Here is a 72,089-nt window from a genome sequence, read left to right as displayed (position 1 = left end):
GAAGCTTGTCATGCCTCTGTCCCAATACTGCACCAATGGCATGATCACTGGCATCACACATTAACTCAAATGGCAATGTCCAGTCTGGTGCAGAAATGACTGGTGCTGTGACCAGCTTAGCTTTCAGCGTTTCAAACGCCTGCAGGCATGCTGTGTCAAACACAAATGGCGTGTCAGCAGCTAGCAGATTGCTTAGAGGTTTTGCGATTTTTGAAAAATCCTTTATAAACCTCCTATAGAATCTTGCATGCCCCAGAAAGCTTCTGATTGCCTTAACATTGGCAGGTGGTGGTAATTTTTCAATTACCTTTATTTTTGCTTGATCCACCTCTATTCCCTTGTTTGAGATTTTATGCCCAAGAACAATTCCTTCAGTCACCATGAAGTGACACCTTTCCCAGTTTAAAACTAGGTTGGTTTCTTGGCATCTTTTCAGAACAAGTTTCAGGTGATCAAGACAGGAGCTGAATGAGTCTCCATATACTGAGAAGTCATCCATGAAGACTTCCAGAAATTTTTCCACCATATCAGAGAAAATAGAGAGCATGCATCTCTGGAAGGTTGCAGGTGCATTGCATAGCCCAAAGGGCATCCTTCTATAAGCAAACACTCCGGATGGACATGTGAATGCTGTTTTCTCTTGATCCTGGGGGTCTACTGCAATCTGGTTATAGCCTGAGTAGCCATCCAAAAAGCAGTAATAATCATGACCTGCTAGTCTCTCTAGCATCTGGTCTATGAATGGTAAAGGAAAATGATCCTTTCTGGTGGCTGTATTGAGCCTTCTGTAGTCAATACACATGCGCCACCCTGTAACTGTTCTTGTAGGAACCAGTTCATTTTTTTCATTATGAATCACTGTCATGCCTCCCTTTTTTGGGACGACTTGAACAGGGCTCACCCAGGGGCTATCAGAAATGGGATAAATAATCCCAGCCTCTAGTAATTTGGTGACCTCTTTCTGCACCACTTCCTTCATGGCTGGATTTAGCCGCCTCTGTGGTTGAACCACTGGTTTGGCATTATCCTCCAATAGGATTTTGTGCATGCATCTAGCTGGGCTTATGCCCTTAAGGTCACCTATGGACCACCCAAGAGCTGTCTTGTGTGTCCTTAGCACTTGAATAAGTGCTTCCTCTTCCTGTGAATTTAAAGCAGAGCTTATGATCACTGGAAAAGTGTCACCTTCTCCTAGAAATGCATATTTCAAGGATGGTGGCAGTGGCTTGAGCTCTGGTTTAGGAGGTTTTTCCTCTTTCAGAAGAAAGTTCAGAGGCTCTTTCATGTCCTCTGAATCCTCCAAATCAGGCTGAACATCTTTAAAGATGTTTTTCAACTCTGATTCGAGACTCTCAGCCATGTTGATCTCTTCTACCAAAGAGTCAATAAGGTCAACTTTCATGCAGTCTGTTGATGTGTCTGGATGCTGCATGGCTTTGACAGCGTTCAACTTGAACTCGTCATCATTGACTCTCAGGGTTATTTCCCCCTGCTGGACGTCAATGAGGGATCGTCCAGTTGCTAGGAAGGGTCTTCCTAGAATGAGAGTAGCACTCTTGTGCTCCTCCATTTCCAGCACAACAAAGTCAGTGGGAAAGGCGAATGGCCCAACTCTGACAATCATGTCCTCAATCACGCCTGATGGGTATTTAGTGGAACCATCAGCAAGTTGGAGACATATCCGGGTTGGTTTAACTTCTTCAGTTAAGCCAAGCTTCCTGATAGTGGATGCAGGTATCAGGTTGATGCTTGCCCCAAGATCGCATAAAGCTGTCTTGGTGCAATCACCTTCTAATATGCATGGTATCAGAAAGCTCCCAGGGTCTTTAAGCTTTTCAGGAAAGCTTTTCAGAATGACTGCACTGCATTCTTCAGTGAGGAGAACTCTTTCTGTTTCTCTCCACTCCTTTTTATGACTCAAGATCTCTTTCATGAACTTGGCATAAGAAGGTATTTGCTCAAGTGCCTCTGCAAATGGAATCTTTATTTCAAGAGTCCTCAGATAATCTGCAAAGCGAGCAAATTGCTTATCCTGCTCCTCTTTCCGGAGTTTTTGAGGATAAGGTATTTTGGCTTTATATTCCTCAACCTTAGTGGTTAAAGAAGCCTTTTTAGAGGGGTTGTTATCAGCACTTATGTGTGTCTGATCCCTCACTGGCAATTGCGTACCAGAGTTAGAAGTTGGAGTGACGTTAGACGCCAACTCACTGTCTGTTCCTGGCGCCTGAACGCCAGAAATGTGCCCCTGTTGGGCGTTCAGCGCTGGATTCTGCCCCATTTGGGCGTTCAACGCCAGATTCTTGCCCATTTCTGGCGTTGAACGCCAATCCTGCCTTGTTTCTGGCACTGAACGCCAGTTTTGGGCATGGTCTGGGCGTTCAGCGCCAGCCTTCCACCTATTTTCTGGCGTTTTAGTGCCAGAATTATTTTTCCCTGGGCTCTTACTGTCCTCAGGGGAATCTTTGGTGGGTTGCTCATTTCTTGAATTTTTGATGCCTTGAGGTGGGGTATTTAATGTTTTCCCACTTCTTAATTGAACTGCTTGGCATTCTTCTGCTATTTGCTTTGATAGCTGCTGCTTTGTTTGCTTAAACTGTTCTTCCATATGCATATTAGCTATCCTTGTCTCCTGTAACCTGTCTTTGAATTCAGCTAGCTGCTTTGTTAGAAAATCTAATTGCTGATTGAATTCAGCAGCTTGTTTTACAGTACTGAATTCAGCAGTTACTGTTTTAACCTCTTCATTCATGGAAGGGTTGCTGCTTAGATACAGATGCTGATTCCTGGCAACTGTATCAATGAGCTCTTGAGCTTCTTCAATTGTCTTTCTCATATGGATAGATCCACCAGCTGAGTAATCTAAAGACATCTGAGCTCCTTCTGCAAGCCCATAGTAGAAGATGTCTAACTGAACCCACTCTGAAAACATTTCAGAGGGGCATTTTCGTAGCATCTCTCTGTATCTCTCCCAAGCATCATAGAGAGATTCATTATCTCCTTGTTTAAAGCCTTGGATGTCCAGCCTTAGCTGTGTCATCCTTTTTGGAGGGAAATATTGATTCAGGAATTTTTCTGTCAGCTGTTTCCATGTTCTTATGCTGGCCTTAGGTTGGTTATTTAACCACCTCTTAGCTTGATCTTTTACAGCAAATGGAAACAGTAATAGTCTGTAGACATCCTGATCTATTTCCTTATCATGTACTGTGTCAGCAATTTGTAAAAATTGTGCCAGAAACTCTGTAGGTTCTTCCTGTGGAAGACCGGAATACTGGCAACTTTGCTGCACCATGATAATGAGCTGAGGATTCAACTTAAAGCTACTAACTCCAATGGAGGGTATGCAGATGCTACTCCCATATGAAGCAGTAGAGGGGTTAGAATATGACCCCAAAGTCCTCCTGGACTGTCCATCTCCACTTATGTCCATGATGGATCTCTATGGATATAACTTGGACTGATTTATCTTTTTATTTATTTTATTTTATAAGAAGTAAATACTTAAATAAAATAAAATAACTAAAAAGAATTTGAATTTTGAAATAAATTTTTTTTTTTCGTAAAAAAAATTTTAAAAATAATTAGTTAAAAAAAAACAGAAATTTTTGAAAAAGAGGGGAGATATTTTCGAAAATTTGAGAGAGAGAGAGAGTTAGTTAGGTAGTTTTGAAAAAGTTAAGAAACAAACAAAAAGTTGGTTAGTTAGTTGAAACAAATTTTGAAAAGATAGGAAGTTAGAAAAGATATTTTGAAAAGATATTTTTGAATTTAGTGAGGAGAGAGAAAAACAATAAGATAGTACAAGATTTAAAAGTTTTAGATCTAATGCTCCTTGTTTTCGAAAAATTTGGAGGGAAAACACCAAGGAACACCAAACTTAAAAATTTTAAGATCAAGACACAAGGAAAACTCAAGAACACTTTGAAGACTCACAAGAACACAAGAACATGAAGGAAGAACACCAAACTTAAAATTTTTTGAAAACTAAACAAAATTTTCGAAAATCAAAGGGAAATCAACAAGAAAACACCAAACTTAAAGTTTGGCACAAGATTTAATAGAAAAAAATGTTTTTGAAAAAGAATGTTTTGAAAAGAGTATAAAAGATTCTAACCCAATCAAATTAATGTTCTAGCCAAATGAGTTATGGGACCTTATTTTAAGAAAGATTATTTTTGAAAACACCAAACTTAAAGTTTGGCACAGGATTTAATAGAAAAATTATTTTTGAAAAAGGTTTTTTTTTTTTTAAAAATATGATAGCCAATTATCATGAACATAAACACCACGTTCTAAATAACTGAGCTATAAATTTAAAGTGTTTTAACAAGGGATAAATAATAAAAGACTCTAAACCAAAAAAGAGAAAATTTTTCCTAATCTAAGCAACAAAATAATCCGTCAGTTGTTCAAACACGAACAATCGCCGGCAACGGCGCCAAAAACTTGGTAGCACAAATTGCGAATCACACTTTTCACAACTCGTACCACTAACCAGCAAGTGCACTGGGTCGTCCAAGTAATACCTTACGTGAGTAAGGGTCGAATCCCACAGAGATTGTTGGTTTGAAGCAATCTATGGTTATCTTGTAAATCTTAGTCAGGAAGTCAATTATGTTTATCAGTTGAATTATGAATAACCAGTAGAGCATAAATTAAAAGTTACTTGTTGTGTAGTAATGGAGAATATGTTGGAGTTTTGGAGATGCTTTGTCTTTTGAATCTCTGCTTTCCTCTGTCTTCTGATTCACGCACGCACGTCCTCCTATGGCAAGCTGTGTGTTGGTGGATCACCGTTGTCAATGGCTACCTTCCATCCTTCCAGTGAAAACTACGCTCACGCGCTCTGTCACAGCACGGCTAATCACCGGTTGGTTCTCGATCCGGTTGGAATAGGATTTACTATCCTTTTGCATCTGTCATTAACGCCCAGCCTTCAGGAGTTTGAAGCTCGTCACAGTCATTCAATCCTTGAATCCTACTCAGAATGCCACAGACAAGGCTTAGACTTTCCGGATTCTCATGAATGCCGCCATCAGTTCTAGCTTATACCACGGAGATTCTGATTAAAGAATCTAAGAGACACTCATTCAATCAGATATAGAACCGAGGTGGTTGTCAGGAACACGTTCGTGGGTTGAGGAAGGTGATGAATGTCACAGATCATCACCTTCATCACAGTTAAGCGCGAATGAACATCTTAGATAGGAACAAGCGTGTTTGAATGGAAAACAGAAATACTTGCATTAATTCATTGAGACACAGCAGAGCTCCTCACCCCCAACAATGGGGTTTAGAGACTCATGCAGTCAGAGAATACAAAGTTTAGATCTGAAAATGTCATGAGATACAAAATAAGTCTCTAAAAGTTGTTTAAATACTAAACTAGTAGCCTAGGGTTACAACATATGAGTGGACTATGATGGATGATGCAGAGACCCACTTCTGGGGCCCACTTGGTGTGTGCTGGGGCTGAGATTTCGTGCAGAGGCCATTTGTGGAGTTGAACGCCAGTTTTTGTGCCAGTTTGGGCGTTCAACTCCAGTTTTTGATCCTTTTCTGGCGCTGGACGCCAGAATTGGGCAGAAGGCTGGCGTTGAACGCCAGTTTACGTCGTCAATTCTTGTGCAAAGTATGGACTATTATATATTGCTGGAAAGCTCTGGATGTCTACTTTCCAACGCAATTGGAAGCACGCCATTTCGAGTTCTGTAGCTCCAGAAAATCCACTTTGAGTGCAGGGAGGTCAGAATCCAACAACATCAGCAGTCCTTTTTCAGCCTGAATCAGATTTTTGCTCAGCTCCTTCAATTTCAGCCAGAAAAATACCTAAAATTACAGAAAAACACACAACTCATAGTAAAGTCCAGAAATATGAATTTTTCCTAAAAACTACTAGAAATAGACTAAAAACTAACTAAAACACACTCTAAACTATATGAAATTATCCCCAAAAAGCGTATAAAATATCCGCTCATCAAAGGTCCTCAATTTCCAACTAACACAAGTGCTGAAGGAGTGGTCACTCTTAAACCAGAAGCAAGCTGGACCGAGGAAGATAGGAAGAAGGTGGAGCTAAATGCCAAGGCTATCAACTTGTTCAACTGTGCTATCAGCTTCGAGGAATGCCGACGGGTATCACGATGCACAACGGCAAAGGAAATCTAGGACAAACTGCAAATCACTCATGAAGGAACCACCATTGTAAAGAAGACTCGGACAGATATGTTGAACAGAGAATATGAAATATTTGCAATGAAGGAAGGAGAGTCCATTGATGAACTGTTTGAACGATTCAACATTATCATTGTTGGCTTAGATGCTCTGGGAATTACGTATTCTGATTCTGTGCTTGTGAGAAGAGTGTTGAGATGTCTCACAAAAGAGTGGGAAACAAAAGCTTTAATTATTTCTAAGAGCAGTAGCTTAGATTCCATGACATGTGATGATTTGAGAGGAAACCTTTTTGCTTTCGAAAATAATTATTTGAAAAAAGATTCAAAAAAGAAAGGAATTGCTTTTTCTTCTGTGACTAACCCTCTAGATGATGAATCCAGTGATAACTCTTCTGAAAATGAGTTTGTGTTGTTTGCCAAAAAATTCAGGAAAATGGTAAAGCTCAAAGGCAAAGGCAGCAGCTCAAGAAAAATGAAGAAAGACCTTAGCAAATTAACTTGTTACAACTGCAAGGAAATGGGGCATTTCAAATCTGATTGTCCCAAGTTAAAGAAGGAGGAGAAGCCAAAAACAGGAAGGAAGAAGGGACTGATGGCTTCATGGAAAGATTTAGAAAATGACTCAGATGATGATGAGGAGGAATTCGAGACCAAGTCACAACCATGTCTCATGGCAGATCACATAGATCAGGTATGCCTAGCATCCAAGAGGAAGAAAAATATGTGGTACATGGACAACGGATGCTCTAGGCACATGACCGGAAAGACAACCTTCTTCATAAAGCTTAATGAATATGATGGAGGACTTGTCACTTTCGGTGATGATGGTAAAGGAAAGATAGTGGCCGTTGGTAAAGTTGGTAAAAGCTTTTCATCTTGTATAAATGACGTTCTTCTTGTAAATGGTTTGAAACATAACTTACTTAGTGTAAGCCAATTGTGTGATTTAGGTTTTGAAGTTGTTTTTAGAAAATTTGTGTGTTTGGTTGTTTGTGAAAAAACTGGGAATATTTTATTTGAAGCTAAAAGATGCAACAATGTGTATGGATTAACTCTTGAGGACTTGAAAGAACAAAATGTAACATGTTTTACCTCTATTGAATCTGAAAAATGGCTATGGCATAGAAAGTTGGGTCATGCTAGCATATACCAAATTTCTAAGCTAGTAAAGAAAAATCTGGTTAGAGGATTTCCTAAAATCAAATTTGATAAGGATCTTACTTGTGATGCTTGTCAATTAGGCAAACAAGTTAAATCCTCGTTTAAACCAAAAGATGGAATTTCAACCAAAAGGCCATTAGAGATGTTACACATTGATCTTTTTGGTCCAACAAGAGCTCAAAGTCTAGGAGGTAAACACTATGGTTTGGTAGTGGTAGATGATTACTCTAGATTTGGTTGGGTACTTTTTTTTGCTCATAAAAATTATGCTTTTCATACTTTCTCAACTCTTTGCAAGAAAATTCAAAATGAAAAAGATTTAAAAGTGGCCCATTTGAGAAGTGATCACGGAAAAGAATTTGAAAACCAAGACTTTGAAAAATTATGTGATGACTTTGGAATTACTCATAATTTTTCATGCCCTAGAACCCCTCAACAAAATGGGGTTGTTGAAAGAAGGAATAGAAGCCTTCAAGAGATTACTAGAGCTATGTTATGTGAGAATGAGGTTCCAAAGTTTCTATGGGTTGAAGCTGTAAATACAGCATGTTATATTTTGAATAGGACCATTATTAGAAAAGGGTTAAAGAAAACTCCTTATGAGCTATGGAAAGGAACCCCTCCAAATATTAAGTATTTTCATGTTTTTGGATGCAAGTGTTTTGTGCTTAATAACAAAGAAAATCTTGGCAAATTTGATCCAAAATCATATGAGGGCATGTTTGTTGGATATTCCACTACTAGCAAAGCCTATAGAATTTACCTCAAAGATCATAGAACTATAGAGGAATCCATACATGTTACTTTTTGTGATTCTAATTTAATTCCCAATACTGTGATAGATAATGATTCAGATTGTGAAGAAGCTGGAACAAGCAAAGAAAATCCCAAGTCTGCCCAAAATGAAGAATCTGCCAGTCCAGTTTTGTCTTGTCAGAATGGAGGAGACATTTCCATTTTGTCTCCTGAGCCAGCAAGAGAAACTGAAACAGTGAGACCCACAGAAGCTCATCAAAGCTCAACACCACAAAGGAAGCCTAGAGAATGGAAGTCCATGAGGGGTTATCCTCATGACTTTATCATTATGGAGATCCCTCTCAAGGTGTAACAACAAGATCCTCAACCAAAAGGCAATCCGAACCAAGAAATTTTGTACTCTTGTCACAAATGGAGCCCAACAATGTCAAACAAGCTCTTGAAGATCCATCATGGGTGAAAGCCATGCAAGAAGAGCTTGCTCAATTCGACAAGAATGAGGTTTGGACACTAGTACCTCATCCGGATGGTAAGAAAGTTACGGGTACTAAGTAGGTGTTTAAAAATAAACTTGGTGAGGATGGACAAGTTGTTCGTAACAAGGCTAGATTAGTGGCCCAAGGTTACGATCAAGAAGAGGGTATAGATTTTGATGAATCTTTTGCTCCGGTAGCAAGAATGGAAGCAATTAGGTTCCTTCTTGCCTATGCTGCCCATAAGGGTTTCAAAATGTTTCAAATGGATGTTAAATGTGCTTTTCTTAATGGCTTTATTGATAGAGAAGTGTATGTGGCACAACCCCCCGTTTTTGAACATAAGTATTTTCCAAATCATGTTTTCAAACTTTCAAAGGCTCTTTATGGCCTTAGGCAAGCTCCAAGGGCTTGGTATGAAAGGCTTAGGTGCCTTCCTATTAGAAAATCAATTTCAAAGGGGTACCACGGACACAACGTTATTCATTAAAGCATCTAATGATGATATTCTTCTAGTTCAAGTTTATGTGGATGACATTGTGTTTGGATCGGCCAATGAGTCCTTGTGTGAAGAGTTTGGAAAACTCATGACTAGTGAGTTTGAGATGAGTTTAATAGGAGAGCTAACTTTCTTTCTTGGTCTCCAAAGTAAACAAACTCCTAGTGGTACTTTTATTCACCAAGGAACATATGCTAAAGAGTTAATCAAAAAATTTGGCCTAGAAAATTCCAAACCTATGGGAACTCCAATGCATCCAAACACTAAACTTGAAAAGGATGATGATGGAAAAGATGTGGATGAAACAAGGTATAGAGGTATGATAGGATCACTCATGTATCTTACATCCTCTAGACCGGACATTGTTCAAAGTGTGGGTGTATGCTCAAGGTTTCAATCTCACCCAAAGGAATCCCATCTTTCAGCCGTTAAACGCATCATTAGATACATTAAGGGAACTAGTGATTATGGCTTGTGGTATCCAAAATCTGATGATTTTTATGCAGTAGGGTTTTGTGATGCAGATTATGCGGGAGATAGAGTGGATAGAAGAAGCACATCAGGCATGTGTTGCTTCCTTGGGAGATCACTCAACATGTGGTCAAGCAAAAAACAAGCAACTGTGGCCCTATCCACAGCTGAAGCTGAATATATCTCTGCCTCCGCTTGTTGTTCACAATTAATATGGTTAAAAACACAATTAGAGGATTACAAATTAAAGATCAATAGTATACCCTTATTTTGTGACAATATGAGTGCCATAAATATTTCAAAAAATTCTGTTTTGCACTCAAGAACAAAGCACATTGAAATTAAATATCATTTCATTAGAGAACATGTGCAAAAGGGAACTATTGATATTCAATTTGTAAAATCCGAAGATCAACTTGCGGATATTTTCACTAAGCCTTTATGTGAAGACAGATTCTGCACCTTAAGAAATAGTTTGGGAATGATAGAATTAAGTTCTGTTGAAAATTTGTGAACTTTTTTATTCTGTTTGGTTTTGTCTCGTAGAAAAGCAGGAGACAAATTTCAGGATGTGTTGAACGGGTCATGATACAGGGGAAGACTGAACTGAAGTTAATTATTTTGGGCCCCACCAAATCTCTTTGATCTCACTCTGACCCGTTCCTCATTTTTTTTGGAAGTTGTCAAATCAAATCTTTATCCTTTCCTCATCCCTTGATTCTAGGAACTATTTTCACTTGTCTTGAATTATTATGGACTGCATTGCTTTTTCCTCATTTTTTGCAGGGTCCCTCCTTGATGACAAAAGGGGGAGGAAAAGAGAAAAAAAGGCTGAATTGAAAATTGAAACTGTTATGTTTCATTGATTTGTTGCACTGTTTTGCAGACCTGTTTTGATCTATTTTATACTCTGATCTGGCTCTGTTTTGAGCACTTTGTGTTATTCGATTAATTTCGAGTTGAACTTTGATTGTCATTTGCTCAAATGCATGTGTGCTGACTGGACCATTGTGTTTTGGTGAAAAACAAATATTTTGCCTTTTGTATGTTGTTTTCATTTATTTTGCAAAACTCTATTGATGACAAAAGGGGGAGAATTGGCTAAAAAATTGAAATTAAGACAAATAGGGAAAACAGGGGATGAAATCCTTTGTGGATTTATGATCACCCTTGTTTTAATTACTTGTTGTGGTGATTTGCTTGATGCGTGTGATGCATTTGTTTTATCTTGGTAAATATGATTGCTGTGTTTTGGATTAAGGAATATTTTTGGCAGTTCCTTTAAATTGTGATATATGAAGTTTGATAGTTGCTATGGTTTGAGATAATCATACTTGATTAGAAATATTTTCCTTGCTATGATTAATTTGTTCTGATTTATTAATTGGAAAATATTTTCAAAATAGCTTGAAAAGAAACTTCAGGAAACATCAATTTTTATTTGCATCAAATTGTTTTGGGTGTGTTTGAGCAGAAAATCAAATTATTGATAATAAATGAGTTTTGATTATCATCCAATTCTGCTCATAAATCAAGCCATTCAACATCTTATATTGAATATGTTGAATAACATTGTTGTCTTAGGCTTGATAAAATTGTTACAGGTATAAAGCTTCCCTTGGTAAAATAGCATATATTAAGGGGGAGCCTTGTGACAATTTGAAAGGGGGAGAAATACAAATCTTCAAAGGGAGTACTCTATACTCTAATTCTTTGATTTCTTTCCATTTTAATTTTAATAATGTTTGTCATCAAGGGGGAGATTGATGAGTTTGGAAAACTCTATTTTTAATTAAGTGATGATCAAACATTATTAACAGCAAAATTATTAATCTAATTTTGATTCATATATGTTAATTAATTAATTTTGCTGTGCAGGTATAAATTGGGCCGAAAAGAAAAGAAAAATATATCAAGCCCAATTGTATCAAAAATATTCAGCCTTGGTATTAAGACATTGTGATGATGTTGGCTGAAATCATATTTGGGCCAGAAATTGTTACTTAAGCCCAATTGGTTAAATCCATCAGCATTGATACAAGAATATATGATGAGAAGCTGAATCGTTATAATGTTAGGCCAGATTTAAATGTGCAAGCCCAAATCTATTATTGGTATATGACCAACTTGCTTGGTCCGAAATCAAAAGGAGATGGGGCACAATATTGCTTTATCCATTTAACAAATAAAACTCATTCCTTTAATTATGCTGCACACTTCCAACGGATTCCACTCATACCATGTGATGGAATTCAAATCTCTTTAAAGAGAAGTTAATAAATGCGTGGGAACTATGAGAGAGAAATTATGATTGATTAGATGGCTAGCCTTAATGAAGGCACGCTTCTCAGCAAAGAGGGAAGCAAAAAGCAACTCACCTTTCATTATTTTATTCAAACTAAATTAATTGCTTCTCTTTCTACTCTAACTACTCTCTCATTTTTCTTCTTCTTCGGTCATATCACAGAAGAAACTATGGAAGCTAAGTCTAGCTATCAAAAGGAAGAAGAAGTAATATCTACAAGACCATCAAAATGATGGCACGAAAAAGAAAACATAAAGTATGCTGTGGCTGAGATTCTTATCACTTGTATTAAGATTTTGTGATGAGATTTTGGCTTCTTCATACCAAAAATGGTTGAAGGAGATTCTGCCAGCAAGGAGAAGATCCTTGGAGGGATGGCTTGTCACTGCTTTTGGGTTCACTCATCACAGAAGGTAGCTAGGGTAGTTACGTGAGGGAGGAAGCAAAAGTGGAGCAGAAGAAGCCATCATCATCATGAAGCATCAAGGGCCAGAAATCCATCTTGGAGAGCAAGCCAAGGATGGAGCGCTCGGATTGATGAAGAGTGATGACCAAGGAAGGACTAGAGGTAATTGCATGTTGGGTTTTGCATGGGTTATCTCTTCTCTCTCTCTGGCCGAACCGGTTTTGTTCATGGAGAAGAAGAAGTTGGCTTGGTTTTTTAGCTTCAAAGGTGGAGGCTTCCCTCTTCTATAAAAAGAGAAAACAGCCATGGTTTGGAGTAAGGAGAAAGTGTGAGAGTGCAAGGCACAGGGTTCTCAGAGCTACCTGAGCTAACAGATTTTCTTCTCCTTCAATGTATTATGTTTTGTATTTTTCTGTTTAATTTTGTCATGTCTTGAGTCTCATGGAAAAAGGCAAACAGTGAGGTTTGTATGAAAAAGCCATAGAGCGAAAAAAGGTAGAGAGTGCAAAATTAAAAGAAAAAGACATAGATGTCCTTAGAGTTCCTTTGTTCATCTACGTTGTGTTTCATGATTCTGTGGGAATCTCCTTGTAAGTTGGGTTAGCACTTTACAGTTGAAAGCTTGGCAGTGACCAAGTCAAGTTCAGGATTGGGTTTAGAATTCTGGACTTGTCCCAGATAGGAAGGGTAGTTCCTAGGGAGAATTGGTGCTTGTAATCAAGAATGATTATAGTGAAATTCCATCATCTTTGTGATGGAGACTGGATGTAGGCTACACTGCACTTAGCAGCTGAACCAGGATATATCTGGGTGTAATTTTATCTCTCTTCTACTCCATTTCTGTTTATGCTGCACAGGAGATAAAACCGAAAAATATCTCGTGCCAAGTGACGAGACAATAAGAAAAGTCTCATGGCTGGGGACGAGACAAAAATCAAAAAGTCTCCAGAAAGTATTACAAAGACCAGCAAGTGTTCAGAAGTGAAAAGGGGCTAAGATTCAACCCCCCTTCTCTTATGCACTGAAAACCATCAACCTGGAATTTTGTCAATTTGTGCATACACATGCATCATGCGTACGCATGACTGTCAGTATGTGATTTTACTTAAGTGAACACATGGGTCACGACAGACCTTTCTTGGCCATAATCCAACTCATTTATGAAGTATTTGATGTAATTCTCAAGGAAGATCAAGGGGCAAGTAGGAAGTAGTCATAGAATAGTTTTACATTATGTTTTAGGATAGAGTTCTAGAGAGAGAAGCTCTCTCTTATCTCTAGGATTTAGGATAGTTTTTAGGTTAAATTCTCTTAGATGTAGATTTTAATTTTTGTTCTTGAATAGTCCTCTGTACATTTTTTTGTTCTATTGTCTTAATTCGCTTAGTTTCTCTTGTTGATTCCTTTATTTGTCTATTTTAGTTCATGAACTCTCTTGTTAATTTTAATTTTCTTTTAATGCAATTTTATGTTTTCATGTCCTTTGATGTTTTCCTTAGTGCTATCATTGATCTCTTGCCTTGGTTAGTTATAGGTTTTATTAATTATTGCATTTTATGATGTTTGCTTTTATTTCATTCTAGATGTTTGATGAAATATTTTCTTTAGTTGTGAAGTAGATTTTTGCATTCTTGACTTGTGATTGATGGATTGGGTAACCTTGAGTAACTAATGTCCAAGTTGATTGATAATTTAGAGATTTAATTAATCTTATTTCCATTGACGCTAGTCTTTCACTAAGTCAATTAGTGAGTTGGCTAGGATTTATGGATTAAGATTAGTTAAGGCCATTTGACTTTCTTCCGATGTTGGGGATGACAAAGTGGGTTTGCTCTTTATAATTATCATGTTGTGGTTAGTGACAAGGATAATGATCCTTAACCATCAAACCTTGCCAAGACCTTTCGTAGTTAATTTTCTTAATTGTCTTAGTTTAATTACCTTTGATAATTAGATATTGTTTGCTCATTTAATTTCCTGCTATTTACATTTCTTGTTTGTTGCTATCAAACCCCCAATTTCCTAGAGCCAATGATATGGACACCTCACTGCAATTTTGTGGGAGAACGACTCAGAAATTAAAATTCCCGATTTTTATTGATTTGAATTGTGACAATCTTTTAAATTTTGATTGAGAGTTAACTGTTGGTTTAGACTATTCTTGTAACAAAATTCTATTGAGAAATTCTAGAACAACATTAATTCTTCATCAAGTACTTCCAAGACTAATGTGAAAAGGTATGGACTTACGGATCATCTCTGGTGTATTCCTATACCAATAGAAAATTCCTTTGTTACACCACCTTGAGTCTTCACACTAGTTGTAGTCCCATCATACATATTTTTAATTGCACAAATATATGTGATCCTTACTTTCTTCCTTTCCAAAACCTTCCACAAGACCTCCTTTGGCACTCTATCATACGCTTTTTCCAAATCAATAAACACCATATGTAGATAACTTTTATTACTACGATACCTCTCCATCATCCTTCTTAACAAGTATGTAGCTCCAGTAGTGGATTTGCCTGACATAAAACCAAATAGGTTCTCTGGTACTTGTGTCTCTTGTCTCAGTCTCCGTTCTATCACCCTTTTTCATAACTTCATAGTATGGCTCATGAGTTTGATCCCTCTATAGTTTTCGCAACTCTGTATATCCCCTTATTCTTGTAGATAGGTACCAAGGTGCTATTTCTTCACTCATCTGGCATCTTTTTTGACCTTAAAATCTCATTAAAAAGCTTGGTTGATCAATTGATGTCCTTCTCTCCAAGGCCCTTTCAAACTTCAATTAGAATATTATCGAGTCTTATTCCCTCCTATTTTTCATCCATTTTAGAGCTCTTTTTATCTCAAAGTCTTGAATCCTTCGATAGTTGTCAAAGTTTTGATCTTCTTCTCTCGTGCATAATCGATTAAAGCTCGGAAGAGTCTTCTATCCTTTATTAAATAACTCGTAGAAGTAGCTCTTCCACCTTTCATTGATCTTCTCATCTTGAGCTAAAATCTCTCCGTCTTTATCCTTTATGCACTTAACCTGATCCAACTCTCTCATTCTTCTTTCACAACTCTTTGAGATTCTATATACCTTTTTCTCCTTCCTTCGTGCCTAAAGACTGGTAGAGACCTTTATATGCTTCTTACTTTACTTATGGCTACTTTTGTCTCTTTCTTAGCCGCTTTATATTTTTTCAATTATCTACTTTGTGGCACAAATACCACTTTTTAAATAACTCCTTTTTTGCCTTTATCTTTTCTTGTACACTCACATTCCACCACCAAGACTCCTTGTCTCTTGGTCCTATCCCTCTAAATTCACCAAAACTTTCTTTTGTTGTTCTTCTAATAACTTTTGCCATCTCCTTCCACATTTCCTCCGCGCTTCCATTTCATTCCCACTTTGCCTCTTCTCCTACCCATCTTAGGAAGCTTCTTTGTTCTTCACCTTTCATCTGCCGCCACCTCGTCCTTGAGTTCTTCGTATGATATCTTTTTCTCAACTTTTGCTTAAAGCAAAAATCCATCACGAGCATCCTATGTTGTGTTGTTAAGTTCTCTCCCAGAATAATTTTACAATTAATGCAAAATTTTCGATCGACTCTCCTCAACAAAAAGAACCCAATTTGAGAGCTTGTCATGCCACTCCTATAGGTTATAAGATGTTCATCTCTCTTTTTAAAGCATGTATTTGCAATGAAAATGTCAAGAGTTGAGGAAAGTCTAAAATAGTTTTATCCTCGGTATTGACTACCCCGAAACCATGGCCTTTGTCAATATTTTCATACCTAGTCACTTCTCTTCCAACATGGCCATTTAAATCTCGTTCTAAGAAAATCTTATCTCCCGAAGGTATGTCTTGGACCAAACTCTCTAGATCCTCCTAAAACCTTTTTCTTTGTGAACTAGCTTATTTACCCTCGTCCATTCATGAGAATGTAGGAACCCTTGCTCATTTAACACTACACCGGGGCACCGATGCAACAACTCTTGCTCATTTGACACTGGCCACGAGCCATACAGTGTGTTGCTTCTGGATAACGACCTAGCTTTAGCGTAATAACATCTTTGATCCATGTCATGAAGATTCGACTAATTTTTTATGTTGGCTATCAAAGGCCTAACACAACCCTCCTTCTTTATCTGGGCTTGGGACCGACTATGTACCGCAAGTGTAGCATAGGCAGAGTTTATTTGTTCCCTTCCTAGTTATCTCACTACAAGAAAGTATTAGAATAGCGACCGAAAAAATTAGTTGCTAATAGTGACCGATATAGAATTTCTAGGACCAAAAAAATATTGGTCGCTAAATTGGTCACTAATAGCAACCAAATTAGCGACTGATAAAGTTTTAATATAACCAGAATAAAGCTGGTCACTAAAATCGGTTGCTATTTTTTAATTTAGCGATCGAATTAGCAACCAAAATAGAAAGTAACGTCTTTGGAACTGTTGGTCACAAAATCGATTGCTATTTTTTATTATAGCGACCGATTTTGCAACTGATAATGAAATAGGGTGAATAATTGTTTGGTCGCTAATTCGGTCGCTAAATAACTGGTTGCTAAATCGGTTGCTAATTGTTAAGTTAGCAACTGATTTTAGTGACTCACAAAATCAATCACTAATAGCCACCGAATTAGCAACTGATTTTGCACAGTACTTTCACATTTTCTTAAACTTCATCTCTGAATTTATAATAATCGCCATTCTTGATTGTATCTTTTATTTATGAATGTCTTTGTTGAAAATTTTATATGTTATCAGTCATTTTCATGGTACTCTCTCTCATTATGGAGGGATGAGAGGTTCTTTAAAATGAGTAACCAGTGATGGATTGATTGAGAATAAGAGGGATTTTTGAGTTCTTTAAAATGAGTGAAGACAGCTTATTCAAAACAGCATCAACAAAGGAAGAGAGATAAGCTCTACCCCCAAGTTTTACAGCCATGATTGAGATTCAAGTTCAGGAGATGATGAGATCACAGCAAAGAAAAGAAAAAAAGAAAATTTTAGGATTAATATATTTTATAACATAAGCAATAAGCAATACAATCAACAATTCAACCCCTCGTAAAAAATTATATGTGATTCCTTTTTTCTTTTTTAATTTTTGCTTCATTCTATAAGGTTTCAATTTGAGATGGGCAATCTTAAAATAATAATAATAATAATAATAATAATAATAATAATAATAATAATAATAATAATAATAAAGAATTGTTTATTTCAAAGATTTATCATTTTATTGGTCATGAAAAATAATCATAATGTAATATATTAGAACAATTTAATGTAGATATAATATTAATGATTGACTTATAGAATAAACTAAAAATGTGCTATGTGGCAATTATTTTAATTAGTCAGGAAAAGTACTTTAATTTTTTTATCCATTAAAATTAATATAATGTATAAAAAATATTAAATCAGTTATTCAATTGCTGTTAGTTATGGTGTTAGAAGATCAAGGTATTTTATGCATATCCTTGTCCAGAGATGTTTATGTAAAAGGAGTAATTTTTTATTTTTTTAGGATTGAAGTTTTGCAATTGAATATGGCCAATGTGCTTTTGGAGGAAGGGAGGATCAACGCAGTGCACATGCTTTTAGAGAAAGAGATTGATTTGAATGCAGAGGATGAAGAAGGGTATGCTAATATCATCGACAAATACATGAAAAATTCATAGAGAAGCTTTTGTGCTGATGTGGCAGAGGTTTTAGTGAAGAAAGGTGCTGATGTTGAAGCCAGGAGTAAGAAGGGTATCACTGCTTTTGCTAATGTGGTTTGTCCATAAGAGTGAACTCATTTCGTTGCCCTTTTTGTACTTCATCTCCTAACCTGATAATACATCAAACACAAACTTGGTTTGCTGAAGATAAATATTTTGGATCTAATCTTTGTTGTTCAATCAGGCTTTTTTTCACAATTTAGTTCCACTTCTCCATTTCAGGTTCAATCTTTCTTTCCAAGAAAGCATTGATGACAATGATGATTCTGATGAAGGGAAAGATGAAGATGGAAGGCCCTATTTTTTTGAAATAGAAAGAAGTGATAGTTTTTTAGACAAGGAACTTGCTGCTAGTGGCTTTATTAAAAAGGATAAAGAAGATATTCAGAGGGTATAATGATTTTCTTGTTCTATATAGGAAGGAAAAATTATGGAAGCATTTTCTTTAAAAAATGCAAGATGTTTTCCCTCTTTATTTTTCATTTGTGAAATTGCTTCCATACTGGTGGATTGGCTTTTCCTATTTTATTTATACGCATGAGTGTCAATTTGTCATGCTTTTGATTGTTCATCAATGCTCTTCAAATTTATGTGCAGTTCATTGAAGGTGGAGCAGAGGCTGAAACAAACTTAGATAGTGAAGTTGACTCAGTGGAAGACCTGAATGAATCAATCCTTCTTCAGGTATATAAAAAGGATAATTTTTACATAATAGATGGTGAAAAGTAGATATGTGTGAACTTCTCAGTATGCTAACTATATTTTGGAAATTAAATTTGAATAATGAATACATCTAATATTTAGTATAGAGACAATCGAGCAGCTTGCTTGTGTTTTTCCTGCTCATCTCAATTGTTTATTTTTGTGTTTTTCCATGTTGATATAAGATTGTTGATTTATTCGTCTAAGTGACACCATGCTTTGGTTAAATAACCAGGACGAAGAACATGAAAACAAAGAAAAATATGAGAGCTGTGAAGTTGCTGAAAGCAGTGCATCTAAAAGGGAAGATGCAACTAACGAGGTAAAGGTTAGCTTCTAGTTCTTTTTTCTTCTGCAAAAAGACCTTGAACATAACGAGTTATTATGAAGCTTAAATTTGTAATATATCTCTTTGTTAGTTAGCTCCATATTTATCTAGAAGTTAGTTTAGTTAGTGGCAAGAATAGAAGATTGAGATCTCTCTTTGCACATAGTAGAATCTTGAAGCTTTTTCTCTGTTTTCTATTCTTTCCTCACATATCAGCTCTGTTTTAATTTAGTACTTTATGTATTTGGTATTTAGTGATTTTCTGTCTTGCATGTCATTTTTTAATAACAGAGATTGCTAGCTGTAATAGATGAGCTTGAAGCTTTGTGACCTGAATTTAAACTCCTTGGGAACAAATTGAACAATTGGAGGTAAATCCTAGCTGTAATATTATTCTACTCTCTTGCTCCTTGGGACCGTTGCTTCTTTGTTCTGCTCTCTCTTTTTTGTGGTTCTGCTAGGAGAAACCTTGAAGGCATGCTTATAATTTTATGGTCCTAGTGCAACTTTTTATTAGGACTCTTCTGGTTTTTAATTCTATCCTTTTTATGCTTCTTTGCTCTGCTCTCTCTTGAAGGCATGCTTATAATTATGTAACAAGTTAATGTTTGTTCGTCATTTCACTGGAATTAATAGCCTAGATTTTTTTGTCTAGTATCTCTATGAAACTCAGTCACTTGAAAATATTACCAAGTTGTATAACTTTTTGGGAAAGTTTTTTAACCTTCCATTATCTATTTATTAGTTGAACCACTGGCTTTCTATTGGCTTTCAGTTTATTTTTATATCGTTTTTTCAAATATTTAATATACTTTTCATGGTTTTAATAGTATTTAGAATATTAGTTTTACTATTATGTTAATATATATTGTTATATTGTTTAACCTAATAGGTAATTGATCATCAAGAGAATGGCATGCACTTAATTTTATTTTCTCCTTTTGCTTTTTATTATTTTACCTATTTCTTATTGGAGCAATACCTAGTGAAGTGGCCTTCACCCAGGCTTCACAGTGGCAGGCTAATTGAGGAGCATCATTTGCAGCTTCATATGCAATTTCTGCACTGTATGAAAGTGAAAAAGAAAAATTAAGGTCAAGGGTAACTGTGATTGAATATATTTATCCATAGGATTAGTGTTTCTTAGCACACTTTTGATTTAAGTCCAATCACTATATATTAGTATGGAAAGTATGAATTCACTGAAGTGTAAAACTCTCACACTCAATATGCTTATCAATATTATAAAAAATAAGCGAGAATTAACAAATCACCAACTGAAGCAAACAAGAAGCATGAATAAAATCTGAGGCAAGCTATGACACCAGAATTCTTAATCTGGAATATTGTTTGTTAGGTGAAGATGCTAAAACTAAAAGATGAACCGGGGCTGAGGTGCTCTGCATGAAACTCTACCACATATAGAAGATACATGACATAGGAAAGAGGAAGATGAAGAGTGCAATTAACAGAGTGTTGCAGTGGCCATTGTAAGATAAAATATTTGCAAGAATATTATTCAAGAAGAAGGGTCACATTGTAACTTGGACTCAAGAAGTAAAAACTTATTCTCCCTATTGTATTTTTTCTTATTGTTTAATAATAGTTCTTTGTATGCTTATGAATTTATTTGCATTTGAATATTGTCCTATGCTTGGTTAAGTGAGTTTCAGAAAGATGATATACTGAAAATGCAGATTGGTATTTATAGAACTGAAAAGTACTAATTCTTTCTCTCTTGGGTTTATCTAGTGAATTAACAAAAGGGTTAGAAGAATTTATTTCCTTTTCTGAGAGATTTTCATGCTAGTTAAGATTTTCCATGTGTGAAAATATTGTGTGCTGAATTTGTTGTTAATTTGCAGCTGAACTGTATCAACTTTATTCTGAATATTTTCTTCTTGCAGCTGTTGATTCATTATTAGATAAAATGAGGGAGGAAAGCAAAAAAGTATACCAATTTTTGACGTGGTGCCCTTGAAAGAGGCTCGAGTTATACCAGGGTATACAAGCTGAGATAGATACAATTGCTTGGTCTAAGTAGATACTGAATAGAGCATAGTTATGTTGTTCATGAATTATTTTTACTGTGTTTTAGCTTAGATTGTGGATCATAAATTTGATGTATTTAGGAATTTTCAATATTTTAAATTCTATATTTCTATGTAGACATTGTGAATGTTTTTGTATTTATTTGGAAAATTAATCTATGCTTGATTCTTTTTATATTTTGTGAAAATATAATTATTTATAAAAATTAAGTTTTAATAGTAGTAAATGTAAAATTAGTAAAAATGTATAATTATAAAATTAGGAACAACAACCGATTTAGTGACCGATTTAGATTTTTTGTTCAGGAATTAGCGACCAATTTAGCGACCGATTTTAGATTTTCAAATTAGGTATTGGCGACCTATTTCATGGAGACCGATTTAGCGACCGAAAAGTTGGTCGTCATTTAGCGCCTGATTTAGCGACAGGAAATTTGGTCACCATTTAGCGACCGATTATGTTAGCGACCGATTTAGTGACCAATACTACTCTTTGGTGAAGGTTTGGCCTTGTTCAAAAATCGGTCGCTAATGGTTAGCGACCGAAGTTGGTCGCTATTTTCCAATTAGCGACTAAGATTTTAGCGACCACCAGAATCGGTCGCTAAATCGGTCGCTATTCCGATAATTTTTTGTAGTGTCTGCATTGATGCCTTGCCATGAAAAACCTTTCTATTTACCATTACAATGGTCATACCTTTTACTCTTCGGTATATTCGTAGATACATAATGTATATTTCATTATTTTTTCAATGATGGGTGTTCAAAAGGTGGTGGCTACTTGTCAATAGAAAGTTGTCAAGGTTCCACTGAAACAAGATTCTTGAAAGAAGGTTTTTTCGATTTTTTGAACAGGTTTGTAATTTTACCTTGGAACCGATCAACTTCTTTATTGTACCTTAGAGATATAGTGTAACACCCTAACTATTAAAATGTTACGCTTCCGACTGTGCCGCTCTGATAGATCGGGTATTACGACGACTCTTATAATATTTAATACTGAAATATGAGCCTGTTTAAAACTTTAAACCGTATAACCACCCCAAGAATACTTTTTGTTAGATAACATACATCCATACATACAATATAACTTATAAAACTCACAAAGAATACATGTATATATATGTATATATTAATAATTTTACAAGCATCTCTTATCAAAATCCTATCCCTCTTACAAAACTTGCAAAGTTAAAGGCGAGGGAAACATAAATACTGAAGCAATACAGAATTATCGTCTAACAGAAAAGAAATAAGCTCTTCCAAACTTCGTCGTCCGTAACCTGAAAAGAGAAAAGACCTGTAGGGGAGTGAGAACATCATCCTTGAAAGGGTTCTCACTATAGGGTTGCAGAATTACTATAATAGGATACGCGAGATAAAATCGTTATAGTGATTAATAACAGCCTTATGTATCTTTTCAAAAGCAAAGGTCTACTATAAAAAAATATCTAAAATCTTTTCTGAAAGAAGAAACTATTACTTTCTTATAAATTCAAAAGCCTTTCAAAAAGTTCATCTACACTGAATCAGGTTAGTTTTTCATACTTTTCCAAATCAGAAACATCAACCAGACATGGCCTTCGGCCCACCTCATGATCAACCACGGCTTTAGGCCCAAACAACCCAAACAACAACCAATCACCACAGTCCAACAGAGTCTCAGTCGCAGACAAAAATAGGAAAGTTCAAGCACAAACAAATAGTTACTGCAAGTAGAACAATTAGCAGATAATCACAAGTAAACACAAAGCCAAACCAAGTACAATATGCACACTTAAACAGTGTCACATAGATGCATATGATGAATGCCTATCCTAGTGGCTGATGATATCATCTGTCGGTTATAAAGCCAACCCGACAAGTCCTAGTAGCTAACCATTGGACTGTCCCTCTGTCGTACATCCCCAACTCGAGTTATTCACAATAATAATCATAATTCACATCCAACACCCTTGCGAACTCATTCGGAACTTTCATAGTGTCCGGCCACACTTACGACATAGGGTCAGCAGAGTATCGAGTCTCAACATGGAGCACATGGTGGCTAGCCACTGCTTTCACCCAAGGAAACTCGTATCTCAGATAATTGGAAGTGCAACAATCACTTTATCAGCTCAAAATCATTCATATTCATACTCAGCCATCCGACTCATAACATATTCCACAATCAGCCATAATTCATTATCATACAGCCATTCTGGCTCATAATATATTTCACAATTAGCCATAATTCATGATCATATACAGCCATTCCGGCTCATAACATAAAAGCACTTCCACCATCCAACATCATCAAACTCACAAAATCATCATTCAAGCCATAAATCACTTTTTTTCAATTCAATTTACTTTGAAATTGAAAATCAATTCCTTCCAGCCTTGGCTTTAAAATCCCCATTTCACAAATTTTTTCAGGCTCATAGCCACTTTTCCTCAAATGTAAGTTTCTCTTTTCTAAAACAAAGTCACCCTCAGCATCATATTTCTAAAATTCCAAAACCAGGCTAAATTAAAATGTCCTTTGAAGGATTCAAAATCATTCATCCTAATATAGAATTTGATAATAAAATTTCTCAGCCGAGTCTCAAGACTTTAGGGAAGGACAACCTATCTCAGTTTCTTGAAAATTCATTGAAATTCTTAAAATCATAGATCCTTGGTTTAAGCAAATAAAAACAGAGTTTATTATAAAACCAGATCATATAAAGTCACAAGTCCCAACCCAATCCAAAGTCAATTCACTTGAAACGGAACCGATTCATTTAAATTAAAACCACTTTCAGGTTCCTCCTTAAAACCAATTCTCTGACTTCTTCCCAAATGTCACAAACGTAATTATTCAGTCAAAGTCCAATTTTCTTTAAAATCACTAAAAGCTCCTCTGAACGAAATCTTTAAGTCTAACCAAAAGCAAAAGTCCTTTTTATATTAAAATCAATATTAGAACATAATACTTTCCTTCAGTGATTCAAATGGTAAAATAATTCATTTCTAAATAAATCGAACTCAAGACATATAGTTTACTTAAATAAATTAAGCTTGAAAACATAAATATTTTCTTAATAAATCAAATAATACAATTTCTCAAATCCAAACCTTTCTAAATAACTTTTCAAACAAAGTCTAGGATTTTTACAAAAATTTCGGCAGCACCTTCCCTAAAACTTGGACTTTTCCACCCGGTTCGGGTCCCAACTAAACCATTCCACAATCCTTTTCAACGGTCCAAAATCCAAAATCAGTTCAAAAGCAAGTTAAATCCAACAGTCACCTCATTTTCATATCTCCAGGAAACCATTTCAAAATCAAATCATTATCAACCGATTAAACTCATTTCCAAAACTTTAAAGAAACAGTTCAGCAACAATTCATTTATCAAATCCAAACAATAATCTAATCAAAACATATAATCATATTCATCCAAAGTAGCCAAACAATACATAAAACTAGTACGATCACTAAAAGTATATAATTCTCACACCAGTATCCATTTATAACAATTCCAGATATAAAATAGCTTTTTAGAAAAGCCCCTACCTCAATACGCAAAACCATAACCCAAACGCGTCACAGGAACCTTCTCTCTCAACCCGAAACCACCGACAACCGCAACCTCAGCTCCAAGGCACTTTTGCAGTAACCACAACAATTCTAATCGTGACATACAACAACCGAAACTCAATCTTATAGCAATTAATGCCGCAAAACTTCAGCATATGATAACAGAGTAGCGATTAAAGAACTCTTCAAAATAGAAACGCTTACCGTACTCGAGGGAACCAAGTAGCGGCAGCACCAGTGGCGGTTCCGGCAACACCAACGCCATAGCCGGTGACCAGAATGACGGCAACTCGCGATAAACTCCTAGCACAACCAGCCTTAGCAATAACTCTCATGGAAATGGAGAACTTAACGGATAAAGAAGTTGAAGCAGGGTTAGAGCTTACCAACACAGAGGACTCAGCAGCTATTTTTGGCGACAGAGGCGGCGGCAGTGTTTTTTCGGCAGCAGAAGCGGCCAGAAATGGCGCAGGTCTCCCCTCTCTCTCCTCTGCTCCCGTGTTTTCTCTCTCTCTCTCTCTCTCTCTCTCTATGTGTGTGTGTGACTCGACGACCTCCTTCCCGGTGGCACGGCGGCGGCAGGGATGACTGGGAGATGCGACGACAGCAGTTGGCTTCGCGTTGGACGGCGGCGAGGTATTCAGCGGCGAGGATGATAACGGAGGCCCCATGTTCGGCCTATCTTTCCCTTCGGCGCCGCTCTCCCCCGGTTATCCTTCTGAGTGCGACGTGGCGCAACAGGGGCTGGGTGCGGCTCCACCAGCATTGCGTCCTCTCCCTCCAAGGCATCCATGGCTCGCGCCTCCAATGGCGGCAGACAAATCGGCGAGGACGGCTTCAGTGGCAACGGCGAGGAGGCTCGGCGATGTGACATTGGTGGCGCTGGCTTTCCCCTGGCGATGACGAAGATGCATGGACTGCAGCGGCAGCGCGACCCGGTGAGGGCGACGGCAACGCGGTGAGCTTCCCTCCTCCTCTCCTCTGCCGCAACTAAGTCTCCCTCTCCCTTTCTGCTTCTGTTTGTTTCTTTCATGGAACAAGGAAACCATGTGTGTGCTTGTTAGTGGGGTGTGGGGTGTGCGGCTGGAGGGTGAGGGTCTGTGTGTGTGTTGAAAATTAGGGTAGAAATTAGGTTTTAGGGTAATTTGGTCATTTCAAATAAAAATAGGGATAATATAATAATTAGAAATAATTTTTAATCCAACAATAATAATGTATAAAAATACTATTTGTTCATCAATCTCATAAATTATTTTCAATAAAATGTTCAAATCCAAAAATTAGAAATAATATACTTAATTTCTTCATTTTCCAAAACAACAGTATTAATATTTAAAATATTAATTATTTAATCTAAATCATATAAAATTCTTATTATTTCATACTTATCAACTTTATAATTTAAATATAGAAAATAATTCAATAATTATAAAATTGGATAATAATCTTAATTTATTTCAAATTCAATTAATCAAAATTTGCTTTAATTATCTTTAATAAAGAAATTTCTGAAATTAAAGCTACAAAAATATTAAATTTGAAATTAGCTCATGATAGCCCTTTTTCAAAAGTTCTGGGTCTTATATATAGGGCTATGCTTAATCCTTCTCTATTTGCCTAAGGTTTCTAGGACATAGGTTCTTGATATGGGGTCAAAGTCTTCATTAGGAATACTCTCCTTATCATCTCTTTGTACCATAATTAAGTCGAATTTAAGTAGAAGGTAAAATGGGCCCACACGCCCATGTTTCAATGACAAAGGTTGTGTTTGGCTTAGCGTTTGAAGTATCAAACATAGGTTTAGTTTTCTTGAAAGCTTCACTTTTTAGTTTGGTAATTTTTTCTTCTTTTGAACGTAAACGTGATTCTGCTCTCCAATCCAAGTTTAGCCAAAGCTAAAAATTATAGCTTTTTCGTTTATATTTTCACGTTAGATTGAAATTTATTTTCTATCTACCAATTTTGTCCTCTATTATTTATATGATTAATTTTGTTACTTTTTTTATAATATTTTTTCTCTACTACTCTCTCATGGATATTATTATTCTTTATAGAATTTTTATTATTTTCTGTTTATATAAATCTTTTATCTGTTATTTTTTTGTATGGAATAATAATAATAAAATTATAGTATATTAAAAAAGAGTACTAAAAGTACTAAAAATATCTATATAAAAATATCATAAAAAATTTTTAGATTTATTTTCATCACTATCAAGATAAATATTTAATTTTATTATTTTTAGTACTCTCTTTTATAATTGTAATTCTTGTGTACTATGTTTTAGTGTAATTTTTTTATAATATAAATTATGATCTCTTTAAAAAAGACAAATTAAATAAAAAATTAATCATAGGTAATAATAAAATAATTAAAATCATAAACGTTGGATTCCAAAATAATATTAACAATAAGATTATTGGAGTACTAGAATAAGAGTACAATGTAAAAGAATACAAAATTAACATTTTGATGTTAATACTTAAAATTTAAGAAAAATATTATATATATATATATATATATATATAAAATTTATATTTTTTAATTTTAATTAAAAATTTTACTAATTTTGATATGTTATTTTTATTTTAGTAAATAAATAATGATTTTATTATATAATTAATTAATAAAATCTATTCAACTATCTAAATTAAAATGATAGAATAATATAAAAAAATTATTTAAGTCGATGTTTATTTTATTAATTTTTTATTTAGAAGTGATTTTGAATAGTGTAATCCAAACAATATTTATTTTATTATAATCTATTTTAATATAAAAATTGTCAAACATAAATCATTTTAACACAAACTTATTTTTTTATCAAAATTAAATTTACAAAATCAATTTTATATAAACTCCTATTTATAAACTGTAATCTAAATACACACAAAATGTTCTAGTCTGAAGGAGAGTGCTAGAAGGTAGAGATATAAAATCACTATTGACTCAATGGCTCGTGCCCAATAACTTAAGATTTCAAGATAGTTGGTCCTTGACACTTGTCGTATTCAGTTTCTATGGTTTGATTTTTGGAGGATATTTTGCCCTTCCTTTGCAATGTTGTCGCTTTTTTCTCCAATGAAATTTCTTTTTCCCGAGAGAATGTGTATATCCTAATTAATAAACAAGAAAATATAGATATTACCAAGGTAGACAAAATCGCGTTTTTACTCGTAAAAACGCACGATTTTACGTTTCTGGTCCATCTTTCCGTCGCGTTTCTGCTATCCGTGTTGGTGGAGTTGCAACCGTGCAGAATCGCCGAGGAAAATCGCAGACTCGTTGGAAGCGAGAGTTTTCCGACGACCCACGTCTCATGAAGAAAATTGGTCCATAACTTCAGTTTTGCACAGCCCAGTAAACACCCAACCCAACCCAAGCCCAAGCTCAAGCCCCAATTAGTGTTTAATAAGGATTGGAACCCTAGGTTCCCCTCTCCCCTCTCTCTCCTGTTCTGCATCTGAAGCCTTTCTCTTCTTCTCAATTCCGAAATCAAAGTATGGGTACTAATGGTGGTGGTTGATGTGTCAATTCTCTATGTTTCTCGTTCTCTTCTTTCAACCATCTCTTCTCCTTTTGTCATTGCTAAAGCAGCATAGGTGTAGCTTGGTTGCGCTGCTGCCCTTTCACCATCACTCAAGCACCATGGGTGGTTTGGTCTTGCTGCTGCAACTCTCCTCTTCTTTTCGGATTGCTGGATGTCGCTGACTGCTTCACTATTAGCCTCATCCTCCTCATTTTTTTGTTGTGTTTGTGTTAGCTTTGTTGTGTTTAATTTAAACGAATTCTATTAATTTTTTCAATTTTCTTTACTTAGTTATTAATCTGGTTTGCTAGCATATATTATAGCCATTAAGCGTATATGATATAGCATACATATGTTCTGCTCTGTAATATTTTTTTTAATTTGTTCTATTTTGTTTTGTTCTAAATTAAGAAAACAATTTTTGTTGTTGTTGTGGGCTTATCCGCTTAGGTTCTGAATCTAATATGTTATTAGGATATATATTTAGAATTAAGAATGTCATCTAACAATTTGGATGTTTTATTTGTTATTTGGATTTAATTTAGTGTTATTGTATGAACTTGAGTTGTAAAGAGTTGTGACTGATTATGATTTGTGAATTATGTGTGATTTTACTGATTTGGTTTATTTGAAACTTATAAAATTTACGAGTCATGTTTACGTTTCGTCTTACGATTTTACGAATTACGATTTTACATTGGCCTTCCGAGTCAACATAAAAACTACGAGTTCACTACCTTGGATATGACATATATAAAGATCCTTAATGTGCATGATTGTGGTTTAGACCAATAAAATGTCATATATGGCTTTAAATTTCGCTCTTTTGATTAGAAATGAAGAATTGGGTATGTAGGATGTAAGATAAAGTAAACTGAGCAGAGACATTGCAAAAAGTATAATTTTTCTTTTGATTCCTCTTTTCTTCGTCTTGTCATTTTTATTCTTAATTAATTTGGATTTTGAATATGAAAGAATGTTATACAATATCTTTATTTATACTAGGAGAAGATTTGTGCAATACATGGGCTGAAAATTTGTTTTTTGTTTCGAAATTTTTTTTTTGAGTCTTCATAGATGATCACTTTTTTTTAAAAAAATATTTTTATTATTTAATTTTTAATTAAATGTAACAGATTTATTTACTCTATCACTACTCAAAATACATAAGTTTTTTTTCTAACTTTTCATAGTTTGCATAAGTATCTTTGCTTTTCGAAACATTAACTTTTTAAAAATATAGAGATCCTGTCTCACAGAACATTGTATCTTGTTTAACTTCATAAATTATGCAACAACAAATACAACTTAAAAATATAAACAACACAATTCAGAAGATAAACATTAATAAAAACCATAACGAATATAATTTATGTATATAAAAAAATTCGTTGATTTATCGCAATAAAATAATTTATATGTTGGATAAAAAATTTATTTTATAAAAATGTAAGTTGTCATTTTTTAATGCTATCAAAAAGAGAGGACCAAATGCACAAAAAGATGAAAGATTTAAGGATTTGAAAAACATACTATATGACCTTTGATTTTGTTTAAATGCCGATTGAATAAAAAGAGAGAGAAAAAAAAATCGATGCTTGGAATCTCTCATCAAACATGTTAATTTTCGAGATGAAAGAAAGAAAAAGAACGATAAGTGTAAAGCTTCTTTTGCCCAATTTTCAAATCTCTCAACCACTACCTTTTAATTAAAATCCTAATTTAAATGACAGAGAGCACACTATAGAGAACATTGGTTTTTGGTTTATCTTTTATTTTTTTTTCTTTTTTGCTTCCTCTTTTATTCTTGATTGGAATATGTGCAACGCACGGGCGGAAAACAAATGTTGCCAAAATTAACCATCACGAGTTTCTCTCTTCTACCTAACTGTATGCTCTACTTACCCACTGTACCAATCTATAACCTTCCTTGGTACAATGAATAACATTTTACTTTGATTACCACACTCTAATATCAAACTATCAATACATATGATGATCAAGAACTAATAAATCTTTGTTATTTATTCACCGAAATAGCAGCAGCTACAGGATCAAGTTTTCAACAATGAAGGATTCAGATGTAACTTAGTGGATCCACGAACATTCGTGTTGGCCCAAAACAATCATTTCACCAGAAACAGCAAACTCAAATACTATAGAACATGCAGAATAGTGAAGGTGGAAAAAGGAATATAAGAAACAATAATAGAAGTTATAAGGTTATGGCTCATTAAGTCCCGTATCAACCCAAAGATAATTTGGAATTAAAATATTAACAGCAAAAATTTTTACACTTAAACTTTTTACTATAAATTATTGTTGAATTGAATTGGGACTAAGTAAGTCATAATCACAAAAGTTCAATTATTGTTTCTTATATTCTTTTTCGGCCTTAACCATTTTGTGTGTTCCATGCTACTTGAATTTGTTGTCACTGTTGAAGTGATTGTCTCGAACCAATAGGAATATTCACAAATCCACCACTGTTATCTCTGAACCCTTCGTAGTTGAACACTCGATGCTATAGCTGTTGTTGGTCTGGTGAATTAATAACAATTATTTGCCATCACATGGCCACCAAAAATAATGATAATTGGATATTATAGTATGGTGATCAAAGCAACATATTATTTGTGGTATAAGAAAAAGACATGGATTAGTATGACTGGTAAATAGAAATTACAATTGAGTAGAAAATAGAGAGATCACCTCCACTACAGTGGATGATTCTCTTTCTCCTATACCCTTTCTCCATTCCATTCCTTGTAATTTCACCTATAAATAAAAGAAAGATTAAATTATACTTAAAAATACTAATGAATATTCACGAATCAAAATTAAAAATGTTAATGTGCACAAAAAATATAATAAAAAAACATGGTACTTTAAAAACGTCACCAAGATCGAATTCTTAAAATTTAAAAAAATATATACATGCAAATAAAATGATTATATATTTTTCAAATGAAATTAGAAATACATGTATAATAAAAAAATATCTAAAAAAAGAAAACAAAACAGTAATTAGAGTAATTATTTATATTACAAATACACAAAGAATAATATCTTAAAAATGATTCACAAAGACATAACCAAGGAGTAACATTTATTTACCTCAAATCTCCGGTGGACGTTCTTCTCCCAAGACAACCTGCTCCAATAATTCGTTGGATCCGACAAAAACAGCACTTTCAGATCAGTATACTCAAATCGCAACATGAAGAAAAAACAGTTAGTTCATATATATTTTTTCTAAAGTTAGAAAAACATATAGTTGAAAATGAAATAAATAAAAGGTAATAATTCAAACAGATTGGAGTAAAAAAATGTTAAAAACACACACAAAAAATATCAAATTAAACATTATTTACATAGACATAAGAAAGAAGTAAAATGATTCACCTTAAACTTTAGGGTTACGGATGGAGCTATGTATTCGCATGTTTCTGAAAATTAATTTTTTGGTTAAAGTAGAATAATAAAAATAAGGATAAGTTTTTTACTCATTTTATCAAAACAGAGTTAAAAAAAAAGGCGGAATTGCTACATAAACAACCAAGAAGAAAAGAACTTAAAAATCATAAAAATAGACAAAGAACAAAATAAAGAATAGTAAAAAAATACATAACAACTTTGCATCAGTAATCCAAAAAGTAAATGGTTTACGATAAAATATGCATCGATAAAATAAATACTCAATAACATAAAAGAATTTTATATGTTTTTCAACTTTTTACAACATAAGTTTTTTATTAATGAATTGCATAAAATTGTATCATTTAAGAATGAGAAAAATAGGATTCAAAATTAATAAATATGACATCACTAATAAAAAGATTAAAAACTGATTTAGTATCAACAGTGAAAAAAAATAAAGATCTAATATTTTAATATAGTTAAAAAATTCATCTGTAAGAATCCCTATTTTGAATATGACCAACAATGAAAACTAACAACTGGTCTCTACATGAACTCTATATTATAGTGTTTTCAATGTCTATGTTATTATGCACTGACTAAGTTTGTATGTATAAGCTTCATAAAAAATTTGCTAGTCTTTGTGAGTATAGAGAACTTCATGGATTGCATCGTCTAGCGCCTGCTGCTGATCTTTTCATTATGACATGATGCAAAATTTTGTTACCTATTTACAGTTTACATATTAAACATATATTGAAAAAATAGATTCAGTAGTAATTGGGTAAAATATACTGAATACACCATTCATTATATTCAAAAAAAAAACTTATTGTGTTTCCATAAACAGTGACAATGAGAATAGGGTTATTAATATAAAATATATAGTTAAACTTACTCTACAGTGAATAAACTAATCATGAATGAAAATCATGAATTTAGAGAATGTTTGACATACATCTCAAATGTATATGCATATATACATTGACAATGAATTATTTTATAGTTGCATATATTCATTGAATTTAGTTCCTTTATGAAATGGGGTATATAAACAAAGCTATGAGAAGCGATAATGAAAAGATTCAGAAACAACTTCCCAAAAAAAATAATAATAAGTAAATTGTTTGAGTTTAGTTACAAGAGCCTGAAAAATATGGTAAGTGAATGAACTTATTAACCCACTCAAAGACAAATTATTAACTAATGATTTGTTATGCGTATAATGTTAATACAACTCCTTGTGTTTTAAAATAACAAAATTATATTCTATGTGGATTCAAGCAATTATCTATAAATTGATGACATTCTGATATACCTTAATAATATATGATGTCCTAAAAGGGTTTTTTTTTGTTAATTGTTATTTATAATTTTGTGCCATAAATGTCAAAATTGTGTATTAAGAGAATTGCGTATTCACTCTCAAGTTGACATGAGAGCTAATAAGATCCAAATATTTTTGAAATTACTATATCTAATAAAACAAACAAACAATCGAATAGAAAATCATGACTGATTTTGTAGTGTACATATAGCCTTGCCATCATTTTAAGTATATGCATTAATAGCAACACTAATAAAAGAAGATAAATGCATGCACCAAAAGAAGAAATTATTGATGATATGATACAATTGAGAAGTGTCTTAAAATTATTGCTAACACAAACATATAGAACAGGTAACATTTTAGAAAACTCACAAGACATAGAAATGATTGTTTCGGGTGTCACAATGTCAATGCTAAAATAATCAAAGATTAGTGCACATTTCCATTTAACTCCTAACAACATTTCTTTCTAACCTCATGGGTAATGCTCATGCTAAACTAAGGTAACAATGAGTATTTATAATTCAAAAAGTAAAAAATAATTTAATAAAGGAAGAGCTGACAGCTAGAACATTTATTGCAATGAGAGTTAATTATCCCCACCCCCATCTTTTCCTCCTCACTGAAGATAAGACAATGCAATAGCAGGACCGAAATAGTATGGATATGATTCCAATTAGAAATTGATCGGCTAGCTGGAGCTTTGAACGAAGATAGCAGCCAAACCTATGGAAATGGTATGCTGATAGTTAGCTGAAACAGAGAGTAGAATTTGCAAGTGCCGATGAGTGAGAAATCAAAATAAGCCATGCATATTATAAAATGCAACTTAGCAAAAACATGAACAAACTCATTGTATATTATAGAATAGTTTTCTAAACATCATAGAAACTAAAGGAAAAAAATATTAACAGAACCAAAATTCACAATTATAGAAGTGAATCACATTAGTTTTGCAAAGAAATAACCTAACACTCGATTTAACTTTTTAAGTCAATACAAATTCAAATAAACAATTACTGGTGACAAAAAAGATAAAGAATAACATGAGAATTAAAGACAAATAGCAGATATCCACCAAAAATTTTTTATTGTTTAATTGCATAAAATTATATCATTTAAGATTGAGGAATATAAGTTTCAAGATAAAAAAATATGCCATTCATAATTAAAAAAAAATTAAAAACTGATATAGTATCAACAGTCAAAATAAAATAAATATCTAGAAAAGATAAAAACTTAAAAAAATAATAGCCTTTCTAAAATAAATAACCAATCAGATAAGAATTTAAACATGAGACGAACCAAAAAAGAACAAAATAAATAATAGTAACAAAACACACAAGTTTTCAAAATACAACCTAACGAATGAAACAACTGAAATTAGACTCTATAAATTGGGAGAAAATATTTCTTACAGAAATGAGAGAAGTATAAAGAGAAAACCTATAAATAAGGGACAAACATAAATTTGACTGTCAAGAGAGACGGTTAAAAAAAAAGAAAATAGGCAAACAAACATGCATTCATAAAATAAATGCTCAATAAACGATTACAACTCAACTAACACTATATTCGTATACATTTTAAAGAAAATAAGAAGGCACCTAATAAATTACCTAGTTTAATACCCAAGAAGAAATAAGGCCGAAATAATTATAGGATAAAAACCCGATGATGACTGGTGTACAGTTATATATAAATAAGGTACAAAGGATATTTTGACTCTCAATAGAACACCATAAAAAAAGGAACAAAAGTGCATTTAAAACTCAATTTGGTTGCGACAAAAAAAAAGACAAACAGAAATAATGAAAATAAATAGTAAGGAACCAGGTAACAACTTCTCAAGATACAAAAAGAGGACGACAATAGTTAGATTTTAACCATATCAAATTTTATAGGTTTTCTCACTTTTTACAACAAAAGTATTTTATTATTCCAAAGGCATAAAATGATATCTATTAAACATCATGGAAAAAGCAAAAAGGATTTAAATATGAATATACAAATTTGTTCAGTTTTAAAAAGTGATTTTCAGGTATAATAAGACAAAACAGACACAACCTAAAACTTGAAACTAATTAAGTTTAGCTTACATTCATGTTCTCCCCATTTGCCATCAGAAAGTTCCTTGTAAAGTATGCGGCCCAATTGCAAGAACCAATCAACTGTCACATCTTCAGCAACAATACCAAGATCGTCCAAAAGCTTGCTCTGGGCAGCGTTGCTCACATCTGGAAATGCAAGAAGAAGCATTACTTAGCAGTGATAACAACAAAGATCATAGTCTTTCAAACAAAAAAGCTAAAAACAACATACCAAGCGCATTCTCCTCAATAAGCACAGATTCGCGGTACAGTGGATGGCTGCAGCAGGTGTTAGTCCACACAAGAGGGAAGATTACCTTTGTGCCAGATCATTGCTTCATAAAAAATAGAGAATCTCAGTCAAGACATCGAATTATAGAGAATAATATTCGAAAAGAGGCATCCAAACATACATATGTTGTAAGACCCAGAACTTTTGAAAAAGGGTGATAAACCCATATTTTATGATGTATTTTGTGCTCAATTTAAGTGATTTATTCAATCCTTCACCCACTTATTCATGTAATTTGCAAGGTTTTACTTTCCCTTCCTTATTATGTAATATATGTAAAAAACATGTTTCCTATGCTTTAGAAATATTAAAATTAATCATCCTTTATTACCATTTGATGCCGTGATTTGTGTGTTGAGTGCTTTCAGGCTTTATAGGGGAGGAATGACTTAAAGGATGGAAAGGAAACATACAAAAATGAAAGGAAAGCACAAAAATGGAGTTTTGAAGAAAAGGGCAGCGACGCGAACGCATGGACGAAGCGGCCGCGTGCCCAGCGCGAAAAGGCAGCGACGCAGACGCGTGACTGACGCGGACGCGTGCCTTGAGCAGAACGCAAATGACGCGTACGCGTGAGCGAAGCGAACGCGTGATAAGGAAAACTCCCAGATGACGCGACCGCGTGACCCACGCGTAGGGGTGGCAGTGGGGCGGGTAGGGGCGGGTTTTTGCCCTACCCGACCCCGCCCCGCCGTCCTGACAGGCATATACTACCCGCCCCCATAACTACCCGCGGGTAGTAAATAGCAGAACCCGCACCCGCCCCTGCGGGTACCCGCCCCACCCCGACCCGCCCCTGTAAAAATTAAATATTTTAATTTTTACCTATTCATATATAAATTAAGACAAAAATTTAAAATTCATAGATAAATTAAAATACAAACATAAAATTCATACAATGTCATTAGCTAAAATAACTTGAAATTAAGAAAAAAAGATATTATTAGATTACTACAAATTTAACACCATAATAAAGAAATTACAATATTAGATATAAAATGATCTTCAACCCTTATTCTTGATCACTTTCAACATCTTCATCATCATTAAAAGTTTGCAAATCAAGATTTAAACCTGAAAATTAAAAGAGATAACAATTAACAAATTAATTGGTACTATGAAAAAAATTAACATAAATGAATATTAATCAATATATCACCTTTACTTCCCAAAGGTGCCCACAACCAACTTTGGCCACACATCAAAGCTTCAATTATGTCTTGTTTGAGCTTTGCACGATGAGGAGAAATCACACGACCACTTGTACTAAAAGCAGATTCAGAGGCAACAGTGGACACCGGAATAGCATATATATCCTTAGCTATTTTTGCAAGAACTTTAAATTTCATCTGATTGTTCTTCCACCATTTCAAAACATTAAAGTTAGGATCATTTGGAGGATGAATTTCCTCCTCAAGATAATGATCAAGCTCAACATTCACATATGAACTCCTTGTCATTTTTCTTCTTTTAAGATACACCATGTAATCATCACCCCCAAATAAACTTGCATTTCCACTTTCATTAAGTTCTTTTGTACCAACACCAACACCGACATGTGACACATCAGAACTCATTTTTTGAGTGTATTCATTAACCAACTCATTACACAACTGATGAATTCTATCAACTTGCTTGGAGCATTCTGTTGGATCTGGATACATTTTTTCAAATTGAAACTCAACCCCAACCATCTTGTACCTAGGGTCTAAAACAGCAGCAACACCCATAATGCCATGAATTTCATCCCAATACTTATCAAATTTCTTCTTCATGTTAGATGCCATATTAGCAATTAACGGATTAGTAGAAATTTCCCATTCATCCAATGACACTTTTATTTTACAAACCAAAGTAAAATAAAGATTAGCAGTCGGAAATTTAGACCCAAAAAACAGTTGAGTAACATCATAAAACAATTTCAATCTGTCACATATTTCCTTCGCAAGTTCCCATTCCTCATTACTTGGCACAGTTTTATATTGAGGTTCCTTCTGCCTTAACCTAGGAAAGACAGCTTTATACAACAAAGCAGTTTCTAACATCAAATAAGTTGAGTTCCATCTAGTTGGGCAATCAAGAACTAATTTCCTAGTAAATGAGGTCGCTGTTTTAGCACACCAACTCACAAAAGTTTCGGTCCTTTTCTGTGTTGCAGTCCAATACAATACACTACTACGAATCTTTTCTATACTTTCTTTAACAATACTTAAGCCATCCTTCACAATCAAATTCAATATATGAGCACAGCAATGCATATGTAACAATTTACCCCCCAACATCAAGAATGAAGAATCCAAACGCCCCAACAGTCCATCTATCATAGCATCATTAGTAGAACAGTTATCCAATGTAACAGTGGACAATTTTCTATCAATGTTCCATTCTAACAATATTTTCATCAACGTTTCAGTGAGAACTTCACTTGTATGGGGACAAGGAACATAACAAAAGCTGAAAAGATTAACAAACATGCATGCATTTTTAGATTAACCTAGCTCAACATATGAAAAGAACACAATGTATAAAAGTTTATAAAATATTTAAAGTACCTCAATAGGCGCATATGCAACTTCCACGAAGTATCAATATAGTGAGCTGTGACAACCATGTATCCTTTTTCTTGGTTGGAAGTCCACATATCACTAGTTATTGCAACTCTACTATCATTTTCATCTAGTTGAAGGGTTAACTTCTGCTTCTCGTCCCCATACATCTTCAAGATGTCTTTTCTGATAGTGTTTCGACTAGGCATTTTAAAAGTTGGTTGCATTGAAGCAAAAGCTCGCCTCAATCCATGGTGGTCCACACAACTCATAGGATACTCATGCAAAATAATCATCTCAGCAACACATTTTCTTGTAAATGAAGGATCAAACACAAAACCATCTTCATTCACTTTTTGCTTTTGTGATTGTTTTGACAATGATTCAACAATTGATGATTGCCTAGAGTTTGCCACCTTTATTCTCTTGCAATATCGATCCACATGGTTCCGCAATGACTTGGTACCATTCCTCGGATTTGCACTAAGCACATTCTTGCAAAACTTGCATTTCGCCTTCCATTCTCCTTCAACTTTCAAACGATCAAAATACTCCCAGTAAGCACTCTTAACATGAGTCTTATTGTCACCTTCATTAGGAGTTGATCCTTCTGGAGTTGAGACATTATCCGTTGCTTGTGGAGTTTCTGAAGTTGGATTAGCATTACTTTGAACTTCAACTTCATTATCATTTGGAGCAACACTGTTGCTTTGTGTGTCTTCTCTAGCATTACTAGCCATGAAGTAATTTGAAAACACCTATATCAATAAAATTAAAATACATGAGGGTATAAAATTAACATAAATCATATCATAAATGCATAATTACAAAATTAGAATAAACCAAATCAGAATGCTAATTTTAATACTAGATTCATGTATTAGTGTTGGTATGAGAATCATTTTATAAATTGTCTAAATACGAGTGTTAAGAAATGAGACTCACTCTTTTATAAAAATTGAAACATGCTAATTTTGAAGTTACTATAGAACATACCCAAAAAATTTTACTAACTAATTTGAACGTCGCTCATCTAATAGAATAGAAACTTTAAAAAGGTTCATTAATTAGGTAAGGGTGGTTTTTTCTTTTCGTTTTCTGCCAGGAGAAGTAGTGGTAGTTGACAACCAATTAGTTCGGTTAAATCAAGGAAAAGCTATCACCTTATAGTTTAGTTTAAGCTGATAATAATTCTTGAATAACCCAAAATCAAGTGCTTTCATGATCAGATTGACATTTAAAAATTTAACAGCTTTGATTATACTAGGAGAGATCAGAGTGCTAGAAGGAATATCCCTGCTGCTCATATTGATATCTTACCATCAAAGTTCATGCAGATACACCATTCAGGTTAAGGTTATAAAATAATTTAGAAGCATTTAACTTAAGGTGAACCATAATCATATAAAAGTTCATGATAAAGAAGAACCAAGATAAAAGCTACAAACTTTAGCACCAAAAAGGAAAAGGGTCATCATTAGAAATGTTAATACTTACTCCAAGAATGCAGTACCAATCAATGAAAGGTGGCTTATTAGTTTTGTTAATTGTTAGGGACAAGTCTATGAACACATACAACAAAACGTGTGGAAATTGAGCAAATCTTCAATACCAATTGGCTTTTGTAATCTGATTCTTGTCCCATTTGAGAATAATAATAATAATCTTCTTTTATTTTTACTTTATTTAATCTGTTGAGTTTTGAAAATTGTCAAAATTTAAATTGAACTTAAGTTTGTTTTGGACTTTTGGTTGCAACTAATAAAGAAAGCCCTGCAACTAAAGGATTGCAAGCAAGTGAGCAACTGATGTATAAAAGTTCAAGCATTTTTATAGTATTTCAAGATGTATTTCAATATTAACATTTCACTTAAGGTGGACCATAATCATATAAAAGTTCATGATAAAGAAGAACCAAGATAAAAGCTACAAACTTTAGCACCAAAAAGGAAAAGGGTCATCATTAGAAATGTTAATACTTACTCCAAGAATGCAGTACCAATCAATGAAAGGTGGCTTATTAGTTTTGTTAATTGTTAGGGACAAGTCTATGAACACATAAAACAGAACGTGTGGAAATTGAGCAAATCTCCAATACCAGTTGGCTTTTGTAATATGATTCTTGTCCCATTTGAGAATAATAATAATCTTCTTTTATTTTTACTTTATTTAATCTGTTGAGTTTTGAAAATTGTCAAAATTTAAATTGAAATTAAGTTTGTTTTGGTTGCAACTAATAAAGAAAGCCCTGCAGCTAAAGGATTGCAAGCAAGTGAGCAACTGATATATAAAAGTTCAAGCATTTTTATAGTATTTCAAGATTTATTTCAATATTAACATTTCACTTAAGGTGCACCATAATCATATAAAAGTTCATGATATTAACATTTCACAGAAATACTGAAATCTCTTCCTTTAATCCTTTTTCTCTCCTTGTTTTTTACGGTTATAGTAGCAATGTAGCATTGCTTTCCAAAATTTGAAATTCAACAACTAAAGACTTATCCCACTTGACAAAATCAGCTACAGAATCCAACGATACAATATCATAAATCAAGTAATTTTCACTTGAGTGAACAATTCTATTACGAAGCAGGAAAGTATAATTTTTTATCTGAAATCTGAGTACCAACCTAACAACCTTGCGTATGAAGCCTCGGTTCGGAAAACGAGGAGGAGGGCCAGGGCGGGTGCAGTGAGCTGGTAAGGCAGAGAAGAAGCCCTGAGAACCGGGAAATACTCCGGGAGCAAGAAGTGTGCGGAGACGGCGGAGTTGTAGGCAACGATAGCGGCGGCGAAGGTTGTGAATGCAAGGACTGGAGGGAGCAAAGACAGGACGACACGGGAGGAGAGGGTCGACCGGAGGTGGCGGAGGGAGGAGCGGTGCTGAGACGAATCAGACGATTCGACGAGTTGTGACTTGCGAAGATGGTAGAGACGACTAGACGAGTTGAGCAGAGGAGGAGCGACAGGCACAGGCGGCTTGAACGAGTCGCGGAACTGGAGCAGTTTCGACGGCAAGCACTGGGTTGAACTGAACCGAGGCGGCGAGGCTATGGTCTTGTAGAGGAGAAGAGCTGAGGAAGAAGGGGTTGCTAACCCTAAATCCCTAATCGAGTTACAAACTGAGTGGCGGTGAGAACTAAAGGCTGAAGCTAATCACCAAAAAATTATATATATATATATACACTCCGGGGAGGGTAGGGGCGGGTTTAGCCTGAACCCGACCCCGCCCCGCCCTCCTCATCAACCCGCCACGCCTTAGACCCGCCCCGCTCCGGGTCGGTTTTAAACCCGCCCCGACCGGGTAGGGGCGGGGCGGGTACCCGCGGGTACGGGTACTGCTGCCATCCCTACCCACGCGGACGCGTGACAGACGCCACGCACCAGAAACTGCAGAAAACGCCCCCAGCGACTTCTGAAGCCCTTTTGGCCCAGATCCAAGACCAGAAAACACAGATTAAAGGTTATAAAGTGGGGGAATGCATCCATTCATAGGGGGGATTCGATTATTCACTTTTCATAGTTTAGATGTAGTTTTTAGAGAGAGAGGTTCTCTCCTCTCTCTTAGGTTTTAGGATTAGAATTCCTCTTAAAGGAATTAGGATTTCTTATTATTTCAACTTATTATTTCAACTTCCTCTCAGGTTCAATATTCCTTTTACTTTATATTTCTCTTTTACTTTTAGATACTTTAATGCTTTTATTTAATTACTTATGTTGCCAAATTGGCTTATGAACCATTCATGTTAGGATTTTCTTTATTTGATATAAATTGAGGTATTTTAGATTTATGATTCTTATTTAGATTTTTATATTCTTGGCTTTAATTGATTAACTGGAGGTTCTTGAGTTATCGAACTTATCGTGATTGTTAATTGTTATTTTTGCTAATTGAATTGAATTCCACTAACTCTAGTCTTTCCTTAGGAGTTGGCTAGGACTTGGGGATCTAACTAATTAGTCCACTTGACTTTCCCTTGCGTTCGTAAAGGTTAACTAAGTGGGATTAAACTCAATTCTCATAAGGATAACTAGGATAGGACTTCCGAATTTCATACCTTGCCAAGAGTTTTATTAGATATTAATTTATTAATTCCTGTAACTTATTTTCCTTGTTTAAACCTTTCAAAACCCAAAAACACTATTTTCTATAACTAATAATAAGAACACCTCCCTGCAATTCCTTGAGAAGACGACCCGAGGTTTGAATACTTCGGTTTATAAATTTTATTGGGTTTGTTACTTGTGACAACCAAAATGTTTGTAAGAAAGGATGATTGCTTGGTTTAGAAACTATACTTGCAACGGAAATTTATTCTGAATTCTAAACCGCCAATCATTCGTTCTTCAAAATGGTGCCGTTGCCGGGGAGTTGCAAACGTGTGCCTTATTATTGGTTATTGTAAATATTTTTTTCTTTTACTTGTTTATTTGTTTTTGTTTTTCCCTTTTATTTCTATTAGCTACTATAAATTTTCACCCCTCTCACTTTGAGTTTGGTTCTAAATCTGTTGAAAGGAGTGGAAGCTATAACAGGAATATGCATCAAGGTCTAAGCAATCAAAGATGGATGGAGCCAAGAGGATCTGATCAACCCTTTAGGCAACAACACCCTCCAAGATATCATGGGCAAGGACCACTCAACAATGCATACCAAGCTGATAGATATGGTGGACCCCTTTGTATTTACCAACAAGCCCTACCCTGTGCTTATAGACCATCCTCTCAACGTAGCTTTGAACCCCCACACTCACAAGTTCCTTTTCACCATTCACCACCGTATGACCCTTATCCACCACAATCCCAATCCAATTACTCCCAAGAACCACCACATTCTTATTTTGAACCCTCTCCCCAACCAATGAACCCTCATACCCACCCCAACCTCCTATGGATGAAAAACTTCGTGTTCTTCTTCAAGGGCAAGCGAAGATGCAAAGGGACGTACTGGAACTCACTATTGCCTTAACCGAGGTAGTAAATATAATAGCTTCCCGACATCTGAGCACTCAAAGTACTCCCATGGCTACATGTGAAGAATCTAAAGAAGAGCGTAGCATGAAGGAGACACTAGAAACTTCGGTGGACAATGAGGAGCATGGCTTTGTATTGGAACAAGTAGTGGAAGCCATGATAGTTGTAGAGGAAGAAGTGGTTGAAGATTTGGGAGATGCTGAACCTCCATGGGAATCGAGAACTGTAAAGGATTCTGCTGAGAAGTTCGAATTTGATGCCAGGAAGGATAGTGCACAACCTCCAATGCATATACCTTGTGAAAAATTGGACGGAACAGACCAAGAAGTTGATTCCATGGGCAGTGATGATCATGAATCAAGCTCTCCTAGTCACGAACTTGCATCCGCAACTGAACTCCATGAGCCTGAAGAACCTTATCCAAGTGAATACGAAGATGACGTCGAGGTAGATTTCTCTCAACCTCCAACGTATGACTTGAGTGACGAGGAAGACATAGAAGACTTTGATCAGGACGTAGTTGCAGTTGAAGAATTTTGTAAGGAAGTGGAGGAATTTACAGAGGAATACAAGGGAGTAGGGCTTACAGAACCACTGGAAACACCTATCCCAAGGCCATTACCACCTAATACAAGCTTCAAGTGGGTACAATCCTTAACCTTTATCTTTACTTTTCCACTTGAATATGGTTTGCTTGAAATAGATGGCCAGCTTAGAGCTCTCTGCGGCTTTAAGAGTAAGAGGGAAATGGCTCGTACTAAGAGCTGGTGTGCAAGATTCAATAAGGTTCCACGCTTCAATTCGAAGTGCACGGATTGGTATCAAGTTCAATTGAATGGGTCTCGGAAGACGTTTAGCCATCTTGGTGAGAATATAATTTCTAAACCGTCCGGATGGAAGAATATAGATCAAGACAAAGACAGATTTAAAAGCAAAGTTTGGGATCCTAGAAAATATTCTAACATTCGTCACCCCGGGATCCTAAGAATCTGTTTGAAGCTGCTCAAAAGCTTTACATGCCTAGTTTGGGACCCCGGAGGCTGTTGGCATTCCAAACATTGGTGGAGATTTCTGGATGAATTTAAGCATAAGCCACCATAACAGGAAGCTCATCAAATGTCCAACTTAAGGACTTTAACTAAAAGTGCTAGGTGGGAGACAACCCACCATGGTATTATGCTTCTGAAATGAATTATTAAAAAGAAAATTGTTATTTAGTCTTGTTTCTTAAGAAAAGTATTATATTTCCCTTGTGAACAAGTCATTTAGATGAAACTTATGCTTTAAGACTGTTTTAAATGTGAAAAGGGTTTATGCCTTTGAATTGATTTGAGGGTTTCAATTAGAGAAGTTTTCAGTGACTTTGAAAGAACCTGAACGTCTATTGACAAGTTTCATTCTAAAATAATTTGGAAAAAGTTTTAAGTACTCTTTGAGTTCTTAATGTTGCAAGACTAAAACAATTTTTGAGCAGTTGAAACGCTTTAGAATTTTCCATGGAGTTGAAGCTGGTTTTTGTTTAAGTAAAGAAAATGGCTTTGAAAAAAGTAATTGATTACATGACTCGGTTTGGCTTAGATCCTATTTTATTAGTCAAATCAGGAAGCCAAGGTTTTAATGATTTTAAGTGAATTTGAGGAAATGAGTTATGTTAATCTCCCCTAAAGACTCGAGACTCTACCGAGGAACTTTCGTTATAAAATCCCGTTGTTGGATGGAGGATTTCGAATATTTCCAAATAAACCTTTAATTTCCATGGTTTTGAAAGTTTTGGAAAGAGGATGCTGAGAGTGGCGTTGTTTTAAAAAGGACTTTACTTTGAGTAAAAGCGGCTTATGAGCCTGGGATGATTTGAGAAATGAGAATTTTAAAGCCAAGGCTAGAAAGGATTAATTTTTGAGAAAAAGTGATTTATGGCTTAAATGCTGATTTTATGAATTTGATGATGTTGAGTGGTGGAAGTGCTACTTTGTTATGAGCCGGAATGGCTGTGTATGATATTGAATTATGGCTGATTACCGAATGAGTTATGAGCCGTATGGCTAACTAAGAATTATGAATTTAAGCTGGATGGCTGAGATGGATGTTGATTCATGGCTGAGAATGAATGTATATATGCTGAGATATTGATAATTGTGATTTTGCAATTCCACTATCTGAGACACGAGTTCCCTAGAAGAAAGCAGTGGCTAGCCACCACGTGCTCCAGGTGGAGACTCGAGACTCTGTTGACCCTATGTCGTAAGGGTGGCCGGACACTGTGAAAGCCCCGGATGAGCTCGGCCCCGTGAATATACACCAGTGAGGGTGTTGGATATGGATTATGATTATGATCATGATAATGATCGAGAATAACTCGAGTTAGGGATGCACGACAGAGGGACAGTCCAATGGTTAGATACCAGGACTTGTCGGGTTGGCTCTATAACCGACAGATGATATCATCAGCCACTAGGACAGGCATGCATCATATACATCTATGTGACATTGTTTGGGTGTGCATATTGTATTTGGTTTGCCTTTGTGACTACTTGTGATTAACTGCTAATTGTTCTACTTGCAATAACTGTTTGTTTGTGCTTGAATCTTCCTATTTGTGTTTGCGACTGAGACTCTGTTGGACTGTGGTGATTGGTTGTTGGTTGGAGTGTTTGGGCCTAGGGCCGTGGTTGAAATGTGATGGACCGATGGTTGGTTTCGGTTTTGTGTTTCTGGTTTGAAAAAAAAATATGAAAGGCTATTTTGGTTCAACATAGATAAACCTTTTTGAAATGCTTTTGAATTTTTGAGAATTAAACAGTTCCTCTTTCAGAAAAGATTTCAAACTTTACTTTTATTGTAAGCCGTTGTTTTTTGAAAAGAGGCATAAGACGGTTATTAATCGCTGGTACGATTTACCTTCACGTATCCTATAATAGTAATTCCCAAAAACTCTCTACTGAGAACCCTTTCGAGGATGATGTTCTCACCCCCCTATATTTTTCCCCTTTCAGGATATGGGCGCAGAAGTCACGAAGAGTTTATTTAGTTGTTATTGAAATGCTCTGTATTGCTTTAGATTATTATTTATTGTACCCTCGCCTTTATCTTGATATATTCTGTAAGAGGGATAGGGATTGTATTGGCTAATGCTTGTAATATATATATATATATATATATATATATATATATATATATATATATATATATATATATATATATATGTACTCTTTATGAGTTTTTGTAAGTTGTATGGTATCTATGGATGTACGTTATCGAACAAAAGTATTTTTGGATCGGTATTGTGGTTTAAAGTTTTAAACAGGCTCATATTTTAGTATTAAATAGTATAAAAGTCGTCGTAATGTCTGAGCTATCAGAGTCACGCAGTCGGAAGCGTGAGCTTTGGTAGTTAGGGTGTTACATTATGGTATCAGAGCGGTCTTTCCTGTAGAGCCTAGGGAATGGACCAACTATGCTTCAGTTGCATACTCTAAGTGTCTGTCATACAATAGTCTTGTCGAATGACGAGAATTAGAGCTTTATGCACATGACGATCTATTGATTAACGCTGTTAGTCTTGCATTGCATAATTCCTGATATTAAGTTTGGCCGGCTTAATACTAGTGAATTATGTATATGAGAGCATTAATGGGTTTTCATAGATGATATACGAGTTTTGAGCAAAGCGAATCGCGGGTTTTGGGAACGTTAGAAACTATTTCTCGAGGCTATTCAGTGGTGTGTGATAAACCCATATTTTATGATATATTTTGTGCTCAATTTAAGTGATTTATTCAATCCTTCACCCACTTATTCATGTGAAATTGCATGGTTTTACTTTCCCTTCCTTATTTTGTGATATATGTGAAAAACATGTTTCCTATGCTTTAAAAATATTTATTTTAATTACCTTTTATTACCATTCGATGCCGTGATTTGTGTGTTAAGTACTTTCAGATCTCCTAAGGTAGGAATGATTCAAAGGATGGAAAGGAAACATACAAAAATGGAAGGAAAGCACAAAATGGAGTTTTTGAAGAAACTGGCAGCGATGCGAACGCATGGACGACGCGGCCGCATGCCTAGCGCGAAAAGGCAGTGACGCGAACGCGTGACTAACGCGGACGTGTGCCTTGAGCAGAACACAAATGACGCGTACGCGTGACCGAATAGAATGCGTGATAATGAAAACTCCAGATGACGTGACCGCGTGACCCACGCGGACGCGTGACAGACGCCACGCACCAGAAACTACAGAAAACGCTCCCAGCAATTTCTGGAACCCTTTTTGGCCCAGATCCAAGTCCAGAAAGCACAGATTAGAGGTTATAAAGTGGGGGAATGCATCCATTCATAGGAGGTTGATCATTATTCACTTTTCATAGTTTAGATGTAGTTTTTAGAGAGAGAGGTTCTCTCCTCTCTCTTAGCTTGTAGGATTAGGATTCCTCTTAAAGGATTTATGATTTCAACTCTTCATCAGGTTCAATATTTCTTTTACTTTATATTTCTCTTTTACTTTCAGATACTTTAATGCTCTCGTTTAATTACTTATGTTGCCAAATTGGCTTATGAACTCTTTATATTTTTGGATTAATTTCCTTTTATTAAATGCAATTGAGGTATTTCAGATTTATGATTCTCATTTAGCTTTTTTTATATTCTTGGCTTTAATTGATTAACTAGAGGCTCTTGAGTTATTAAACTTATCGTGATTGTTAATTAATTCCTCTAATTGACTGAAATTCCACTAACTCTAGTCTTTCCTTAGGAGTTGGCTAGGACTTGGAAATCTAACTAATTAGTCCACTTGACTTGCCCTTGATTTTGTAAAGGTTAACTAAGTGGGGTTAAACTCAATTCTCATAGGAGTAACTATGTTAGGACTTCCGAATTTTCATACCTTGCCAAGAGTTTATTTTATAGTTATTTATTTATTTTTCTTGTCACTTAGCTTAAATTACCTGTTCATTATCTTAAAAACCCCAAATTTACAAGACTCATAACCAATAATAAGAACACCTCCCTGCAATTCCTTGAGAAGACGACCCGAGGTTTAAACACTTCGGTTATCAATTTTAAAAGGGGTTTGTTACTTGTGACAACCAAAATGTTTGTAAGAAAGGATGATTGCTTGGTTTAGAAACTATACTTGCAACGGGAATTTATTCTGAATTCTAAACCGTCAATCTTCCTCTCTTCAAAATGGCGCCGTTGCCGGAAAATTGCAAACGTGTGCCTTATTATTGGTTATTGTAAATTTTTTCTTTTACTTGTTTATTTGTTTTTGTTTTTCTCTTTTATTTCTATTAGCTACTATGAATTCTCACCCCTCTCTCTTTGAGTTTGGTTCTAAATCTGTTGAAAGGAGTGGAAACTATAACAGGAATATGCATCAAGGTCTAAGCAATCAAAGATGGATGGAGTCAAAAGGACCTGATCAACCCTTTAGGCAACAACACCCTCCAAGATATCATGGGTAAGGACCACTCAACAATGCATACCAAGCTGATAGATATGGTGGACCCCCTTATATTTACCAACAAGTCCCACCCTGTGCTTATAGACCATCCTCTCAACGTAGCTTTGGACCACCACACTCACAAGTTCCTTTTCACCATTCACCACCGTATGACCCTTATCCACCACAATCCCAATCCAATTACTCCCAGGAATCACCACATTCTTATTATGAACCCTCTTACCCAACCAATGAACCCTCATACCCACTCCAACCTCCTATGGACGACAGACTTCGTGTTCTTCTTCAAGGGCAAGGGAATATGCAAAGAGGCGTATTGGAACTCACTACTGCCTTAACCGAGGTAGTAAATATAATAGCTTCCTGACATCTGAGCGCTCAAAGTACTCCCATGGCTGCATGTGGAGAATCAAAAGAAGAGCGTAGCATGAAGGAGACCCTAGAAACTTCGGTGGACAATGAGGAGCATGGCTTTGTATTAGAACAGATGGAGGAAGCCATGATAGCTGTAGAGGAAGAAATGGTTGAAGATTTAGGAGATGCTGAACCTCCATGGGAATCGAGAACTGTGAAGAATTCTGCCAAGACATTCGAATTTGATGCTAGGGAGGATAGTGCACAACCTCCAGAGCATATACCTTGTGAAAAATTGGACGGAACAGACCAAGAAATTGATTTCTCAAGCAGTGATGATCATGAATCAAGCTCTCCTAGTCATGAACTTGCATCTGCAACTGAACTCTATGAGCCTGAAGAACCTTATCTAAGTGAATATGAAGATGACGTCGAGGTAGATTTCTCTCAACCTCCAACGTATGACTTAAGTGATGAGGAAGACATAGCAGACCTTGATCATGACGTAGTTGCAGTTGAAGAATTTTGTAAGGAAGTGGAGGAATTCACAAAAAAATACAAGGGAGTAGAGCTTATGGAACCACTAGAAACACCTATCCCAAGGCCATTACCACCTAATACAAGCTTCAAGTGGGTACAATCCTTAACCTTTATCTTTACTTTTCCACTTGAATATGGTTTGCTTGAAACAGATGGCCAGTTTAGAGCTCTCTACGACTTTAAGAGTAAGAGGGAAATGGCTCGTACTCAGAACTGGTGTGCAAGGTTCAATAAGGTTCCACGCTTCAATTCGAAGTGCACGGATTGGTACCAAGTTCAATTGAATGGGTCTCGGAAGACGTTTGGCCATCTTGGTGAGAATACAATTTCTAAACTGCCCGGATGGAAGAATATAGATCAAGATGAAGGCGGATTTAAAAGCAAAGTTTGGGATCCTGGAAAATATTCTGACATTCGTCACCCCGGGAGCCTGAGAATCTGTTTGAAGCTGCTCAAAAGCTTTACATGTCTAGTTTGGGACCCCGGAGGCTGTTGGAATTCCAAACAATGGTGGAGATTTCTGGATGAATTTAAGCATAATCCACCATAACAGGAAGCTCATCCAATGTCCAACTTAAGGACTTTAACTAAAAGTGCTAGGTGGGAGACAACACACCATGGTATGGTCGTTTCTTTTTTTTCAATTTTTATTTCGTGTTGTCTGTTTTTATATTATATTATTTTTATTGAACCTGAATATTATTCGTAGCATTTGCATTAGCATTGCATACTGCATAATTGCATAAAAAAATGCACGCGATGCGTAAGCGTCGTTGACGCGTCTGCGTCACAAGTGCATTAGAAAAAAAAGGAAAGTGAACAGAAAGTCACGCGAAAGCGTGGCTGGAGGCGTGCCTTTGGCACAGATCATTCCACGCGACCACATCGCTAACGCGTTCACGTCAGTTGCGAAAAATACCTCCCACGCATCCGCATCACTCACGCGAACGCGTGATCTGGAAATTGGCGTAAAAATCCAACGCCCAGAAATCTGGGCTGGAATCGTGCGGCTAGTGTGCGTTTAGCACAAAACGGCCCACGCATTCGCGTCCCTGACGCGAACGCGTCACTTGCAAAACACTCATCCCATGCGAAAGCGTGAGCGACTCGTCTGCGTCGCATGGATATTATGGCCCCCGTAAATGAAAACATAGAGTTGCATTGAAACGATGCTGGAAGTGTGCGTCTAGCACAAATTTTAGCGACGCGGCACGCGACCGCGTCATTCATCTTTTACCCATTCCACGCGATCGCGTGCCCCACGCGTTCGCGTGGATTTGAATCCACTAACCCCAAGTCACGCGAACCCTAACTCCATCACGCCCCCATACTCCCCTTCTCCCTCCCTTATCTGCAACTCCCCCCCTCTGCAACTACCACCACCGCACCCAACCACCCAGCCCCGATCACCACCGCACCACCCACCGACACCCCCTTCTCTTCTTCCTTCCCTATCCTTCTTCTTCCTCTTTTCCTTCTATCACCACTGCCCCCACTGCGGCCAACCTCCGACAGCCGCCTCCCACCACCGACCACCACCACAGCTTCACCTCCATCGCTCCCTTCTTACCCACCCCCTCCACCATTAAACCCTACCCGAACCCCCTGCCACCGAACAACCACCCACCGCCGTGCCAACCACCCATCACCGCCACGTCAGCACCACCACCACCACACCCCCATCATCTCTCTGTTCCATAAATTTGTTCTTCCACACACCAGGTTCCGCCGAATGCCAATTTCTCTATCACTTGTAGTTATTTACTTATTTTTCAGATTATGTTCGAATTAGGCTAGTTAGAGATGCATGTTTGTAGTGGATTCTAGGTGGTTAGGTAGCTAAGATGTGGTTAGTGGATTTAGGCCTGATAATTGCGCCATTCTTGCTACCTATTTTCTTTATTTCGCAATTCTGATTCTACTGTGATGTTCATATTGTTCATATATTGTTCTTCCATGTTTCTTGCTTCTGTTATATTACTTTTTCATGTTCATATTATCTATATCTATTTGCAGCTTTATTTTAATTTATATGAATTACTTTTTCATGCTGTTTATTTCCGGGATCATCCAATTTTAGCCGGAATGCTGCCCATTTTTCTGCAAATTGTTCTCATGTATTGAGTTTGGTAATTTACTATTTTGCCTTACTTGGCTACAACCAAACCAATTCATGCCTAACCGGGCTAGCATTCTTATTCCTTTTGATCCCCTAGTTAATAACTTGCACTATTGATGATTTCATGTTAGTTTTGCAACTTTTCTATCCTTCTGAATTTTCATCAATACACTGAAATTTTTGCTTGAATTTGAGTTTATTATTCTTTAAATTTGTGAATTTCTTGTTACCTAGGGAACATTTATCATGCCACTCACTTTAATTTTCTTTCTCCTAACTCACTGATTTCCACTTTCTCACCTCTTTTTCAATCCTAACCGATCTAACTTTCAAAATTCTCTTTTTGGTTTTTAACTATTTCCTTTAACTTTCTAACTCAAGGCATGATTATTGTTTTTCCTAATTAACATAAATTCTACTTATATTACATTTTGGATTGTGATTTTTCATCTCAGATTTCTAACTCAAATACAATCCATAATGCACATATACTTAACTCATTTCATAATTCTACTGCTCTTTTGCCACTCTGTGCTTATATTGTTTTTATTCTATTTGCCTACTTATTTTCCTACTTTGTTCTTCAATTATATCCTGGAATTTCTGCTTTTCAGGATGTCTGACCCTCAGCGCAAAGGAAAAGGCAAAGCAACCACCGGCAAAAGGAAAAGAGGCGAATCCTCTATGTCTATCTTGGACATTATGCATGATGACTCCTGGCGGGAAAAGCACTTTACCCTGCAGGAGAAGGCTGACCAGCTCCTCACTGCCAATGATCCAGTTAAATTTGCAAACAGATACTGTGAGCTAAAGTATCCAGTGTTTGCCACCTCCAGGAACTTGTACCTGGAAAAGACTCTGAAGATTCCAGAAGAACTACAGCAGTACACCTCCGATTAGATTAAATAGAGAGGCTAGTTCTTCTTGGAGAGAAACTTGACAGAGGTCAATGCTTCCTGGGTCAGAGAGTTCTACTGCAACTATTTCAAGACTACCCTGGATGCAGTGCACCTCAGAGGGAAACAGATTTTGGTCACTGAGGAAGCCATTGAGGACATCCTCCACCTTCAGCTTAAATCAGATCAGCCTGACAGTTACCAAAAGGCTGAAGAGGACATGCGCTTTATGAGATTTGACTGGGATGCTGTCAAGTAGAGGATAGCCCTTGATCCTACTGTCCCATGGGTCATGGGAAAGAACACAGCAATGCCTAAGGGAATCAAGCTGATGTATTTGAATGATGAGGCTCGGCTCTGGCACCAGATCCTGAGCAACTTTGTTATGCCGAGCACTCATGAGACGGAGCTGCCTGCTACTATGATCACCCTCATCTGGTGTGTGATGGAGGGTAAGGACATGTATCTTCCACGATTCATTCGGTATTACATGGCCAGGGTCCATGTCAGAGGCACTCTCCCTTTCCCTTATCTGGTCACCCAGCTAGGCCGTCGAGCTGACGTGCCTTGGGAGCTGGCTTATGCAAAGCCGACTGCTGCAGACTGCAAGAAGATCATTCCTCACAGCAGGAAGTTTCAGGCTTTAGGCTACAGACCTCTATTCCTCACCGCTTCCGGTGAGGCAGCCACATCTTCAGCTGCCCCTTCTGCCTCCACTGCTGCACCAGCCTCATCCACTGCACAACCACCTGCTCCTGAGCCCATTTATCATTTGGTGCATCGACTCTTCGCCCGCCTGGATCGTATGGAGCATCGCAACAAGCGATGCTATGAGCACCTTAAGTTGATGACCCGATCCAGCAGCGACATCCCCTCCGAGCCTGACACCCCTTTTGATACATATGAGGCGGAGGCGAGCAATCATGAGGAGGAGACAGATGCCCAGGCTGAGCAGGCAGGACCAGAGCAGGCTACACCACAGCATGAGGAGCCTCACCAGATTCAGGCCGCCGACTCAGAGATTCCTCTACAGTCAGTGCCTCCACTGCAGCAGACAGATCCTCCTACACTTATCCATTCTGCAGACCCTTAGGCCACCACAGAGACTTCAGCAACCCACCCTTTCGGTGATGACACTCCTTCACACCCAGCTTGAGTGAGCATCAAGGACGATGCTATATTTTAAGTGTGGGGAGGTCGCTATCCCTGGCATATCTTTTTGGTGAACCACTACAGACTCTTTTTTTTATCTTTTTTTTTCTGTATTTTTATTTTTATTTTTATCTTTCAGTACTTATACATTGTTCTTTTGCTGTATTTCTACTTTATTTCCGCATTTTGCACTTTAGTTTATATCTTAGACAATTAGTTTAGTTTGCAATTCTAAATTTATTAGTTACAGAATATGTGGATTAATTAATATAGTTTACCATTTTAGCATATAATAGTTTAGTTTAATTGAAAATAAAAGGAGTAAACTAGAAACTTTAGTAAATTTAAACAATCCACACACCTTGTATATATAGCATTACATGTTAGTTAGTTAACAACATTTCATCAAGGAGAAACACTAAGATTTTAAGGGCCACCCTAAGGTTTACAATGAGAATAATGGGAACTCTTGATTCCTACTTGCATGACATGTATAACTGATATATGATTTTTGAGCTGGAGAACACACAGCCTGTGAGTTTTGAGCTTAATTGTATGGTTACATTCAAACCATAAATTTTATTCCTGTGTGTTTTACCCTTCTTTTTCATTCTGATGTTCTTTACTTTGTTTTAATCTATATGTCCAATATAGAATATAGATACATACCAAGAGATGATTGAGGCCATCATTTAACTTTTTCCTCACTTATCCCAAATTAGCCTACCTTTTACATCACCCTTGTTAGCCCCCTTGAGTTTTTTAATCCCCTCTTGTTCTATAAACCACATTACTAGCCTTAAGCAGAAAAACAAAATAAAAATCCCAAGTTGAATCCTTGGTTAGCTTAAGATAGATATTGTGTACAATTTAAGAGTAGAAAATTTTATGGGAACATGGGATGATAGAAACAAAGTAGGAATTTAAAAAGAATGAGTTGTTTCAAAAACAAAATTTGGGAAGCATGCTCGGGTGAAATCAAAACAATTGAATTACCATATATATATACATACATATATATATATTAGTATTTAAATAAAGGGGATACAAAAATTCCCCAATTGCAAAATAAAAAGAATCAATGCACATGAGACAGAATTAAATCTAATGCATAAGTTTGCAATACAAAGTGGGAGAATTTGGGTCAATAGGTAGAGGAACCTTAAAACTATATGAAGTATGTATGTTAGGTGAGATCTTAGACTAATCAAGGATTCACTTATTAACTGACTTAGCCTTATACATATACCCTTACCTTTACCCTGACCCTATTACAACCTTGAAAAAGACCTCATGATTTTTGTATGTCTGTATTCCATAATTGTTGATTGGTTAGATGAAGAACAAAGTTGTAGAAAGTAAGGATAGAAAAAGAATAGAGTGATTAACCCAATAAACACTGAGTGACTAGAGAGTAAACACAAAATCCAGTGAGGGTTCCATAGCTCATCACCATATATCTCTACTTAACTGTTAATTGTCTTGCAAGTTTGTGAATTATTTTTACCCATCTCAATTGTAAAAGTGCTTTAACATTATCTAAGGTTTGGCTATGCATATATGATTCCTTGAGAATATGAATTAATTTAACTACATGTAAGCTTTATATACAAGTGAATAATAACTAGAATTTCATGACTCATTTAGGTAATTTGCATTTAGAATAAAATGCATTGCATGAGATTCCACCACTTTAACCTTACCTTATTCTTCATCTTGGATTTAGCATGAGGACATGCTATTGTTTAAGTATGGGGAGGTTGATAAACCCATATTTTATGATATATTTTGTGCTCAATTTAAGTGATTTATTCAATCCTTCACCCACTTATTCATGTGAAATTGCATGGTTTTACTTTTCCTTCCTTATTATGTGATATATGTGAAAAACATGTTTCCTATGCTTTAAAAATATTTATTTTAATTACCTTTTATTACCATTCGATACCGTGATTTGTGTGTTAAGTACTTTCGGATCTCCTAAGGCAGGAATGATTCAAAGGATGGAAAGAAAACATACAAAAATGGAAGGAAAGCACAAAATAGAGTTTTTGAAGAAACTGGCAGCGATGCGAACGCATGGACGACGCGGCCACATGCCTAGCGCGAAAAGGCAGTGACGCAAACGCGTGACTGACGCGGACACGTGCCTTGAGCAGAACACAAATGACGCGTACGCGTGACCCAAGTGAACGCGTGATAAGGAAAACTCTAGATGACGCGACCGCGTGACAGACGCCACGCACCAGAAACTGCAAAAAACGCACCCAGCAATTTCTAGAACCCTTTTTGGCCCAGATCCAAGTCCAGAAAGCACAGATTAAAGGTTATAAAGTGGGGGAATGCATCCATTCATAGAAGGTCGATGACGTTAAGGATTTTTGCCAGTAAAGAAGTTCATAAAAACAGTCGCGTTGTAGATATAGTCTCTAAACCAACAAAAATCCCTTCGTACAAACGTTTTGGTTGTCACAAGTAAGAAACCCCTTTTAAAATTGATAACCGAGTAATTAAACCTCGGGTCGTCTTCTAAGAAACTGCAAGGAAGTATGTTCTTATCATTGGCTATAAAGGTTATAATCGGGGTTTAGAAGGTAAGAAGCAAGTGATTTGAATGACAAGTAAAGTAAATGGCAATTAAAATAAATAAATACTGTAAAGCAACTTTTGGCAAGGTAAGAGAAATTAGAAGTCCAACTTGGTTATCTCTCTCAACAATAATGAAAGTTGAATCTAAATTCCACTTAGTTAACCTCTACTAAAGTAAAGGAAAGTCAAGGGACTAATTAGTTTGACCTTCGAATCCTATTTATTTCCTAAGAAAAAGTTAGGATTATTGAAGTTCAGTTCAATTAGCAAGATAACGATTATCAATTATGTTGAGTTTGATAACTGTTGAGTTACTGATTTCTTAACCAAGACCAAAAAGAGAAAAGTAAATTGCTGGAATAGAATATCTTCAGATTGGAAACAATGGTAACACAAATTAAAGAGAAAGCAATCAATAACTCAAATACCTCAAATATCATTAATTCAAATAATAATCTGTAACATGGAATAATTCATAAATTAAATTATAAAAGTAAATAATCAACTCAAGTGCTGGAATAAATAAATAAAAGTGAAAAGGGAAGCTTAAAACAAAGAAACATAAAACCTGGATCGAGAGTCACTCTTAAAAAACTAAGAGAAGTCCTAAATCCTAATCCTAAGAGAGAGAGGAGAGAACCTCTCTCAAACTAAATCTAAATCATGGAAAGTAATAAAAATGCGAGCTCCCTTTGAATGGATGCATTCCCCCACTTTATAGCCTCTAGTCTATGTGTTCTGTACCTGGATCTGGGCCAAAAGGGCTTCAGAAATCGCTGGGGGCGTATTCTATAAATTCTGATACGTGGCCTCTGTCACGCGTCCGCGTGGGTCACGCGGTCGCGTCATCTGGAGTTTTCCTTGTGGCACGGTCGCGTCGGTCACGCGTCCGCATCGTATGCGCTATGCTCAAGTCGCGCGGCCGCGTCAGTCATGCAGCCGCGTCGCTGCTTCTTCGCGTCTGGCATGCGATCGCGTCGTCCATGCGATTGCGTGGATGCCAGTTTCTTCAAAACTCCGTTTCTCACTTTCCTTCCATTTGTGTACGTTTCCTTTTCTATCCTTTAAGTTATTCTGCCTTAGAAAATCTGAAACTACTCAACACACTAATCACGGCATCGAATGGAAATAAAGGTAATTAAAAATAATTAATTTTAAAGCTTAGGAAGCATATTTTTCACATACATCACATAATAAGGGAGGAAAAGTAAAACCATGCAATTAATATGAATAAGTGGGTGAAGGATTGAATAAATCACTCAAACTAAGCACAAAATAACTCATGAAATATGGGTTTATCAACCTCCCCACACTTAAACAATAGCATGTCCTCATGCTAAATCCAAGGTAAAGAATAAGGTAAGGTTAAAGTGGTGGAATGTTATGCAATGCAACCTATTCTGAATGCATCTACCTAAATGAGTCATGCAATTCCAATTTATCCACTCATATATAAAGCTTACATGTAGTCAAATTAATTCACATTCTCAAGGAGTCATATATATATATATATATATATATATATATATATATATATATATATATATATATAGCCAACCCTTAAATAATAAAGCATTTTAGCAAATGAGATGGGAAATAAAAATATTGTACAAACTTGCAAAACAATTAGTAAATTAAGCACAGATATATGTTGATGAGTTATTGAACCCTCACTGGATTTTGTGTTTGCCCTCTAGTCACTCAGTGTTTATTGGGTTTATTCACTCTACTTTTCTTTTTATTCTTACTTTCTATAACTTTGTTCTTCATCTAACCAATCAACAATTGTAGAGTACCGTCATACCAAAAATCACGAGGTCTTTAATTAAGGTTGTAATGGGGCCAAGGTAAAGGTAAGGATATATGTATAAGGCTAAGTGAGCTAATAAGTGAATCCTTAATTAGACTAAGATCTCACCTAACATACATATTTAGTAGAACAAAACTTCTTTACCAATTTTCCCATATTATCCCATATGTTGTTACATGCTCATGTTTCAATTTTATTTTTATCCCATGTGCATTGCTTTTATTTTGCATTGGGGGATTCTTTTGTATCCCCTTTTATTAAATACTGAAAAATAACTTTTTTTTTTAAAGCACATGGTAATTGAATCACTTTGATTTCTCATGAGCATGCTTTCCAAATTTTCTGAGTTATTTTATTTCTTTCAACTTTTCTACCTTTTGTTTCTATCATCCATGTTTCCAATAGGTTTCCCACATTTTAATCTATTCATAATTTTCTATCTTAAGCTAACCAAGGATTCAACTTGGGATTTTATTTTGTTTTTCTGCTTAAGGCTAGTAGTGTGGCTAAATAGAATAAAAGAGATTTTAAAGGCTCAAGGGGGCTAACAAGGGTGATGTGAAAGGTAGGTTGTTTTGGGGTAAGTGAGCTAAAATCAAATGATGGCCTCAATCATTCTTTTGGTATGTATCTATATCCTATATTCTATATTCTATAATTGGACATATAGATTAAAGCAAAGTAAAGAACATCAGAATAAAAAGAAGCGAAACATACAGGAATGGAATTATGGTTTGAATGCAACCATACAATTAAGCTCAAGACTCACAGGCTGTGTGTTCTGTAACTCAAGCATCATATATCATTCATATATGTTATGCAGGTTTAGTTAAAAATTCCCATTATTCTCATAAAAAAATTATTTAGGGTAGCCTTTAAAGTTTTAATGTTCCTCCTTGATGAAATGTTGTCAACTTAACTATATGATGTAATGCTATATATACAAGGTTTATGGATTTAAATCTGTTATGTTCAATTTCCTAGCTTACTTTCTTTTTATATTTTTCAATTTAACTATGCTATCTTATGCTAAAAAGGGTAAACTATACTAATTAATCCACTAATAAGTCAGAATTGCCAACTAAACTAAATAATTAAAATAAACTAAGTAGCTAAAATATGAACTAAAAATGTAAAATGCAAAATTAGAGTAAAAACACACAAAAGTAGCAATGTATAAGTACTCAGAAAATAACAGTAAAAAGAAAATACAGAAAAATATCCAAAATAAAAGAAAAAAGAGATGTAGTGGTTCACCAAAATAAAACACCAGAGATGGCGACCTCCCCACACTTAAAATGAAGCATCGTCCCTGATGCTCAGTCAAGCCGGGTGTGAAGGGGTGTCATCACTGGTAGGGATGGTAGCTGGAGGCTCTGTAGTGGTGGTGGGCTAAGGGTCTGGCTGCTGTAGAGGCGGTGCTGACTGGATCGGGATCTTCGGATCTGCAGCCTCGATCTGATGCGTAACCTCCTGATGTAGCGCAGCCTGCTCTATGCCTGCCTGCTGATGGGTCTCCTCTTGGGGCTCATCCTCCTCCTCCTCTGATGGCTCTGATGGTGTCTCGGACTCGGAGGGGATGTCACCACCCTGTCGGATCATCAGCTTCAGATGTGAATAGCGTCGCTGGCTGCGACGCTCCAATCTCTCATACCGACGCCAGTTACGGCGCTCCATCTGATCAAGCTGTCGGAATAGGCGGTGCACGAGGCGGTATACGGGCTTAGAGGCAGGTGGAGGTGCAGTGGTGGCAGCAGGGGCAGCAGGTGCAGCTGTGGATGAAGAGGGTCCAGCAGACGGTGGGGCTGTCTCATCAGTAGCAGGGAAGGGTGGTGGTCTGGAGCCCAAAGCTAGAAAGTTCCTGCTGTGAGGAATGATCTTCCTGCAGTCCTCCGCTGGTGGTCTCTCATCGGCATCCTCCCATGGCACGTCAGCTCGACGGCCTAGCTATGTAACCAGATATGGAAAAGGGAGGGTGCCTCGGACGTGGACCCTAGCCATATAATGCCGGATAAAGCGTGGCAGATAAAGGTCCTTACCCTCCATCACACACCATAGGAGGGTGATCATAGCAGCCGGGATCTCCATCTCATGAGTACTCGGCATCACACAGTTGCTTAAGATCTGGTGCCATAACCGAGCCTCATCATTTAAGTACGCCCTCTTGATCCCTCTAGGCATGGTGGTGTCCTGACCCATCTCCCAAGGAACAGTCGGGTCGAGAGCTATCCATGCCTTCACAGCATCCCAATCAAACTGCATCAGGCACATGTCCTCCTCAGCCATTGAATAACCATCAGGCTGATCGGACTTGGCTGGGAGCTAGAGAATGTCCTCTATGGCCTCCTCAGTGACTAGAATCTGCTTTCCTCTCAGGTTCACTGCATCGAGGGTGGTGATGTAGTAGTTACAGTAGAATTCCTTGACCCAAGATGCATTGACCTCTGTCAGTGCTCTCTCCAGAAAGAACCAGCCTCTTTGCTTGATTTGCTCAGTTGTGTATTGCTGGAGTGCTTTTGGAATCTTCAGAGTTCTCTCCAGGTATAGATTCCTGGATTTTGCAAATGCCGGATACTTCAGTTCACAGTACCGGTTTGCAAATTTTATTGAATCATTTGCAGGGAGCAGCTGGTCAGCTTTTTCCTGCTGTGTAAAGTTCTTCTCCCGCCATGAGGAATCATGCATTAGGTCAATGATGGACTGGAAGGAATCTCCTCTCTTGCGCTTGCCAGTAGCTTTGCCTTTCCCTTTTCTCTGTGAGGCAGACATCCTGAAAAATGGGAAACCAGGATATGGATAAAAATAGGGAAGCAAATAGGCAATTAAACAAAGAAAACTCAAAGCGGCAAAGGAGAATTGGAAATAGGTAAATGAGTTAAGGAATGGTGTATTAAGGATTGTATAGTAGTTTAAAAGTTTGAAAGGAAGAATTTACAATCCAAAATGTATCAGAATCCAAGTTAAATAGAGAAATTGTCATAATGCCATGGTTAGAAAGTTAGAGGAAAGTGAAAAATCAGAAAAGATATTATAAAAGGTTAGTATGGTGAGAATTTGAAAAAGAAGTCAGTAAATTAAAATTGGTGAGTCAGTAAAAAGTGTGTTAAGGTAAGTGGCATAAAGCAAATATTCCAGGTAACAAGGATTCACAATTATGACTAGAAATAACTCATAACCGAACAAGGAAAACAGGGTGATGTTGATTCAAATAGATATAAAGAAAGCAAGAACTGGAATCAGAATATCACAAATGCAGTTTATAAACCAGAAAATCAAAGAGGATAAGAGAGTCTGCCATAGCATTCATGAAACGGTTTGGTTAAAGTAGAGGACAACAGAGTTCAGGTTGCCAAACCAAAACATGAATGAAAACAATTCACAAAGAATTTGGGCAGCATTTCGGCTAAAATTGGATTATCCCGGAAAATAAACAGCAATCAAAGCAGTTCATATGAATGAAAAAGTCAAGCTGCAGGTACATATATATAATATAAACATGAAAATTCAATGTAAAGAGCAGCAATATACAAGAAATACAGCATATGAACAAGATTACAGCAACAGCAGATTTGCAAATATGATAAAATAGAAGCAAGAACAGTACAAATAAACAGACCTAGATCTACTAACCACAGCCTAGGCTACCTAACAACCTAAAATCCACTACAACATGCAAGACTATCTATCCTAATTATGAACAGAAATGGAAAAAACAAGAAGAACTACGAACGGATAAAAGGGATTGTGTGTTGTGGAACCTGGAAGGCTGGATAAGGGGAGTAGGCAGGAAGGTGGTTCGGTGGTAGTGATGGTGGCATCTGGTGGTTGGCGCGGTGGTTGGCGGTGACGTCCGGCGCAGCGGCTGGCGGCAGTTGCTGCTGTTAGGGGTAGGGGCTTTGGGAAGGGTAATGGGTGGGGTCCACAGATGCTGAGTTGATCCTGTGGGGTCCACAGATCCTGAGGTGTCAAGAATTTGCATCCCTGCACCAATTAGGCATGTAAAATGCCTTTGCATGCAATTCTGGCGTTTAAACACCAAATTAATGCTTGTTCTGGGCGTTCAGCGCCCAGATGCAGCATATTTTTGGCGTTGAATGCCAGCCAAATGCTTGTTTCTGGCGTCTGAACGCCAGGATGCTGCTTGTTTCTGGCGTTCAACGCCAGATCCATGCTCTATTCTGGCGTTGAACGCCAGCCAGATGCTCCTTACTGGCGTTTAAACGCCAGTAAGTCCTTCCTCCAGGGTGTGATTTTTCTTCTGCTGTTTTTTATTTTTCTTCAATTTTTTTAGTTATTTTTGTGACTCCACATGATCATGAACCTATGAAGACATATAACTAATAAAAAATATAATTAAATAAAAATTGGGTTGCCTCCCAACAAGCGCTTTTTTAATGTCAATAGCTTGACAGTGGGCTCTCATGGAGCCTCACAGATGTTCAGAGCATTGTTGAGACTTCCCAACACCAAACTTAGAGTTTGGATATGGGAGTTCAACACCAAACTTAGAGTTTGGTTGTGGCCTCCCAACACCAAACTTAGAGTTTGACTGTGGGGGCTCTGGTTGACTCTGTTTTGAGAGAAGCTTACTGTGCCTCTTTTCCATGTTTACAGAAGGATGTCCTTGAGTTTTAAACTCAAGGGAGTCCTCATTCAATTGAAGGACTAGTTCACCTCTGTTAACATCAATCACAGCTCTTGCTGTGGCTAGGAAGGGTCTTCCAAGGATGATGGATTCATCCTCATCCTTCCCAGTATCTAGGATTATGAAATCAGCAGGGATGTAAAGGACTTCAACCTTTACTAATATGTCCTCTACTTGTCCATAAGCCTGTTTTCTGGAATTGTCTGCCATCTCTAATGAGATTTTAGCAGCTTGTACCTCAAAGATCCCCAGTTTCTCCATTATAGAGAGTGGCATGAGGTTTATTCCTGACCCAAGATCACATAGAGCCTTCTCAAAGGTCATGGTGCCTATGGTACAAGGTATTAGAAACTTTCCAGGATCCTGTTTCTTTTGAGGCAATCTCAGTTGATCCAATGTATTTAGTTCATTGGTGAACAGGGGAGGTTCATCTCCCCAAGTCTCTTTACCAAATAAATTGGCATTCAGCTTCATGATTGCACCAAGGAACTTGGAAACTTGCTCTTCAGTAACATCCTCATTCTCTTCAGAAGAAGAATACTCATCAGAGCTCATGAAGGGCGTAAAGAGGTTCAATGGAATCTCTATGGTCTCTAGATGAGCCTTAGAGTTCTTTTATTCTTCAGAGGGAAACTCCCTATTGATCACTGGACGTCCCAGGAGGTCTTCCTCCTTGGGATTCACGTCCTTCTCCTCTCTTGTGGGTTCAGCCATGATGGTCAATTCAATAACGTTACACTCTCCTTTTGGATTCTCTTCTGTATTGCTTGGGAGAGTACTAGGAGGGGTTTCAGTGATTCTTTTACTCAGCTGGCCCACTTGTGCTTCCAAATTTCTAATGGAGGACCTTGTTTCATTCATGAAACTCACAGTGGCCTTAGATAGACCAGAGACTAAGTTTGCTAAATTAGAGGTATTTTGTTCAGAGTTCTCTGTCTGTTGCTGAGTGGATGATAGAAAAGGCTTGCTATTGCTAAACCTGTTTCTTCCACCATTATTAAAGCCTTGTTGAGGCTTTTGTTGATCCTTCCATGAGAGATTTGGGTGATTTCTCCATGAGGGATTATAGGTGTTTCCATATGGTTCACCCATGTAATTCACCTCTGCTATTGCAGGGTTCTCAGGATCATAAGCCTCTTCTTCAGCAGATGCCTCTTGAGTACTGTTGGATGCAGCTTGCATTCCATTCAGACTCTGAGAAATCATATTGACTTGCTGAGTTAATATTTTATTCTGAGCCAATATGGCATTCAGAGTATCAATTTCAAGAACTCCCTTCTTCTGAGGCGTCCCATTACTCACAAGATTCCTCTCAGAAGTGTACATGAACTAGTTATTAGCAACTATGTCAATGAGTTCTTGAGCTTCTGCAGGCATTTTCTTTAGGTGAATGGATCCACCTGTAGAAGTATCCAATGACATCTTAGCTAATTCAGACAGACCATCATAGAATATATCCAGGATGGTCCATTCTGAAAGCATGTCAGAAGGATACTTTTTGGTCAGTTGCTTGTATCTCTCCCAAGCTTCATAGAGGGATTCACCTTCCTTCTGTCTAAAGGTTTGAACATCCACTCTAAGCTTACTCAGCTTTTGAGGAGGAAAGAACTTGGCTAAGAAAGCCGTGACCAGCTTATCCCAAGAGTTCAGACTATCTTTGGGTTGAGAGTCCAACCACACTCTAGCTCTGTCTCTTACAGCAAACGGGAAAAGCATGAGCCTGTAGACTTCAGGATCTACTCCATTAGTCTTAACAGTATCACAGATCTGCAAGAATTCAGTTAAGAACTGAAAAGGATCTTCAGATGGAAGTCCATGAAACTTGTAGTTTTGTTGCATTAGAGAAACTAATTGAGGTTTCAGCTCAAAATTGTTTGCTCCAATGGTAGGGATGGAGATGCTTCTTCCATGTAAATTGGAATTAGGTGCAGTAAAATCACCAAGCATCCTCCTTGCATTATTATTATTTTTGGCTGCCATCTCCTCTTCCTGTTCGAAAATTTCTGTAAGGTTATCTCTGGATTGTTGTATTTTAGCTTCTCTTAGTTTCCTCTTCAGAGTCCTTTCAGGTTCAGGGTCTGCTTCAACAAGAATGTTCTTGTCCTTGCTCCTGCTCATATGAAAGAGAAGGGAACAGAAAAATAATAATAATAGGGATCATTTTTACTCAAGTATAGAGGTTCCCCTGTGTGAGTAGAAGAAGAAAAGAATGTAATGTAAAGAAGGGAAGAAGAGAAAATTCGAACACATATGGAAGAGGGGGTTCGAATTTGGGTGAGATGAAGTGTTAGTAAATGAATAAATAAATAGAAGAAGATGAGAGGTGAGAGGATTTTCGAAAATTAAAAATTAAAATTTAAAGTTAAATTTCGAAAATAGTTTTTGAAAAAGGGTTAGTAATTTTTCGAAAATTAGCAATGAAATAAAATTAAAATTAAAAACTGAAAATAATTAATTAATTAAAAAGAATTTTTGAAAAAGAGGGAGGTATTTTCGAAAATTAGAGAGGGATAGTTAGTTAGGTAGTTTTAAAAAGATAAGAAACAAACAAAAAGTCAATTAGTTAGTTGAAAAAGATTTGAAATTCAATTTTGAAAAGATAAGAAGATAAGAAGTTAGAAAAGATATTTGAAAAAGATAGGATAAAAAGATATTTTTGAAAAGATATGATTGAAATTAGTTTTGAAAAAGATTTAATTTTTAAAAATCAAAATTAATGACTTGACTCACAAGTAATCACAAGATATGATTCTAGAACTTAAAGTTTGAATCTTTCTTAACAAGCAAGTAACAAACTTGAAATTTTTTGAATCAAAACATTAATTTTTGATGATATTGTTGAAAATTATGAAATAAAATTAAGAAAAAGATTTTTGAAAAATATTTTTAAAATTTTCGAAAATAAATGAGAAAAATGAAAAAGATTTGATTTTTGAAAAAGATTTTGAAAAAGATAAGATTTTTAAATTGAAAATTTGATTTGACTCATAAGAAACAATTGAATTTTTAAAAATTTTTGAAAAAGTCAATCCAAATTTTCGAAATTTATGAGAGAAAAAAAAGGAAAGATATTTTTTTTTTATTTTTGAATTTTTAATGATGAGAGAGAAAAATATGAAAATGATGCAATGCATGAAAATTTTGGATCTAAACATGTGATGCATGCAAGAACACCATGAATGTCAAGATGAACACCAAGAACACTTTGAATGTCAAGATGAACATCAAGAACTTATTTTTTTTTTGAAAAATTTTCAAGAAAAGAAAACATGCAAGACACCAAACTTAGAAATTTTTCATGTATAGACACTATGAATGCAAGAATGCATATGAAAAACAAGAAAAGACACAAAACAAGAAAATATGAAGATCAAACAAGAAGACTGGCCAAGAACAACTTGAAGATCATGAAAAACACTATGAATGCATGAATTTTCGAAAAAATGCAAAGAATTTTTAGAAAAAATGCAATTGATACCAAACTTGAAATTAACTCAAGACTCAAACAAGAAATACAAAATATTTTTTTTTATTTTTATGATTTTATGATTTTTTTTGGATTTTTCGAAAATTAATGTGAAAAAGAAAAATAAGGATTCCAAAATTTTTAATATGAATTCCAGGAATCTTGTACTCTTAGTCTAAAGCTCCAATCTGAGGGTTAGGCATGGCTTAATAGCCAGCCAAGCTTTAGAAGATACAAATCAGGCATACAACAGCAGGTGGATTAGGAACAACTATCTTACTCTTGTGATGATGGTTTGGAAGCCTCAGTCCAAATGAATTTGGATATGGCTTTACAACCAGCCAGACTTCTACATGCTTCATGAAACTCTAGAATTCATTCTTAAAAATTCTGAAGAAAAATATATTTTATTTTTTTGAAATTTTTTTTTTCGAATATTAATTAGGAAAAACGAAAAAGAAGATAATATTTTTGAAAAAATTTTTTTTTGAAAACTTTTTGAAAATAAAATAAGAAGAAAATTACCCAATCTGAGCAACACGATGAACCGTCAGTTGTCCAAACTCGAACAATCCCCAGCAACGGCGCCAAAAACTTGGTATGCGAAATTGTTACTCAGGTTGTAAAATTTGTTGCTCGTTCTCTCCCTGGCAATGGCGCCAATAACTGGTGCACAATACCATGATCCAAACATAACTTCACAACTTCGCACAACTAACCAGCAAGTGCACTGGGTCGTCCAAGTAATAAAACCTTACGTGAGTAAGGGTCGATCCCACGAAGATTGTTGGTATGAAGCAAGCTATGGTCACCTTGTAAATCTCAGTCAGGCTGATATCAAATGGTTATAGTATTTTCGAATAATAATAATAAATAAATAGAAAATAAAGATAGAAATACTTATGTATATCATTGGTGAGAATTTCAGATAAGCGTATAGAGATGCTTTCGTTCCTCTGACTCTCTGCTTTTCCGCTGTCTTCATCCAATCCGTCTTACCCCTTTCCATGGCAAGCTTTCTGTAAGGGCATCACCGTTGTCAATGGCTACATCCCATCCTCTCTTGTGAAAAAGGTCCAAATGCTCTGTCACGGCATGGCTAATCATCTAGAGGTTCTCGATCATACTGGAATAGGATTCACCCTCCTTTTGCGTTTGTCACTACGCCCAGCACTCGCGAGTTTGAAGTTCGTCACAGCCATCCCTTCCCAGATCCTACTCGGAATACCACAGACAAGGTTTAGACTTTTCGGATCTCAGGAATGGACATCCATGGGTTCTAACTTATACCACGAAGATTCTGATTAAGGAATCCAAGAGATACTCATTCAATCTAAGGTAGAACGGAAGTGGTTGTCAGGCACGTGTTCATGGGAAATGATGATGACTGTCACGATCATCACATTCATGTTAAAGCGTGAATGGATATCTTAGAAGCGGAATAAGTTGAATTGAATAGAAAACAGTAGTACTTTGTATTAATTTATGAGGAATAGCAGAGCTCCACACCTTAATCTATGGAGTGCAGAAACTCTACCGTTGAAAAATACATAAGTGAAAGGTTCAGGCATAGCCAAATGGCCAGCCCCCAAACGTGATCAATAGATCAAAAGATAATCCAAAGATGTCTAATACAATAGTAAAAAGTCCTATTTATACTAAACTAGTTACTAGGGTATACAGAAGTAAGTAATTGATGCATAAATCCACTTCCGGGGACCACTTGGTGTGTGCTTGGGTTGAGCTTGAAGTTTACACGTGGAGAGTTCAATCTTGGAGTTGAACGCCAAGTTGTAACGTATTTTTGGCGTTCAACTCTGGTTCGTGACGTATTTCTGGCGTTTAACTCCAGACTACAACATAGAACTGGCGTTCAATGCTCTTTTGCGTCATCTAAACTCGGCCAAAGTATGGACTATTATATATTGCTGGAAAGCCCTGGATGTCGACTTTCCAACGCAATTGGAAGCGCGCCATTTTGAGTTCTGTAGCTCCAGAAAATCTACTTTGAGTGCAGGGAGGTCAGAATCCAACAGCATCAGCAGTCCTTCTTCTACCTCTGAATCTGATTTTTGATCAAGTCCCTCAATTTCAGCCAAAAAATACCTGAAATCACAGAAAAATACACAAACTCATAGTAAAGTCCAGAAATGTGAATTTAACTTAAAAACTAATGAAAAATCCCTAAAAGTAACTAGATTCTACTAAAAACATACTAAAAATAATGCCAAAAAGCGTATAAATTATCCGCTCATCAGTGCTCGGGACCCCGCCTACTCCAGTCCGGTGGCCTACGACCAGACGAGATCACCCCCTCACTCAGGATACCTATCCGAAGGTTTGACGAAGCTGGAGAAATTCCTCCCATGGTCATAACGGCCAGAATAGGAACCGGTCTCGTGAAGCGAATCCTTGTAGACACGGGGGCAGACTCGAACATCATGTTCCGCAATGTGTTCGATGCCTTAGGCCTAAGGGACGCTGACCTACAGACGCACCAGCACGGCGTTGTAGGGCTCGGCGACCATTTCATCAAATCAAATGGCATAATCACCCTACCAACCTCATTGGGACAAGGCCAAGGGAGAAGAACGATAATGGCCGAGTTCGTGATCCTACGAGACTCCACCTCTTACAACATCATCCTAGGGAGAAAGACAATTAACGACCTAGGAGGAGTCATTAGCACAAGGATGTTGGTAATGAAGTTCATAACTGAAGAAGGGTCAGTAGGGTCTGTGAGGGGAGACCTGGAAACGGCAGTCGCTTGCGACAACGCCAGTCTCTCGTTAAGAAAAAAGTCTAAAGAGGCATCGGGAGTATTTCTCGCCGACCTGGATGCCAGAGTTGATGACAAACCCAGACCCGAACCCGAAGGAGACCTGGAAAAGTTTAGGGTCGGGAACTCGGAGGAAAAATTCACGTTCGTGAATAGGAACCTCCCCCATGAGTTGAAAGAACCTTTAATGGAAATGATCAGAACCAACGGCGATTTGTTCGCCTGGACACCTGCCGACATGCCGGGTATAGACTCTGGCCTCATGTCTCACCACCTAGCCATCAGACCGGAAGCCAAACTAGTGGCCCAAAGGAGGAGAAAAATGTCTCAAGAAAGGGCAGAGGAAGTGCCAGGCAGACGGCCAGCCTCCTCGAAGCGGGGTTCATCCAAGAGCTGGACTATTCGACTTGACTATCGAACGTGGTCCTGGTAAAAAAGTACAATGGGAAATGGAGGATGTGTGTGGACTACTCCGATCTCAATAAAGCATGCCCTAAGGATTGCTACCTCCTCCCCAACATTAACGCGCTCGTCGACGCGGCTGCGGGATACCGGTATCTGAGTTTCATGGATGCCTACTCCGGCTACAACCAGATACCGATGCACCAGCCAGACGAGGATAAAACGGCGTTCATAACGCCAGGGGGGATCTACTGCTACAAGGTGATGCCGTTTGGCCTAAAAAATGCGGGGACAACGTACCAGATACTGATGAACAAAATATTCAGCGACCTCATTGGCAAAACGGTGGAAGTCTACGTGGATGACATCCTCGCAAAGACCACCCTACTTGACGATCTCATAGGCGACTTGGAGAACGTGTTCGCATCCCTCCGACGACACGGCATGAGGCTCAACCCGCTTAAGTGCGCCTTTGCCATGGAGGCCGGAAAGTTCCTGGGGTTCATGATAACCCAGAGGGGAGTGGCGGCCAACCCTGAAAAGTACCAGGAAATACTCCAGATGAGGAGTCCGGGCTACATCAAAGACGTTCAGCGGCTGACGGGAAGGCTCACCGTGTTGTCCCATTTCCTGGGTGCATCGGCAGCAAAGGCCCTACCCTTCTTCGGTCTAATGAAGAAGGGAATAGCGTTTGAGTGGACCCCTGCGTGCGAAGAAGCTTTCAACCACTTCAAAGAGATTCTAGCAGCACCCCCGGTGCTCGGAAAGCCCAAGGATGGAGAACCACTCTATCTGTACCTAGCCATAACAGAAGGAGCGCTTGCAGCGTTGTTGGTGCGGGAAGAAGGAAAGGCCCAGCAACCAATCTACTTTGTGAGTGGAGCACTGCAAGGGGGTAGAACTTAGATACAGTAAGCTGGAGAAGCTGGCACTGGCACTCCTGGTTTCCTCCGGCCGACTACGACAGGTGGTCGTGAAAATGGATCAAGGGATTCGTCAGGTGCTCTAAAAACCTGATCTGGCGGGAAGGATGATGACCTGGGCCATCGAATTGTCCCAATACGACTTAAGCTACGAACCCCGACATGCGATCAAGGCGCAAGCAATGGCAGACTTCCTGGTGGAAGTAACTGGGAACCCAACCGAAGTCACAGACACACGGTGGAAGCTCCACGTAGACGGAGCCTCCAACCAGACGTCTGGGGGCGCCAGGATCATCCTAGAAAGCCCAGCCGGAGTCATCTACAAACAATCAGTTAAGTTCGAGTTCCCTGTATCGAACAACCAAGCAGAATACGAAGCCCTCCTGGGGGGCTTGGTTCTGGCTCGGGAAGTCGGAGCAACGAGGTTAGAAGTGTGCAGCGACTCACAGGTCGTCACCGCGCAGGTAAATGGAAGCTACCAAGCCAGAGACTCGCTGCTGCAGAAATACTTAGAAAGGGTCAAGGAACTGAGCAAACAGTTTGAGGAAGTCACGGTCCAACACGTTCCGAGGGAAAGGAACACACGGGCAGACCTCCTATCCAAGCTGGCAAGCACAAAACCTGGAACCGGCAACCGCTCCCTCATTCAAGGCATCACAAAAGAGCCGGCAGTTGCCCTCCACCTGACCAAAATAAGCCCTTCCTGGATGGACCCCATCACTGACTTCTTGGAAAACGGCAAACTCCCTCAGGACGAGAAGCAAGCCAAAGCGGTAAGAAGGGAGGCCGCCAAATATACGGTCATACAGGATCAGCTATTCAAAAAGGGACTCAGCCAACCTTTGCTGAAGTGCCTGCATCCCTACCAGACGGACTACGTACTCAGAAAAGTCCATGAGGGGTGCTGCGGCCACCATATCGGGGGCAAAGCCCTAGCTAGGAAGCTCATCCGAGCTGGATACTACTGGCCAACAATGATGAATGACTCCAAAGAGTTCGTAAAAAGATGCGCAAAGTGTCAACAAAACGCCAACCTCCACAGAGCGCCAGCTTCCGAGCTGAGCCTACTGACGTCCATTCGACCTTTCGCGCAGTGGGGAGTCGACCTCTTGGGACCCTTCCCAGTTGGCCCGGGGTAGGTCAAGTACCTCATAGTTGCCATCGACTACTACACCAAATGGATAGAGGCTGAGCCGCTGGCCAGTATATCCTCATCCAATTGTAGGAAGTTCATGTGGAGGCAGGTGATAACCCGTTTCGGCATCCCGGAGATCGTCATTTCGGATAATGGGACGCAATTCACTGACAGGAAGTTCGCAGAGTTTCTCACCGGCTTGGGGATAAAACAGAAGTTCTCCTCGGTCGAACACCCCAAACGAACGGAAAAGTGGAGTCCGCAAATAAGATCATCTTACTAGGTCTCAAGAAGCATTTAGATAGCAAAAAAGGCGCATGGGCCGACGAGCTCGCCTCGGTTCTCTGGTCCTACTGAACAACTGAGCAAAGCTCCACAGGGGAACCCCTTTCCGCTTAACGTACAGGGTCGAGGCGGTGATATCCGTAGAGATCGGCGAGCCGAGCCCGTGGTTACTCCTCGCAAAAGTAGAAGAAGCGGTGGACAAAGACCTAGTAGACGAGGTCAGAGAGATGGCCCACTTGTCAGAGGTAGCGCTGAAACAAAGAATAGCCCTACGCTACAACACCAAGGTCCTCAGAAGGGAATTTGAGGAAAGAGACATCGTCCTGCGATGCAACGACGTCGGGCTACCGACCCCAGGAGAAGGAAAGCTGGCGGCAAACTGGGAAGGTCCCTACAGAATCAAAGAAGTGCTTGGCAAAGGCGCCTACAAGCTGGAAAGACTCGACGGCAAAGAAATCCCGAGAACATGGAATGCAGGTAACCTGAGGAGGTTCTATTCATAGCTTGGGCACACCGGCCAAGCGGCCTGATGAGCTAGATAGATGTTTACTTTTATCAAATGTTAATTTCCAATGATTTACTTTTATCAAATGCCTACCATGTTCATGAATATTGTTTTGCTAACGACCAATTTTTACTTGTCTGAATTCTTCCATCTATTATTTCCCAATACGTATCCCACACAATCGCGTTCTTCAACGGCAATCCGGGACTGATCACCCCG

At 37.1% G+C, this 72,089-nt stretch overlaps 2 protein-coding genes, 1 non-coding gene and 1 pseudogene across 3 annotated transcripts; 3 read left to right on the top strand and 1 right to left on the bottom strand.

Annotated features, from left to right (window-relative positions):
• The first annotated feature begins 9,312 nt into the window (after positions 1-9,312).
• LOC148576043 (secreted RxLR effector protein 161 pseudogene) lies at positions 9,313-10,047 on the top strand (annotated as a pseudogene).
• Positions 10,048-30,623: 20,576 nt separating this feature from the next.
• On the bottom strand, positions 30,624-37,070 carry LOC110265613 (zinc finger BED domain-containing protein RICESLEEPER 2-like). The gene is made up of 8 exons (XM_088502662.1): positions 36,443-37,070; positions 36,310-36,357; positions 35,998-36,079; positions 35,224-35,270; positions 35,001-35,138; positions 31,269-31,342; positions 30,864-30,929; positions 30,624-30,692 (listed from the first exon to the last, which is right to left on the bottom strand). The coding sequence occupies exons 1-8, from the start codon at positions 37,068-37,070 to the stop codon at positions 30,624-30,626; spliced, it is 1,152 nt and encodes a 383-aa protein (XP_088358788.1).
• Positions 37,071-63,851: 26,781 nt separating this feature from the next.
• Positions 63,852-63,959, top strand: LOC148576042 (small nucleolar RNA R71). Its single transcript, XR_015903646.1, has one exon. It is a non-coding gene; the product is annotated as a small nucleolar RNA R71 (small nucleolar RNA).
• A 4,248-nt stretch (positions 63,960-68,207) lies between these two features.
• LOC148576041 (uncharacterized) lies at positions 68,208-69,053 on the top strand. The gene has a single exon (XM_088502660.1). It carries the CDS (start codon positions 68,208-68,210, stop codon positions 69,051-69,053), a length of 846 nt encoding a protein of 281 aa, XP_088358786.1.
• The last annotated feature ends 3,036 nt before the right edge of the window (positions 69,054-72,089 follow it).

This window comes from Arachis ipaensis, chromosome B1, assembly GCF_059453495.1.
Source record: "Arachis ipaensis isolate K30076 ecotype BB chromosome B1, ASM5945349v1, whole genome shotgun sequence".
Classification (NCBI taxonomy): domain Eukaryota; kingdom Viridiplantae; phylum Streptophyta; class Magnoliopsida; order Fabales; family Fabaceae; genus Arachis; species Arachis ipaensis.
The sequence above is the reverse complement of the archived record's forward strand: the minus strand, read 5'-3'. Positions and strand labels throughout refer to the sequence as shown.

Coding starts and splice junctions, on each gene's coding strand:
- LOC110265613 (XM_088502662.1), bottom strand. CDS start 37,070: ATGGCATCTAACATGAAGAAGAAATTTGATAAGTATTGGGATGAAATT. Junction 36,358..36,442: donor GGCACCTTTGGGAAGTAAAG/GTGATATATTGA, acceptor TTTAATTTTCAG/GTTTAAATCTTGATTTGCAA. Junction 30,693..30,863: donor AATCATCCACTGTAGTGGAG/GTGATCTCTCTA, acceptor TTAATTCACCAG/ACCAACAACAGCTATAGCAT.
- LOC148576041 (XM_088502660.1), top strand. CDS start 68,208: ATGGTCATAACGGCCAGAATAGGAACCGGTCTCGTGAAGCGAATCCTT.